The sequence below is a fragment of the Berghia stephanieae genome, chromosome 1 (genome assembly GCF_034508935.2).
Source record: "Berghia stephanieae isolate SIO BIC M18660-M18661 chromosome 1, UCSD_Bste_1.3, whole genome shotgun sequence".
Taxonomy (NCBI): Eukaryota; Metazoa; Mollusca; class Gastropoda; order Nudibranchia; family Aeolidiidae; genus Berghia; species Berghia stephanieae.
In genome coordinates, this window is record NC_088360.1 from 23,297,470 (window position 1) to 23,351,136 (window position 53,667).

The 53,667-nt window shown below is 35.6% G+C and overlaps 1 protein-coding gene and 1 long non-coding RNA gene across 3 annotated transcripts; both read left to right on the forward strand.

Moving 5' to 3' along the window:
* Positions 1 to 6,880: 6,880 nt before the first annotated feature.
* On the forward strand, positions 6,881 to 8,904 carry LOC144963533 (uncharacterized). Its single transcript, XR_013643640.1, has 2 exons — positions 6,881 to 7,479; positions 7,569 to 8,904. It is a non-coding gene; the product is annotated as an uncharacterized LOC144963533 (long non-coding RNA).
* A 7,672-nt stretch (positions 8,905 to 16,576) lies between these two features.
* On the forward strand, positions 16,577 to 53,133 carry LOC144970573 (TNF receptor-associated factor 3-like). 2 transcript variants are annotated; one of them, XM_078910343.1, is made up of 13 exons: positions 16,577 to 16,831; positions 18,869 to 18,969; positions 19,844 to 20,038; positions 21,196 to 21,300; positions 22,800 to 22,967; positions 24,700 to 24,777; positions 34,579 to 34,653; positions 35,666 to 35,785; positions 38,005 to 38,076; positions 38,224 to 38,347; positions 39,855 to 40,000; positions 43,471 to 43,659; positions 49,745 to 53,133. In XM_078910343.1, exons 2-13 carry the CDS (start codon positions 18,892 to 18,894, stop codon positions 49,979 to 49,981), a joined length of 1,587 nt encoding a protein of 528 aa, XP_078766469.1. In that variant the 5' UTR covers positions 16,577 to 16,831; positions 18,869 to 18,891; the 3' UTR covers positions 49,982 to 53,133. The 2 variants fall into 2 exon arrangements, with proteins under 2 accessions (XP_078766469.1, XP_078766476.1); XM_078910350.1 differs by having other exon boundaries at positions 39,858 to 40,000; positions 49,745 to 50,051.
* Positions 53,134 to 53,667: the final 534 nt, after the last annotated feature.

Below are 53,667 nucleotides of genomic sequence, written 5' to 3' on the forward strand. Positions count from 1 at the left end.
CCGTCCTTCACAATGATGCACTTTGTCACGAAAATGTGTATGTGTTTGTTGTTTTTTTTTTTCTCCATCTGGCTTTACTATAATATTTTATAGGTTTGTCTAAACTCAAATTAACTCTGTAAAAAACAAGACTGAATTTCTTTCAAGTGATTATTGCATGCAATCTAATCTAATGTAACTACAAGCTATTATTTTCAATGAAAGATCAGTAATGGCAATGCAATGCTAGTTTTAAGGGATGAAGCATGAATCGAACTGCCATTTCTGTTGTTTTTTTTTGTAGGTGAAACATGGTAAGACATGTTGTTTGATTTAAATAAAATCTAATATTGCTTTTAAATGGCCAATGACTTACTGTAAGAGCCATCAGAATATGTATGTTCAGATCTTGTCTTTTGCTTTAGAATGAAATAAATCATGTAAATTGTCTCACTCGACTATGGTTTAAATGAAGATGGAGCTAAGCTGTAGTAAAATATACTACGTTTACTTCTTGTTGTTTATCCATCTCAAGCTTTAAGTATAAAAGACTATTCTGGTCTTATTGCTTTAAAAAAAACATTTATTTTATTAAGTCATACAAATGGAAGGCTTTGTTCGGTTTTGTTTTGTATTTCTATTGCATGCCATTGAATGTTGATTTGAGTTCAGATTGGAGGTCCAGCAATTCAACACAGATTTTGTAGTTTTCAAAACATCTAAATTTTTAGGCATATGTGACCCGTCGTCTCAAAACGGTATTAAGTCGGAACGAACCAAATGTTTAAAAACCGAATTTAATGTTAAAGTGGTCAAAAATATAAATTGTTGGCATTAGCACCCTAAAATATGGTATCCATTCTCCTCAGTAAAACATACAAACTCAACACAAGTCTGATATTTCTGGCTATAAATTCAGTTTTCAACATCTTAACCATCCCGACTTAATACCGTTTTGAGGCGAAGGGACACATATTCTTTTGCCTATGAATGAGATGAAGGCTGAAGGATGTTTTGCTGCTGAAGAAAAAGTTATATAATATAATTTATGTTTTTTGTAAATCATCTTTCTTTTTAGTGTGGTGTTGATGCTCCTATATTTGAATTTGTATTGAACTGTCTATTTCAGACCACATCCTCTGACAAGGAGCCTGTATCTGTTTATCTTGCCCTCGATACGTACTTCTTACGCTTGTTTGAACTAGACCTCTCCGTCTTATCCTCCATTACTTTTTTAATGTTTGGAAACACAGATATCTGCAATTTGTTTTGGTTTTTTTTTTGTCACTGTTGTAAATGTTATATATTCTAAAAATATCACATAAAGTGTAAAACTCCTGAGAAAAAAAAGGAACAAGTTTGTGATAGAGAAATTTTTTATTTGTGAGGATTGAGGGCGCAACAGAAACATGCTTATTATTAATGATGGGCTATTTGATTTTACTTTTATGTTCCCATTATCAGTATTATTTTGTGTTTATTTATATCTCAATGTATGATGGAATTCCCCACTTGATTAATTAATAATCGGCATACCCGTCCATTTCATGGAATGGTTCTGTGATATCTTTTCATTTTAATTACAAGGAATTTAGAAATTATGCTATTTACATAGATGTATACAAGGACTGATACGGTGATAGAGTGCCGATGAGACCAGAGTATGGTTTTAAAGGGAGGGGCATTGCTTCTAACATTACGTAAAAAATGGTATTCTTACACTTTTTCATTCATTGTACGCATTTTGCTGAGGATCGAACGCGTTATTCAATTTCTATTTTTTTTAAAATCATACACTTTTTTTTGTGTACTTAAAGACTTTAAGTTGTCTTATGACCCGGAAGTTCATGATAAGAGTTCAATACAATATTACTATTTCATTGGAATATATCAGATGTATATGTCATTAAAATTTTCAAAAGCATATTTCTGGACAAATGGTAGTTGTGCCGTCTATGTTATTAGTATTATTTGTTAGGAGAGAGAAAGACAATCATGTAATTATAAATGTGGAGCTATATCTTTCCAGATTTCTAACAAAATTCCTTTTTTTTTTCTGGATTGTAATCATTTTTTCAAAATTTTACTCATTGTTGCTCTCCATTGTACTTTAGTGTAAATGTTGCTGCTCGAAGCTCGAAGAAATAAATAATAACGTGAAGTTGAATGTAAGCTTAAATTTAATTACAAAAACAGATCAAATGAAAGTTTTGGGTTTCCCCTTTATCAACAAAACAGGATGATTGAAACACCACAGCTGAATGAGATGATGTGGTAGTGGCGTAGTTAAGAGATGATTTTTGTCTTGGATTAGATACAGAGGTACATTTCTCCTATCATCTACTTCTGTTTTCCCTTTATCTAAGCTTGTTGTTTTAATTTTCCTGGTGCTTAAATGACACATGTGTGTTGCAAGTGCCGTTGAACCTCTAAAAACAAACAAAAACAAGGCTCGTCAATTTGTTGTGACACATAATATGATGAGTAATAATTTATATACATCTTTGTTGTCAATTTCCAGTCTCCATCATTGCATTGTCATTTTTAATTGAGATTATGGACGTATTGTCTTTAAATGCTGTTTTCATGTATTTCCTTTTCTTTTCGGTTAATAAGAATATTTGAGGCAGTATATATGAATATGAATATCATATATTGGTGAGGCCCTTTTTTATTTGTAGTGCTGCACCATGTTATATTCATCTATGTCGCAGTATTATGATAGAACATATTTCTAGGAGGGAGTCTTCCGACTTTTAAATTCAGATTTACAACTTTTTCTCTATCATCTTCTTTTTTACTGGTGTTGAAATGACTTATAAGTGTCGCAAGTACCGTAAAGTAAATTCCCTAAAAACAAACAGAACACTGGAAAACTATTACTTTATAAATCGATAAATTAAGATATATATCCCCCCCCCCCCCCCCAATTGTCAAATTGTCCTAGTGGAGACTATTTGACAATTTAGGGGTCTTTTTAATCCATTAATACATGCTTTTAGGGATTGGAGGGGGGGGGGAACAAAATAAAAGAAATTATTGTTTTGTCTGTCGTATAATATAGGGAATGAGATTAGCGGAAGAGTATCGTCCCTTGATTGGACGTCACCCATAGTCTGTGACGTCACCGGCGGAAAAGTTATTAGAGAGAGAACGTCATGTTGGTTGTGCGCATACCACTCTCGTCTCTTCCGCGAGGACGAGAGACACATGCGCACAACCAACATGACGTTCTCTCTCTGATAACTTTTTCCGCCGGTGACGTCACAGACTATGGGTGACGTCCAATCAAGGGACGCTACTCTTCCGCTAATCTCATTCCCTATAGGTCCACAACCCAGCGCTTAACTCTACATCTACTTAACAACTAGTATGTTGTGTGCTGTCACCTTTTTACTAGTTACTATACTAAGCACACATTTGATATACATCTGTAATTTTTTTTTAAATATATTTTTATTTGTTTTTGTTTATATTCTTGTTATTGTATTTTAATTTTGTTTTGTTTTTTCAAATCTTGGGCAAGATTTCCAACTCCCATTTCAGTCCTTTTGACAACATGTCTGACTCCTTGCTTTGTTGGAATATCCACATTAAGGGTGTGCTTAGATGGTGGTATTATTATTATTATTATTATTATTTATTTTTTTGCACTGCTGCAAGAAAATATGCGGGGGACTTTTTTGTTTGTTGAGTTTTTTTGTTTGTAAATTTCTTTAATTGTTTTTTTTTTTCGTTTTTTTTTTTGTTTGTTTGTTTTTGTTTTTTTTCGTTTTTTGTTTTTTTTTTGGACCGACCAGATGTAATATAACCTTTACGGTCACTCTATTGTTTAACCATGGAAATAATCCTTACATTTGGTTGTTACTTTCATTTCAACACGCCTTCATTCATACTGGTTGGTTGTTTTATGCGATTGGATGAAATCAGGGTTTTTATTTTTATGTCATGTAAATTATATACACGATATATTATTACTGAGTCATTCTGAGTTGTGAAAGTTAACTTTCATTATGTTTATGCATTCATTATAATATTTTGTGCCATTATTTTGTACTCTATACTTCCTTTTTCAAGTAGATTATAGGGAATGAGATTAGCGGAAGAGTAGCGTCCCTTGATTGGACGTCACCTTACAGAGAGAACGTCAATTTGGTTTTGAAGTGTCTCAAGCCGCTTTCACCGGAAGCGAGGACGAGAGACGCATGCGCACAACCAACATGACGTTCTCTCTCTCTAATAACTTTTCCGCCGGTGACGTCACAGTCTATGAGTGACGTCCAATCAAGGGACGCTACTCTTCCGCTAATCTCATTCCCTTTTGACTTAATTTTGGAATTTGACATGGACACGATTTCATCTTAGCCCAGGAGCCAAATTGAATTTAAAATGATTAAAATCGGACCTCATATCTCATTAAATTCTGGTGAAAAATTTGACTTATACTTGCGTCGATCAAATACATTACTGCAAACTGAGTCTCGAGTGATAAGGACCACAGGACAGGGTTGTTGTTGTTGTTGTTTTTTTACCTCCCATTGTGAGCAGGGAGGTCACTGGCTGTGACTTCTATCCCCCTGTATCTGTTTTCCATATTGCTTTCTGTCTTGGAATGAGAATACTTAATTTAGTCCTGTCCCTGTCTTAAGTCTTTGGATGTAAGGGAAGCACCCATACATACATATATATGTATAGTGCAATATCCACTAAATGTGCTCAAAGCGTTTTACAGAGGGTCCCTGACCAATAACAACGTGTAACATGTAGAACGAGACATGACGCCTGTTTGGCGATATTACAATTTTTCCGACAGAAACAACGCTGTTGACGGTCAGGTACTCATTTTAACCTGAGTACAGTGAGAGAATGTGAGTAAAGAGTCTTTTCCGAGGACTCAACTATGTGCCGAGCGAGGCTCGAACCCAGGACTTTCCGATCTATATATATATATATATTGGATGATCAGCGAGTATTTGAGTGTATTCCTCCTTGTGGGATCCTGGGCTTGTGTCTGGATGAGACTTTGAAGCGTCTCAAACTAAGTACACTGATATTGTGTTCTAAGAATCCACATCTGATCCCTATTTAAACCATTTCCCTTTGTACTTCCGTTTCTCGTATGTTTTTATTATAAATCTAAAAAATTCTGACTATTCTATCCCATCTTCCATTTTACTGGGGCGGAAATGAGCTAGATGTGTCGCCAATGGTGGGCAAGAGGTCTGGATTCATATATGAAAGGAGGATAACTAGTACTAATATTAATAGATTAAACAAATGTTTGTGCCGCTGAAGGATTGTTCCCCTTGAGTTTTGGATAACTTCTTTTCTGGTTCCGGAGAGTGTATCTTAAGTGGACTGCAGATGTTATTTGTGACCGTCTCAAAACGGTATTAAATCGGAACGAACCAAATGTTTAAAAGCCGAATTTAATGTTAAAGTGGTCAAAAATATAAATTGTTGGCATCAGCACCCTAAAATATGGTATCCGTTCTCCTCAATAAAACATACAAACTCAACGTAAATCTGATATTTCTGGCTATAAATTCAGTTTTCAACATCTTTAACCATCCCGACTAAATACCGTTTTGAGACGAAGGGTCACCTTTGTAAAGCACCTCTGTGTTACTGTTATGTTCTATTATAATTTGTATTCGTTTTGAATATTGTTTTTTACTTTGTAAACATTTGAATGAATATCCTTCATAGCGGGGTCCTTTGCTTGTGCCTGGAACTGGGAGGGACTTTTAGGTCATTTCAAAATGTGCACATCGTTGGCTTCCTCGTAGATCCCATGTTCCCTGTTTGAATCAAGTCCCCTTTGTCCTTCGTCTTCCTTTTTCTTCTGTGCTTTTAACTCCATATCTACAACGATTCCTCTACCATCTTCCAATTTATGGCGCTAAAATTACCTTATAGTGTCGCAAGCGCCATAAAACCAAACCCCGAAAAACAAACAATAATATATGTGATCCATCGTCTCAAAACGGTATTAAGTCGGAACGAACCAAATGTTTAAAAGCCGAATTTATTGTTAAAGTGGTCAAAAATATAAATTGTTGGCATTTGCACCCTAAAATATGGTATCCATTCTCCTCAATAAAACATACAAACTCAGCACGTCTGATATTTCTGGCTATAAATTCAGTTTTCAACATCTTAACCATCCATACTTAATACCGTTTTGAGGCGAAGGGTCACATATGTTTTGCAAGCGGTGTAAAACTCTTAAAACATATTTTTTTAGAAAAAGAGTAATAAGGACCAAATTCTTTGAGAAGACACATTTTGTATTTCCTGATTTTAGTCGATCAATACTTTAAGTATATACCATCTTTTTGGCAAAAATGATTAAAATTGGGTTCGTAAGTTAGAACATGGCCGTTAAATTTTAAAATGGAAAATAGCTAAATATGTGCTTCTCTCTCTCTCTCTCTCTCTCTCTCTCTCTCTCTCTCTCTCTCTCTCGCTCTCTCTCTCTCTCCTCTCTCCTCTCTTCTCTCCTCTCTCTCCTCTCTCTCTCCTCTTCTCTCTCTCTCTCTCTCTCTCTCTCTCTCTCTCTCTCTCTCTCTCTCTCTCTCTCTCTCTCTCTCTCTCTCTCTCACTCTCTCTCTCTCCTGTTCGGATAAATTCAGCGTTTTAAATCAAACATGGATCAAACTTTAAGATTTACTGTAATGGCAATGGTGTTGATTCCCTTTCCCGTGGAGAAAATAATCATAACAAAGTGTTGTTCAGTGGCGTAGCTTAGCATATAATTTTGGGTTGTTTCAAATAGTATAATAATGGATAGCATTTATATAGTACTTCAGAGCGTTGAAAACAGGCTCACACCACTTTATAATTTATCCCTTCCCTGTAGGACAACGCACATATTTGAATATATTGGACGATACAGACAGCTCGTCGGGTCTGTATACATTTTGCCGGCAAAGACAATGCTGTCAAAAACCAGGCGGATCTTCCGAATTTTTATGCCCGTCCCCGATAGGACGAAGAGAGTTGTGGGAAATGCCTTTCACAAAGACATAATGCCCAACCAACTGCTGAGCAAGAAAAGTCTTTAAAGTTTGCTGAAGACATGTCACGAAATTCACGGGTCACGACCTATCGAGTACGATACATGTTCGCCATTCTTGAAGTATGTTCACTGCGGGACGCTTTGAATCTAATAATATGAAGAAATAGCACAACAAATAGTTTCCATGTAAGTTTTGTACATTATAACATTTCAAAGGAACGCAATTTTCAAATACAAGAGATTTATAACTAAGATTACATAATTACTAATTTGACATCTCCCCTCTGAGTTCCTGGTTGTGTACCATCTGCTAATAGTTTTACAATTCGTCGCACCAGGTTGTGGGCTTGGGACCACATTCGGCCCACTAGAGAGGACCGGCCGTGAAAAGGACAATTTTGTTCAGAAAGAGAGAATATGACAGAACGAGTGTGTGAGTCCGATTCAGATTCTGATGTATCCAGAAGATTGATTATCAGGTCTGGTTGATTGGTGCTAAGACTTTCCTCCTGCCAGTAGTCGTCTTCCAATCGCAGTGCATGGTCTTTGCATTTGGATTGATTATCAGGTCTGGTTGATTGGTGCTAAGACTTTCCTCCTGCCAGTAGTCGTCTTCCAATCGCAGTGCATGGTCTTTGCATTTGGACAAGTATTCGTTGTCGACATTGTCCATTGCTGCAAACGTCATCTCGTGGATGTTGGACAATTTAAAAGTCTTGTTTTCCATCGCAATTCTCCCTTTTTGACTTTCTCCCTTTGGCTCACTTTAATTCTATCGGGTTAATGTGTATGTTAGTAATGTCAGTCTAAGACAAGAATGTCCATTATGTGTATTGTGTTGTAGATGTTGAATACCTTAGCATTTTTTTTCAGTCAAAATAAAGATGGCAGTTTTGGTTTTAGTCAGGTGGATTCGAAAGGACTGTTTTCCTTCCGAATCTACAACGTTATCTCTCCCTTTGTACGTACTTATCAATGATGGCTTTCTTGTTTTCATCGTGGTACGATGCATTGTCCATCATAATACACGAGGGTCACTTGAGTGAGGAAGAAGGGTCTTGTCCATCCAGTTTTCGAAATCGCCACGTTCATCTCAGTGTGGTAGTCACAGTTGTCTGTTGAATAACTGGGTGGGGTTCCTGGCCTCCCATAGTGGGCAGGGAGGCACTTACTGCGTCTTCTATCCCCTAATATCTGTTTTCCAACTTGCTTTCTGTTTTTGTCTTGGAATGAGATTACTTGGTTTTGTCCTGGTCCTGGCCAGATGCCCTGGCCGAGAGGGAAACAGTCAAATGTATAGTTAGTTTTGGGAGATGATATTTTTTTTCCTTGTAAATCATCTCTGTGTTATGCACTGTATTATGTTTTCTTTATATTATATATGATTTGTAAAACATCTGAGTGTGTTCCTCTTAGTGGGGTCCTGTGCTTGTGTCTGGATGAGACTTTCAGTGATTTCAAACTAAGTACTTTGATAGTGTGCTCTTGGAATCTACATCTGTTTCCTTTATGAACCAATTCCTCTTTGTCTCACCTTCTCTTGGGTGCTTTAATTGTAATTCTAGAACTTTTTACTATCCCATTTTCTTCCTTTTTCCTGGCGCTGATATGACCTTAATGTGTTGCAAGCGCCGTAAAACCCTTAAAAACAAAACAAACAATCACTCATACCAGAGCCTTCGTTTTTTTTTTTTTTATATACCGTAAAGAAAACAAATCCTAAAGCATGTTTTTGTAACCAATGCAAACAAACAAACAAACAAAAATATACTTAACGTCACTAACGCGCGCGCACGGGATGTGGGACAGACTATAATAATTACTTATTTCTTTTCATGATATTATTGACTGTTCACTTTACCCTCTTTGTTGCTGCCAATTCAATACAAGCTTTGGAAATGAAACTCAAGTGGCGTTTGCTTGATAGACTTTTTTTCAATATCAATATTTGTGTATGTGTGTATGTTTTTGTGATGTTGTATAATAATAATAATAATAATAATAATAATAATAATAATAATAATAATAATAATAATAAGAGAGAGAGAGAGAGAGAGAGAGAGCACGCTCCATTTGCCAAATATAATGTGAAATATAATGTTTTATTAAATGAATATCACCGTTTCAAAAGGAACATCATATCAAACACGGAACGTTACGGGCTCAAAACCCTTCCTCAGCCAATAACAAATATATATATTTTTAAAATTATTACATCACTTTAAATATGAACAAAACAGACAGCAGGAGAGGATTGGTCCCGTCTTGTCGACAAGTACGAATTCGACATTTACAAATTTTATATTCCCACACAAACACACACACACACACACACACACACACACACACACACTTGCGCGCGTGCACGCAATGGATTTCAAATACATCGACATTGTAGAACAGCGGAGGAATGAGGATGACCAACAAAGATTGCAATGGTGATGAAGATAATGTTGGTATTGATGATTTTCTTTATAATGATATTGATGACGATGATGATGATGATGATGATGATTGAGATGGTTGAAAAGCTCAAAAAGATGGACAGTCCTAGGAAGGCTACGTGAGTCTAAATTTTTCTCCCAATACGACGACCACCAACCAGCTTTTTATAAAAGATACATCGACGATTGCATCGGCGTTACCAACACGACTAAAATGCAACTCAACAAATTCATCACTGCCCTCAACAACTTCCATCCAGCAATAAAGTACACTCATCAGATATCCACCACTCACGTAGCCTTCCTGGACATCGCAGTTTCCCTCACCCAAAGTGGACTCAAGACGTCTATCCACTACAAGGAAACGGACAGTCACAGCTACCTTCTCTACCCGTCCTCACATCCAACCAAATGCAAGGATTCAATTTTTCCATTTTCACAGCTTCTAAGACTAAGACGAATCTGCCAGGATGATGAGGACTTCACGGTAGAGAAGGACAAAATGCTCGACTTTTTCCGCAACCGCCATTATGCCGAATCCATATTAAAACAAGCGGTTGACAAAATCCAAAACATCTCTAGGGAAGCTGCCATGAAACCAGTTGACATCAGTGACAGCAAAACAGACAGACCTATCCTAGTCATCACCAATCATCCACACAACAAGGAAGTCATCAAAATTTTAAAAAACAAATACCGTCAGATTCTTCAGGAGCATGTAGAAACGAGGGTATAATCAACAAACCGCCGCTAATCGCCTACCGACGGGACCGTAATTTGAGGGACATACTAGTTAGGAGCCGCTTGACGATGGATATGGCCGGTAATCAACGTAAGACGGAGCCAACGTTAGACGGCCTAAAACAAACATTATTTAATTTAGACATGCGCAATGAAAATTCAGATGTTTCATGATCATATAGTGCGATCAAATCCGACCAATTTGCAATTTTCTTGTCTGTGGGGTCAGGACTCTCTAAAGGTGAAAAAGCCATGGTACCAGTTCTTTCTGAAATCCAATTATTAGGTACGTATGTTCTTGAACAGGTGAACTGGGTCATAAAAAAAGAGGTTTGTGATTAGTTGAGATTGGGGATTTAGCAATCCAAGGCTTTTGCTCATCATCCTTGTCAAATTTATGGGAAAAAAAGAGTGATTTACTCTATTATTATCACATACAATGGCGACAACATTTCCTCCACTATTGTAATGACTTCAGCAACCTGTTGAAATTGAAATTCAGAAGTTAATGAACGACACGGAACAAGTCTGGCAAGGAAAGATTTTGAACCAAAAAACATTTCACCATAATACCAAGCATTGTTGTAGCTGCTCTTGTCAGGATAATCATGAGCATAACCAAAGACTTCACCACCACGACACGACAAAGAGGCTTGATGTGAATTTCATTCACAATCAATATACATCCCCGGCTGCGCTCACTGATGCTCCTGAAAATAGAGGTAAATAAAGCTGCATCACTCATATTTTTGCTGACAGCAGTAATTTTCTGTAAAATAGAAATGGATGGTAATTGTTAATAATTCCTAAGCTGTGAATGAAGAGAACGAGACAATGAATACCAACTAAAATCAGTAAATAGGGCACCTGTGGAGTAAATGCGTTTGTTTTTAGAGGCATTAAGAATGTGAACATTACGCTGTAGAAATTTCACCTGCGGAACATCTTCATCATTGGAGATGACATACTTAATCAATGCATCAAGCCCAATCCAACACTTCACTTGCTTGTCACTAGAAATTTCTGGATAATTCTTTATTTTTCTGACGCCCTTGTAGCATTCAAATGATAAAGCCAGAGAACCTGAGGAAGATAATATATTAAAAAACATAGAAAAATCACAAATTGGACCATCTCTACGTATACTACAGAAAGTGTAGAGCCCTCTTGCCTTTTCAAATCCAACAACACCTCCTACAGGATGGCCAAGAAGCATGTCAATAAAGCGTTCATGAAAATCCTTTCCATCAAGCGAATCTCTTGCACGAACTTCATCCATTTCATCAATAACAAGAGCTCTTGAGTCTGCTGTTGCTCTGTCTGTAGTAGTAGTAGTAGTAGTACGACAAGTACGTCTGCCAGCCTGTAGAGGGATACAAGATTTTGGAACGTTCGGGAAAAAGAAGGTGGATTAGCAGGTCGAATGGCTCTTCCAGCTGTTCGAATCATTTCAGTGTCTTTCGGCCAATGTAAAGAACACACGCCTATGTTATCAGTCACATCCTCAAATTTCAATACATTGGGCGGACGTGAAATCCAAAGCCTTTTTGTTTCATCGTCAGATGGAAACAATGAACAGAAATCTTTTTATCTGGTGCCGATGGTGGATTATCGCGAGTGGGACGATCTCCACTTCGACAATTTACGACTGAGCATTTCCTCCCCATTTTATACTAAATCCTATTGGAAATCACAAATAAATTAATCCTGAAATGTTAGAATGCCGTGGAAATAAGAATCATTTCATAAAAATCAATCTAAAAAGGGGGAAAAATCAAATTTAACAGACTCATCAAAACACGCCATGCTTGATAACATAGGATGAGCAAGAGAAAGTAGAAATCTTAGGCCCTTACAAAACGAGGCTAAGCGCGTGTTCCACGTCCTGTGTGTATGGGCTTCTTGGTACATGACCTACACATTTACGTTTTCTTGTGCATATTTTGTGCTTTTATCAGTTTTTGTTCAAGATTGACAAAGAATCATAGAAGACGCAGACTTTGTGCTCAAATTTAATCATCAAATTCAAGCATACGTATTCCACCATTAAGGAAACCAGGAAATCAGCCGTGATGTAGAACAGCTCAAAAGAAGATGCAAAGATGTTTTAGAAGAAGCAATTTCTCAGCTAGAGCTCCGAGTGACCTTGGCCAGAAACACATTTCAAAATCTTGCGAAACTTAACCCTACCGTCATGCTGAATCAGGAAAAAAGGCAAAAGTTTCAGGAGTTGCCTTTTTTTCATGTCATCCCGGATCAGTCAATATCGAAGATTGAAGAACAGTATACAGGAAAATTGTTTTTGTACATTGGGCAGAACAAGCAGCTTTAGAAAACCATGGACTAGTGAAGGATATCGAGACAATTTGGGTAGGAGTGAGGCAAAATGAGTCATTTCGTAACATAGCAAATTGTGCGGCTATGTGGTCTTATGGTATGACACTCGCCTTCGGATCGGAAGGTGCTGTGTTCGAGTCCCGCTCTGAGTGGCGCATAGTTGAGTCCTTGGAAAATGCTCTTTACTCAAATTCTCTCACCGTACTCAGGTGTAAAATGAGTACCTGGTCGTTAATTGCGTTGTCTCTGTTCGAAAAAAAATATGATATCACCTAACGGGTGATAATGCTCGTCCTACATGTTACGTGTTGCTGTTGGCTAGTAGTGACCCTATATAAAGCGTTTTGAGTCCGTTTAGTGGATATTGCTCTATATAAAAAATATTTAAAAATCTATTTTAATAAACGGTTGTTAGTCCAATACTGTATGCGCCAGTACCTACACCAAACGCAAGCACATCCAAAGCAACTGATTGAGGTGTTGGTGCAGACCCAAGACAGGAGGAGGATGAGGATGGCATTTCTTTAGATAATATAAGGGTTCTACTAGGTATTTTCTCCCTTGAAATTTGGATTATTTTTCGTAATAGTTTGGATTATATTTATATGTATGTATGTATGTATGTATGTATGTATGTATGCATGTATGTATGTATGTATAACACAAAATAACACAAAAGTTAATTGGCCAAAGTCATTTTGGGTGGATCTCTTTGAAAAGTGTATCCGCCAAAATATTTCCTTAATAAAAGATGAAGATTATGTGATGTCTGTACAGGCTGATAGTGACGTCAGTTGTTCATTTAAGTCCCCAAAATGTTTTCAAAACTTCCTTAAAAGTGTGAGACTGAATGAGATAGCTACCCATTTCCATGAACTGGCGTCCCAAGGAAGAATTGTTAGAGAAGCCACTGGGGTAAACCACGCTCTCTCCTCCAGTTTCACATTCAATCATAAATTCCCTGACGAAATTAGAACGTTTGCTATAAAATGCCGCTTGCAGCTTCTCGAGTGCGACAGTCTACTTCATACATATTACCCATTGTCGTACTCCAAAGGCTGCAAGATCTGTAATCATCCGTCAGATACGGTATCTCACGTTGTAAACGGATGTACAAAATTCAAATTAATATATCAAAAACGACACAATAGAATTGTTGACATTATTTTTGACAAAATACCTAAAAACGACACTACTCAAATTTTCAAAGACACATTCACCAGACCAAGTTTTTTCGACAGTGACAAATCCTCATTTAATACTAACAGTAATCGACCGGACATTTTAAAAATCAACAAAGAAATGAAAACAGCCCAAATTGTTGAAATTTCAGTCCCATTTGATGCTCATATTAACAAGTCATTCCAAACTAAATTTGAAAAGTACTTTCCTTTATGCATGGAAATAAATGCTCTTGGATATAAATCCGAGGTTATCGTTCTTTCTGTAGGTAGCCTCGGCTATGTCCATGGTAGATTTGTGAATGGCTTAAAGATTCTGGGCATTAAAAGCAAAGAAGCAAAAGTCCTTTCAAAATATATAAGCAACAGTGCCATCATTGGCTCTTACAAAGTTTGGAGACAAAGATGTAAAATTCATCATAATTAGTAGCACTACATATTTAATAATATAGATATTTGTCTATTTATATATCCCTCTATCTATATGTATCCATCTATTTGTCAAATATTCCAAATATATCAATTTGTATATGATTGTAATAATCGATTTAATTTTTCATTACTGTTTATTATTATTATTATTATTATCATTATTATTATTATTATTATTATTATTATTATTATTATTATTATTATTATTATTATTATTATTATTATTATTATTATTATTATTATTATTATATATTATTATTATTATTATTATTATTATTATTATTATTATTATTATTATTATTATTATTATTATTATTATTATTATTTATTATTATCATCATTATCATCATCACCCATCATCATCATCATCATCATCATCATCATCATCATCATTATTATTATTATTATTATTATTATTATTATTATTATTATTATTATTATTATTATTATTATTATTATTATTGTCATTATTATCATCATCGTAATTATTAGTACTGTTGTTATCATCACCACAATTATCAACATTATTATTAATATTATAGTGATAGGGATTATTATTATGATTATTATTATTATTATTATTATTATTATTATTATTATTATTATTATTATTATTATTATTATTATTATTATTATTATTATTATTATTGTTTTTATTATTATTGTTGTTGTTATTATTATTGATATCATTGCTACCGTTGTTACTCTCATCGTCGTCGTCTCCATCACCGCCATAGCCACCACTGTTATTGTCATCATCGTCTTCATCATCATCATCATCGTCATCATCATCGTCTTCATCATCATCATCATCATCATCATCATCATCATCATCATCATCTTCATCGTCATCATCGTCATCATCGTCGTCATTATCATTATCATCGTCATCAACACTAATATCATTATTACCTCTGGGACATTCTGTGGCAGAGTCTGAAACTTCACTGTTCAAATTAATACTCCAGCTCTATACATTGTACATTATTTTAGGAAATGGTATTATGTCAATGAATATGTTACCCTTGTTACATTATCATGTATATTTCCTGAAATAAACAATTTTGATATGTATGTATGTATGTATGTATGTATGTATGTATGTATGTATGTATGTATGTATGTATGTATGTATGTATGTATGTATGTATATATATATATATAAAATATGAATGGATTCACTCACTTATATGGCCGAAACACGTGTTTTTGTGGCTTCCACCCACGTCTTCAGTGGGCATATTATGTCCGGAGAATGATTATTCCATTTGGGATCATTGTTGATATTCTTGTATCTTTACTTCCGTAAAGTCCCATATATATATATATATATATATATATATATATATATATATATATATATATATATATATATATATATATATATATATAATTCTTTCTTTATCTCTCTCCTTCCCCCTCTCTCCCTCTCTCTCTCACTCTCTCTCTCTCTCTCTCTCTCTCTTTCTTTCTTATCTCTCCCCCTCTCTCTTTCTTTCTTTCTCTCTCTTCTCTTTTTCTTTCTCTCTCCTTCTCTCTCTCTCCCTCTCCCCCCCCCCCTCTCTCTCTCTCTCTCTCTCTCTCTCTCTCTCTCTCTCTCTCTTTCCACATTATTTGTTTCTCTCTCTCTCTCTCTCTCTCTCTCTGTCTGTGTCTCTGTCTCTCTCTCTGTCTGTCTGTCTCTCTCTCTCAATCTTTCTTTCATTCTTTCTCTATGCCTTTCTCTCTCTATCTCTCTTTTTCTCTAGAAAGAAAGTAAGATAAGAAAGTAGAGAGAAAGAGAAGAAAGAAAAAAGGAGGAAAGAGAAGAAAGGTAGAGAAGAAGAGAGAAAGAAGAGAAAAAAAGAGAGAGAAGAGAGAGAGAGAGAGAGAGAGAGAAAGGGAAGAAGAAAGAAGGTGGAAAGAAGAAGAGAGGAAAGAGAGAGAGGAGAGAGAAGAGAAGAAAGAAAGAAAGAAAGAGAGAGAGAGAGAAAGAAGAAAGAGAAGAGAAGAGAGAGAGAGAGAGAGAGAGAAGAGAGAGAGGAGAGAGGAGAGAGAGGAAGAGGAAGAGAGAAGAGAGAAAGAAAGAGGGGAAGAGAGAAAAAGAGAAAGGAAAAAGAAAGAGAGAAGAGAGAGAGAGAGAGAGAGAGAGAGAGAGAGAGAGAGAGAGAGGGAGAGAGAGAAAGAGATATAGAGAAAGAAAGGGATAGAGAAAGAATGAGAGTAAGAAAGAATGAAAGAGAAAGAGAGAAAGGGAGAGAGAGAGAGAGAGAGAGAGAGAGAGAGAGAGAGAGAGAGAGAGAGGGGGGGGGGGGGGGCTAACCAGCCGCACCCTAGCGTCGCGAGTGGGGGTCTTAGAGCTAATGGCGTCCCCTTTTGTGTGATACTATCGTCTCGCTGCGAAGTCTATCTGTTACTATTTATCAATCTATGGCATCGGAAACAACTGCGAAGTTGACGTCACTCCGGCCTTTGTTATTGTTTTTTGCTATCCGCGTTTGTGAGTAATTCTCACTAAACTGTATTAACCTGACTATAAACGTTCATGGTTACACACAGTTTTGTGTGTTGGTCCGCTATTCTTCCGGATGGCAATGTTGTGAACTCCTTAGCCAAGCGCATACTATCTATTGGAAATAGGAACTGGAACGACTGAAAGATCGCCATTCGCCATTCATAATCTGCACCCCGTCCCTGTGGGATATTATTTGGAAGTGGTAAATTTAACTCTTACTTTCTATATTTATAATTTTATAATTGTGGAAGCCACATGAAGTGCCTGTTCCTATATTTAGGTTCCTTACTACGTGCACATATGTGCATGTGATTGTGCGAAAGAAGATTGTTTCACACCTCACTAACTCACTACCTCACCTGTCGCGTAATGATGATGAAAGAGGGTTATTGATCAATTCAATGAATGCAGTGTCCATTTCACGCTCTAGCAATGAGCTGATAAATACCTCTATCTATCTATCCATCTATCTAGTAACAGTGTGATGTATTTTTTATAAAAGTACTTTGCCTATTGCTACATACAATTAAAAACAATTTATGATTCATCAGTGGGTCTTCTGGATACAAAAAGATTAGGTACTGCTGAAATTGGTCTCTGTTTTCAAATTATTTCAATGTCTACAATTACTGGTGGGAGGCTTTTCCATTCCCTGATGGTCCTTGAGAAAGAAAAAAAATCTTTTTCATATGCATTTGTGTTGTATATTGCAATGATCTGTTGCCTTGAACATTTTTGTTGTATGTGCATTGTTGTGGGAAGATTTTGTACCGTCTGTATTGTCTATTGTTTTGCTGGGATTGATAGCTTTATTGAGAAATATAAAAAAAATATTGGGCTTTTATATAGCGCCATATCCACAGAGTGCTTTACAATGGGTCCCTGACCAACAGCAACACGTAACATGTAGAACGAAACATGACGCCTGTTAGGCAATATTACAATTTTTTCAGAGACAACGCTGTTAACGGTCAGGTACTCATTTTACAACTAAGTACAGTGAGAGAATGTGAGTAATGAGTATTTTCCAAGGACTCAATTATGCGCCGAGCGAGACTCAAACCCAGGACTTTCCGATCCGAAAACAAGTGTCATACCACAAGACCACATAGCCGCACAAGAAGTCGAAGGCATTTCTCTTTCCCCCCAGTTTCTAATCTGTATCTCATTGCAGTAATTTGAGTGCTGTGGTGTTGCATCTTTTTATGGTTAGTGACAAATCTCGAGGCTCTTCTTTTTACCAGTTTGATTTATTGATGTGGGCTTGTTGGTTTTAGTTTTGGGTCCCAAACATTCCAGGCATATTCAAACCAAAGCCTGATCAATGCATTGTAAGCGTGTGCTTTTACTCTCTTTTACTGTCACTGGGCATTGGTACAGGACTCATATCAGGAGCCAAGTAATTCATTAGCTTTTGCTACTATGTTATTCATGTGAGGGGTCCTATTTTAATGACTTGTTCAGGTCAACTCTTAGGATAAACCGTCTACATGTTTTAATGTTTGGCCAAGTCTCTTGTCAGTGTCAATGTGTTCTGCCACAACAATCTTCAAATGAATGATTTCAAGTCCAAAGAATGATAATAGGAGTAGGAGTTTTTAAAAAGTTATATATATAATAATATACGGTTTTAATTGAAAGTGTACGTCATGTAGGAAAGAGCTAGTCTATGGACATTGCCTTGCCGATTTGGTAACAGCCTATGTCTGTTTAGTTAGACATATATGTTCCTGCTACTTCTATGGATCATCTGTAATTGTTACAGAAATTTGGTGACAATTACTGACTTACGGAAATGGAAGAATATTATAATGGATTTTAATTTCACTGCAGTTTGGTTGCATTGTTGGAGAATAAATAGTTTTCTCTAATGTTTCCATGATGTTAAGAGAAACATTTTCCCCCCTTAAAGTTATAAGTTTGATATAATATTATCAGCTAAGTCTAACACTAATTCATAATGGATGGTGACCATCAACAACAGCAACAAGATCACCTGCATGTCACAATAAAACGTATGTAGTATTTTTTGTTTGGTTTAGAGTATTACTAAAATTTTACCATTTGTAACTGATGAATTTTGAGTTGGTTACTGATTTTATTCATTTTCAGGTAGGCAGGTATGGACATAATACTCACTTTATTTACGTTTTTATATGATAAAATAAATGATTTAATTCATTTTTCAAATAATCATTTTTATTTTTTTATCTTGTTTTTTAAAATTTTGATGTGACAGTCACTGTAAACTTCCAAAATCCAATGGCCTCGTTTGAGAGTGGCATGCAAAGCCTGGGACAAAAAAGTGGTTACTTTGATTCTGGAAATTTTTCACAAGAGGTAATTTATAATTTAATTTGTTTTTCCAATATCTGATTATATTGTTATTGGGTTTCTTCATTTTCTGATTGTAATAAATAGGAAATATTTTGTTTTAATTCTGTTGTCTTTATGTTTTTTTCTGCAACTATTTAGAAACGTTAAATATTCTTAGAAAGTAAAATACCCGTTTGACAATCTCATCGGCACCCATCAGGTCAGTCGATTTAAGACAAATGAAAAACTTATCATCAATATTTGTTTCTGTTAATAATGACCAAAAAAAGTGCTTTCTTTCAAATTATGACAATGAAAATGATGTGAAGCAAATGTGAGCCAAGAAATCAATTGACTTAGAATTCGTCTGGTAATGTCTCATGATTGATGAAAATTTCTCTGTAAGGATTAAAAGAATTTCTCAACAACAAAACCTTTTCAAGCTGACCATCTCTTGCTATGACTTCGCTGCAGCCTTCATCAATCTACCATAAAAAGTTCTTCAAAGAGGACCAACCAAATGTAATGAAATTTCTCCAAGCATGTTTTCTTTTTTATTTCTTGTCTTTTTTATTTGGGACAAGCTAAACAAAAGACTCGGTGATGGCAAAGGTTAGGTTATTCTAGTGGTCCAAGGTGCTGTCTTAAGTTGTTGTTTTTGAGTAAAGAGTCTGGTGGAAAAGTAGACAAGGGTCCTATTTGTAGACGGCAAGCAATGGTTGGTATTCAGTTTACAAAACATTTGATAACTTCATTTGGGCCCTCTAGCTCTCTTACTTTCCGTCTTATATTGGCACGTGTCATGCGTACACTCTTTTTGATATATTTTTTTTTGGTTTCAATTAAGTTTTCAATCCCCCCCCCCCCCACCCCATTTTTTTTTTTCACTTTGTTACAGGGAAATGATCCAGAGCTTGTCAGTCCTGATGATAAATACCTGTGCCCAATCCATAAAGGTTTGCTGAGGGATCCGGTTCAGACGCAGTGTGGCCATCGTCTTTGTCGTGCATGTGTCGATGTCTACTTGGATGGAGAATTGTCTAAACCGTGTCCTGTTGATGATGAAGACGTGGAACCAGTCTCAAAGGAAAATGTAAGCATATCTTTCTTGAGGCTTTTGAGGGTGCTTTCAATAAAAAATGAAATGATATAATTAAGAAAATCACATTATGTTTCCACCCCGCAGACACCGTTGAATGACATAATGGTCTGTTCTGCTTGTCCATCTCTTTATAAGAAAAGAAAGTTGGTGTGGAATTTTTGATTAAAGGAAAAATAACAAATAAAAAATATTTTGACCTATTACTATTACAATTTTTCACCAACTTAATGCTCATAATATATTGGTGTAAAATTGAATTTATTTATGAACAATAAATTTTCTTTATTTATATGCCAAAGTGCCAATTATGTAGTTCCTCCACTGTCTGAATAAAATGCCATTGTGACGTCATAGTTTTCATTTAGAAATGCTCTTGACCTCCCATGGTGGACAGGAGGTCACTTCCTGTCTTCTATCCCCTTATATCTGTTTTCTGAGTTGCTCTGGCTTGGAATGGGATTAATTGGTTTTGTCCTAGCTCTTGCTGAAGTCCTTCGCTGAGAGGGAAAGAGTCAAATATTTGGTTTTTGGGAGATGTTTTTTTTCCTTGTAAATCATCTCTGTGTTTTGTACCTTTATATTTGTCGGTTTGAATATATTATGACTTGTAGACATGTGTATTCCTCTTAGTGGGATCTTGTGCTTGTGTCTGGATGAGACTTTGAGGTGATCTCAAACTAAGAACACTGATAGTTTGCTCTTGGAATCTACATCTGTTCCCTATTTGACTCATTCCTTTTGTCTTACCTTTTCTCATGTAATTTGAAAGATAAATCTATAATTTTTTAACTATCCCATTATCTTCCTTTTTTTCCTGGTGCTGAAGTGACCTAAAGTGACGAAAGCGCAGTAAAATCTTTAAAAGCGTAAACATTGAGAGATGCACTAAATAGTGAACTGTGATCTTGATATTTTGTTCGATATCAGTGACAACCTGGTGCAAAAAGTTTATTTCTAGTTATTGCATTCTTGTCAATGAAAGTATTCTAAATTAACAGATTTCGTTTGTTAAACTTTGGCCTTGAATTCCATTGTGGCTCAGAAATAAATTTGATTTATAATGGAAATGAAAAGGGTCACTAATTACCTCCATTTAACGGTATTTATTCATCTAATTGATCGTTTTGTTTCCCTGAATGACTTCATAGATATTTCCCGACCATGGCATCTTGAGAGAATTAAAGAATCTTCAGGTGTATTGCACTAACAAGAACAATGGATGCAAAGAAATTGTTAAATTTAAAGATCTAGCAGTAAGTAGAGTCTACCTTTTGACAAATAATTTTTGTATTTTTTAAAATTTTATTTTCTTGATGTTTATTTTAAATCTAGGGCTTTAGTAGGGATAGCTATTGTTATATTCCTATTGGTCTGAAGGCCTCATTACTACTCTATAACGAGAGTGTTTGCTATTTGTAATTTATTATTATTATTATTATTATTTTATTATTATTATTATTATTATTATTATTATTTTATTATTATTATTATTATTATTATTATTATTATTATTATTATTATTATTATTATTAGGTAGTAGTGGTAGTAGTAGTCATCGTCACAGACAGCCCGAGTGTTTTAAATTAAACTTAAAGACTTTTCAGGAATGACTGCAGCGCAGGATATTGAGCTTTTGGTGAAAGCCATATTTAAAAAAACAACTCTTTTCAGCTCATTCCTGCACCATCGCACCAAACACACAAATCAAGTAGCAAAAATGTTCTATCTATGCTGAGTGCATTCAACATTGTGCAGTACTCACAAGAAAAATTATAAAAATGATAATGATAATATTGGCAGATTTGGTGATAGGGAATTCCCACTCATCATATAACTAATAAAATCGCCAAATAATAGGAAATTCCCATTCATGTAATATTGGGAAATTCCAGATGATAGGAAATTCCATCTTTTTAAGTTTATTCAATTTATTTATTTTGATTAGTGGGAATTTCCTATCTGGAGTTTTCCAATTTTACATGAGTGGGAATATCCTATCATCGGATATTAATATTATTATTACTATCATCATCATCATCATCATCATCATCATCATCATCATCATCATCCTCAATATTATTATTATTATTATTATTATTATTATTGTTATTGTTGTTATTATTATTGTTATTATTGTTATTATTATTGTTATTATTATTATTATTATTATTATTATTACTATTATTATTATTATTATTATTATTATTATTATTATTGTCATTGTTATTATCATCATCAACGATATTAATATTATTATTATCATCATCATCATCATCAACAACAATGATGGATCAATGTCTACACACTACACGCAACTGTGCCACACTTCCAAATAGATAATTTCCCTAAGGCCAATTATGCCACAATTTCAGAGATGCATCTCTCCACTAAATAAGCTCTCTGATATTAATGATAATATATATATGTACAGTTGTTTCCGTTATTCGTACAGGTTGCTTTGGGACGGATTTTTTAATATTTATATAAATTTAAATATTTTTTTATAATATATACACTTTAGGGATGATCCTACTATTACTGTCTGTAATTCTGATGAAATGCAGGGAATGGAGAGCCAGGACTTCATATTGAAAATTGTTCTAGACATAATTTTCCACCTCTCTCTCTCTCTCTCTCTCTCTCTCTCTCTCTCTCTCTCTCTCTCTCTCTCTCTCTCTCTCTCTCTCTCTCTCTCTCTCTCTCTCTCTCTCTCTCTCTCTCTATCTCTATCTCTCTATTTCTCTCTACCCAGAAGCATGTGGCACAATGCAATTTCAGACTGGTACCCTGTAAATACGGTCACAGAGGCTGCAAAGAGATGATAGTATTGAGCTTACTATCACAGCATGAACAAGCTTGTGGTTTCATGCCTGCGTCCTGTAAACAGTGTGGCCTGGAATTCAATTCAAAAGACATTGAGGTTAGTTGATTTATATAATAATAATAATAATAAATTGAGATTTATATAGCGCAGTATCCACTAAATGTGCTCAAAGCGCTTTACAAGGGGTCCCTGGTCAACAGCAACATTTAACATGTAGGACGCGACATGATGCCTGTTAGGCGATATTACAATTTTTCGGACAAAGACAACGCTGTTAAAGGCCAGGTACTCATTTTACGGTGAGAGAATGTGTCAAGAGTCTTTTCCAAGGACTCAACTCTGCGCCGAATGTGAGGCTCGAACCCAGGACCTTCCGACCCGAAAGCGAGTGTCATACCACATAGCCGCACGATTGATGGCAATGATTAGTTATTATTAACTGCCATTGGTGGAAAAGTTGAAATTTAGGCTTGCAATCATATCATAACGGGTGTGAGTGTGTTGTAAGACTGGCATTAATGTTTGCTGCCCTGGACTGATATCATATCCCTTTCCTCTGGCTTTCTCCCATAGTGGGCAGGGAGGTACTTGCTGTTTCTTCTATCCCCCTAATCTGTTTTCCAACTTGCTTTCTGTCTTTGTCTTGGAATGACATTACTTGGTTTTGCCCAGGCCCTGGTCGGATACCCTAGCTGGGAGGGAGACAGTCAAATGTATAGTTAGAGTTTTGGGAGATGATATTTTTTTTCCTTGTAATTCATCTCTCTGTTATGTCCTGTTTTATGTTTTGTTTACGTATTAAATATGATTTGTAAACATTTGAGTGTATTCCTCTCAGTGGAGACCTGTGCTTGTGTCTGGGTGAGACATTTAGGTGATCTCAAACTAAGTACTTTGATAGTGTGCTCTTGGAACCTACATCGGTTTCCTATTTGAACCAATTACCCTTTGTCTTTCCTTTTCTTGGGTACTTTAATTGTATTTCTAGAACTTATTACTATCCCATTTTCTTTCTTTATACTGGCGTTGATATGACCTATATGTGTTGCAAGCGCTGTAAAACCCTTTTAAAAAATTTTAAAAAATAAAAATTCCTCTGGCTTTGTGCATTTGTTCTGGAATGAGACCATTTGGTTTTGTGTAGGAATGGCCTAGGGTATTTTACTGGGAGATTATGATTATATCTTTTTCCTCGTAAATTATCTCTATTATATTGTTATTGTTTTCATGGTTAGGTTTTTAATACGATATATTCGTTTTGTAACCCTTTGAGTGTACCTATTTTGAATGGGATCCCCTTTGTTTTGTTTTTTTTGTTTTGTTTCTCTTCCCTTCCCCCCCCCCCCTGTTTTAAAAAAAATTTCTTTAAAATTTGACATTTTAATTCTTTTTACAAGGATTATATTTTTCTTCCTGTTCACCTACCAAAGTGGACACTAAGAACAAAATTATCACATGCACACTCTTTCCGATAAATACATTGTGCACTGATATGTCAGAATAATCTGGTTTTCTCTTCCTCCTCCTCCTCCTCCTCCTCTTCCTTCTCCTCCTCTTCCTTCTCCTCCTCCTTCTCCTCCTCCTTCTACTTCATCTTCTTCTTCCTTTTCCATTTCTTCTTCTTTTTCTTCTTCTCCTGACTAGATAGAATTGAACATGCACACATTTGAAAAGAATACTGCTCTTTTTATTTTTTCCTCTCTATTTGCTGAAGGATTCCTTTTATCAATAATTTATTATTTCTAGCAATTTCATCTCGAGTTAGTTTGACCCAAAGTTGTTGATGTACTTTGATTTTACAAAGTTTTACCATTTTTTTCTTTCACAGGACCATGAAAAGAACCAGTGTCCTGATGGGATGATAGCCTGTCCTTACAAATGTGACACGAAAATGAAAAGAAGAGAGGTATTTTGTAGTGCCGCGCTGAAGACCGGTCCGGACCGCGGTCCGACGGTCTTTTAGCTGTGAACCGAAGATCGGTCCCAGAGGGGAAGATCGGCGGCGGTCCTCACTTCTTATCACCTTTCAACTAGTGCGGGGCGGTCCTTGCAAGGACCACGGTCCTACGGTCTCGCGCCATAGCCTACTACTTCCCCAGCGATTCGTTGCTTCGGTTGCCTATCTTCCACCAATCACCACCCATCCCACTTAATTAATCGCACCCACCCCCCTTTGCCATACACTAAACGACACAGACGACCATACAGGCAGACGACCACCAACCTCCACTTCCCAAACCGCCCTTTCGTGTGTGAGATGGGGGGAACAGGAGGCGCACGCCTTGGACGATTCCATTATACGGGGTAAATTTCAAAATTTACTACACCATAATGATCGCAATGACAATGATCTATGGTGAAGGCATGACCCCTCTTCTCTAATGGGTTATTGTTTGAAATATATGTGACTACAAAAGATGTGTGTGTTTGTGTGTGTGTGTGTGTGTGTCGAACCTAGCAAGTAGCAAATCCGATTTTTTGTTTTCTTTTGTCCATCTCTTGTCACCACTCCTTTCTATCGCAGTGTTGTCATTTAAAATAATACAATAATATTAAAATTTCGTTTGGTGTTTTTACTAATCAAATAATATGAGTTTCATTAGTTTCTTCCTTCCAAAAAACCCAGTTATAACGTCTGAATTTTAAAAAAGTCCAATAGAATATTTGGGGACCCCGATAGCTCAGTTGATAGAGCACTCTCTTTATACGCAAAGGGCCAGAGATCGATCCCGGGTGCAGTCGATTTTTTTCTGAATCCCTGTCTACTCAGCAATGAATGGGTAGCTGAGTTTGTTAGATCTGGCGAAAAGTCACCATCGACCCCTCTTATCACCTCATCCACCCCTCTTATTATAACTTCACGTCTCTCTCTTACTCTTCAATGCCCTCTAATGTGTGTGTGTGGGGGGGGGGGGGTAGGAGTTGCGTGTGTGTATCAACGCCACGAACAACTCGATCAACGCCTTGGGCTATGCCATTATCTCCGTTAATGGGGATAAATTTCAAATTTTATTAAATTATCGAACTAACAAGGAAGTACGGTGAGCAAATAAAGAAGGCATCACCCCTCTTCTCTAATTAGGTTACAATTTGAAATGAGTGTGACTACTCCGTGTGTTTTACTCCTGTAGGCCACGGTTTTCATCGTGTAGCGGTCTTTAACGGTTCAAGAATGAACGATCCCACGCTCTCAAAGGTCAAACCGGTTCGAATTTCCAACAGTCTCTCAGGAATGTTCAATGTCGAAAAGGACCGGTCCTAGAGGACCGGTCCTTGCGGTCTTCATTTCCCAAGGACCGTAGGACCGTGGTCCTTAAGCTTGCCAAGGACCGCCCCGCACTAGTATTTTGAAATTATCCTTCTGCTTTATGCATCAGAAAAACATCTGTATCTGTATGGTTGGCGCTGAAGAAACCAATGGTCTGGTTGTATTTCAGCGGCGTCCTCATTGTGCGCGGGCCCATGTCAGGCGGGCCTTGAAATCGTTTAGGTGTGGTGCCATGATGACCAGTTCATCCAGCCCATTCCACTCCGAGATAGTTCTAATGAAGAAAGAATTTCTGTAGTTTTGTGTTCTTGTCTGTGGGATTTTGAAGCAGTTCAAATTGTTTGTGGCGTATCTGTGAATGGGGTTTTCGGTTATGTGATTGGCGAAAGTGAGTGCTCGGATTTTTTTGTTTGGTCGTGGCGTGAAAAAGGAGTCTGCCTTTATTGATGGTATTTGGTCTGTTATTATATCTTGAACATGAATGACAGACAGGTTTCTTTTCTTCTTTGTTGGAGGCTGATGAGATTTCTTTCTTCTAACATTTTTGTCATGCATCCTGGGGTTCCTGACCTCCCATAGTGGGCGGGGAGGTGCTTGCTGTGTCTTCAATCCCCCTGTATCTGTTTTACAATTGCTTTCTGTCTTTGTCTTGGCATGAGATTACTTTGTTTTGTCCTGATCCTGGTCCGAGTCCTTGGCTGGGAGGGAAATAGTCGTATATATAGTTAGTTTTGGGAGATAATATTTATCTTCCTTGTAAATCATCTCTCTGTTATGCACTGTTTTATGTTTTGTTTACATATTATTTACGATTTGTAAACATTTGAGTGTATCCCTCTTGTCGGGACCTGTGCTTGTGTCTGGATGAGACTTTTAGGTGATCTCAAACTAAGTACTTTGATGGAGTGTTGTACTTGTAATTCCAGACCTTTTTACTTCCCATTTTCTTCCTTTTTACTGGTGCTGATATGACCTTAATGTGTTGCAAGCGCCGTTAAACCCTTAAAAACAAAAACATATCATCCATCTATCTATCTATCTATCTATCTATCTATCTATCTATCTATCTATCTATCTATCTATCTATCTATCTATATATATTTTCTTAAAAATAATTTTTAAAAAAAATAAAATATATATATATATATATATATATATATATATATAAATGTTTGTAATCATGATGATTTGCCTTTTAGATTGGTTACACGAAGCCAACTTAAGTGTGTGTGTGTGTGTATATGTGTGTGTGTGTTTGTGTGTATGTGTTTGTGTGTATGTGTGTGTGTGTTTTTTTGTTTTTTTTTTGCACTTTTTGTTTCATTTATGTCTGTTTACCTATATTTTGTCTATGCTGTAACCAAATGAAAAAATTGCTTTCATGGACAATAAAGATTTCCGGTTTTAGCCGGAAATCCGGGTTTTTTTTACCACCAGCCGGTTTTAATCCGGAACCTCCGATTTTTGTCCATCGTCCCTATTTAAAAAAAAAAAAAATTTTTAAAGAAGAAGAAAAAAATCGAGATCGAGATTTGAGCTGGAACTTTTTCGCCGGGTGAAGAATCTGGGCTGTCACCGCCGGTCGAATATTTGGGCACCAAAATGGTCTGTAGTTCATCTCCACCCATCCCCATCACAATTCATCCTTTTAAAAAAACATTTTTGATAAATAAACAGTGGTTTTGAGAATTTCTTATAAATTTTTCGCTGAATTTGCCGTGTCAAACATTTCCCTCAAAACCACAAAATCACCATTATGTCTTATGTCATATTTTGACACCTGTGCAATAGTCTCGTGAAATTTAGTGACGGTCCCGTTTTTATGACGTCGGGCCAGACTGAATGGCACCAGATGTCTTAATTGACACAGACGACCAGTGGTGTTCTTTGATTAGCTAGTTGATGGTTGAAGGGGAAGGGGAGGGACACATCTCTCTCTCTCTCTCTCTCTCTCTCTCTCTCTCTCTTCTCTCTCTCTCTCTCTCTCTCTCTCTCTCTCTCTCTCTCTCTCTCTCTCTCTCTCTCTCTCTTCTTCTTCTTCTTCTTCTTTCCCTTGCCTTTCTTTCCATTTCTCTTTTCTTCTTTTTTTTTTTTTTAAGATCAATTCATAAATTATTCTGGTAGAGAAGTCTCTCCCCCCCCCTTCTCTCTCTCTCTCTCTCTCTCTCTCTCTCTCTCTCTCTCTCTCTCTCTCTCTCTCTCTCTCTCTCTCTCTCTCTCTCTCTCTCTCTTCCTCTCTCTCTCCTCTCTCTCTTTCTCTCTCTCTCTTCTCTCTTCTTCTTTCTCTCTCTTTATTTCTTTCGCAACCATCCATTAAATCATCTGGTTATACAGGGATAATACATTAGCCTAGAATAAAGCAATGGTGGTTGGCTTAGTTTATTCTTCTTTCTTTTTACCTTTTGACTATGACTTTAAATTTGTGAGATTCTTGGGTTGTATTTATAAGCTGAATAACCACTATGTTTTGGTAAAAAATAAAAGATATTGTAGCCTGCTTTATAAAGTAAAATCAAAACAAAACAACACTTTCTGGCCTTTTATTTGAATAACATTGTAGGCCTTTAACACGTGGAAAGGACAATTCATTAAATGTTTACAAAGAGTAAATTTATGTTTAATGATAATAATGGATTGATACTAGTAATAGTAATATATATTACATAATACCAATACAAAACTATGTACCTGTTATTTTTACACTTTGCTTGCATTTGACCGATAGACGGAGACATTTTCCTCATTTTTGACAAATTGCTATTATTATCACTGAATAAAAAACACTCACCAAAACCACTACATCATCTCTACCACCACTACTATTACAACTACCACCACATCATCATCCCTACCAACACTACTACTACAACTACAAATAACACCACATCATCCCTACCACCAGTGCTACTACAACTACCACCACATCATCATTCCTACCACAACTATTACAACCACTACCACAAAATTATCTCTAAAAGACCACCACTACTACAACCACCACTACATCATCCCTACCACCACTACTACTACAACCACCATCACATCATCATCTCTAAGACCACCACTACTACTACTACTACTACTACAATCACCACATCATCATCCCTACCACCACTACCACATCATCCCTACCACCACTCCTACTACAACCACCACCACACCATCATCCCTATCACCACTACTACTACAAATAACACCACATCATCCCTACCACCACTACTACTACAACCACCGCCACATCATCAACCCTACTACCCCTACTACAACCACCACCACACCATCATCCCTATCACCACTACTACTACAAATAACACCACATCATCCCTACCACCACTACTACTACAACTACCACTACATTATCATTCTTACCACAGCTACTACAACCACCACCTCACAATCATCCATACGACCAGTACTACTATAATCACTACCACATCATCCCTACCACCACTACTACTACAACTACCACTACATCATCATTCTTACCACAGCTACTACAACCACCACCTCACAATCATCCATACGACCAGAACTACTATAATCACTACCACATCATCCTACCACCATACTACTAAAACTACCACTACTCATCATTCTTACACAGCTACTACAACCACCACCTCACAATCATCCATACGACCAGTACTACTATAATCACTACCATCATCCCTACCACCACTACTACTACAACTACCACTACATCATCATTCTTACCACAGCTACTACAACCACCACCTCACAATCATCCATACGACAGTACTACTATAATCACTACCACATCATCCCTACCACCACTACTACTACAACTACCACTACATCATCATCTTACCACAGCTACTACAACCACCACCTCACAATCATCCATACGACCAGTACTACTATAATCACTACCACATCATCCCTACCACCACTACTATACAACACCACTACATCATCATTCTTACCACAGCTGCTACAACCACCACCTCACAATCATCCATACGACCATTACTATAATCACTACCACATCATCCCTACCCCACTACTACTACAACCACCACCACATCATCATCCTTCTACAATCACCAAATGTAATTACACTATCAACTTTTGAAATTCTCGAGTCGTGTCAGAAATTGCTGCGAGACAATTTTGGATCGTATCTCAATGAATTTGAGTGAAGTTTAAATTTATAGGTTATGGTTGCATGGGTGGGTCATGATCTTCACAATGAAAAATTTCTCTTTATGTGACCTGTCATTCTCACCCTGATAGCTATTGATATTAATTTGTCTATATTTTGTTTTCAGCACCTTATTTTATCAATTTGAAAACTGTTAACTCTCCTTTCTTTTGTGTGTTATTTGCTCTCAATTGCAATAATAAGTACTGAAACAATATTCCAAATTTGATATTTTTCAAATCCCTACAAAGCCCTTGACGGTGATTTGTATCTCGTCCGCGCAAATTTTCAGGCTTTTTAAAATTTGCCTGGTGGCATCCCTGATCATCCATCTATCTATCTATCTATCTATCTATCTATCTATCTATCTATCTATCTATCTATATTTTCTTAAAAATAATTTTAAAAAAAAAAAAAAAAAAAAAAATAAAATATATATATATATATATATATATATATATATATAATATATATATATATATATATATATATATATATATATATATATATATATATATATATATTATATATATATATATATATATATATTATATATATATATATATATATATATGTATATATATATAAAATGTTTGTAATCATGATGATTTGCCTTTTAGATTGGTTACACAAAGCCAACTTAAGTGTGTGTGTGTGTGTGTATGTGTGTGTGTGTTTTTTTTGGGTTTTTTTTTGCACTTTTTGTTTCATTTATGCCTGTTTACGTATATTTTGTCTATGCTGTAACCAAATGAAAAATTGCTTTCATGGACAATAAAGATATTATTATTATTATTATTATTATTATTATTATTATTATTATATTATTATTATTATTATTATTATTATTATTATTATTATTATTATTATTATTATTATTATTATTATTATTATTATCATCATCATCATTATTTACTTTTTTTGTTTTTAAATTCCAAAAGTCATAAACATCGAAATTCCATTTTGTCCCATTTAAAATGTTGCCTTCCTCCCCCCCCCCCCCCCCCCCCCCCCCCTCCTTCTCCTCCATGTCTTCTCTCATCATACTCATAATCGACATATGTCAAGATTTTGTATATCTTAGAATTGTAATGCCATTTTTATTTTCTGTGAAATCCTGACTGCGATATAGCTTTTGGCAATATGCCAGATCTCTTTGTCATTGAGGCTGATCTTATTTGCATTGTATTTATAGAAAGAGTAAAGCTTATCTAATACTAAGATAACACGTCATTGTAGACGATGATAGGTGATTCCCCACTGTTATTTTTATCATGAGGTGTAAAAAAACATATTTCAGATTGATATTATCAAGGGAATTGAATTTCGTCTATATTTAGATCTGTTTTATATAACATGGCTCAGGAAAATCATGACAAATTACACTGCTTTGATCATTCTGTGTAAGCTACTACAATATGAATAAAGGTTTGTACCATTTTGTGTACCTTCACCCCTGATTATGAGACATCAAACATTAGAAAAGACTCGACCGTGAATAAGACTGAAGTAATGGCAATCTGTCAGTGCTGAAAAAAAAAATAAAAAGTAATTTGTCGTGGTTTTCCTGCCTCCACACGATTCCATATGTGACCCACTGCCTCTGACTTGGATTGTGTCAAAGTAAGTCAGATAGTGAAAATTGAGTCCGTATTTAGAAATATGAAACTTTGATCATTTCTATATTTGCTTTATTGAGGAGAATTAATAATCTTTTTGAAATTGCAACAAACTCCAGCTATTAATCCTACAGAGCCAGAGTGTACCCTGGATTCTATAGCATGAAACAGACAATCGCAATTGCTGGATACCCTTTTGATAGGAAGTTAGCCTATCGCAAAATACTCTCTGCCGGATCTAACAGACCTAGCTACCCAACCACTGCTGGACAAATTTTTTGACTTCACCTGGGATTGATCTTGATCCTTTTTGAGAGTGCTCTACCTACTGAGCTATTCGGGACTCCCCCTCCATCCTCCCCCCATCCCCCTCCATTCTCCCCTCATCCCCCCCCCATCCCCCCCCCCTCCCCCTCCCCCCTCCCCATCAATAAACTAAACTTTCATATCTGACCTCCCATAGTGGGCAGGGAGGTACATACTGTGTCTTCTATCCCCTTATATCTGTTTTCCAACTTGCTTTCTGTCTTTGTCTCGGAATGAGATTACTTGGTTTTTCGACCTGGCCGAAAGTCTTGGCTGGAGGGAAATAGTCGAATGTATAGTTAGTTTTGGGAGATGATATTTTTTCATTGTAAATCATCTCTTGTTATGCACGATACTTTCTGTATATGTATATAATTTGTAAACTTTGAGTGTATTCCTCATGTGGAGACCTGTGCTTGTGCCTGATGAGACTTTTAGTGATCTCAAACTAAGTACCTTGATAGAGTGCTTTTGGAATCTACACCTGTTTCTTATTTGAACTAATTCCCTTTGTCTTCCCTTTCTTGGATGTCTATTGTAATTCTAGAACTTTTTCACTATCCATTTATCTTCCTCTTTTACTGGCGCTGATATGACCTTATTGTTTGCAGCGCATTTAAAATCTTTAAAAACAAAAACAAACCTCCATCCTCCCCCTCCTCATCAATAAACTATAACTGTTATTCTTTACAGCTTTAGTTTAAGACTGTTAAATTCTCATGTCAATTAATGAAGTCAGTCAATTTGTCAAATTTAAATATAAAAAGGAAAAAATAAAAAAGAAAGAATTCACAAATCGTATGCGAAATTGAACGTAAATAATTAGGTAGTTCCATGCGTTACGCAAGCTCATGGGGACGTTTATATTAACGAGTTGATATTGCAAGATAAAGCGACGATTTTTATAAAGGCGTGTCATGAACACTTCACTGGGTGATTTTCACACTCCTTCGTTAATATTTTTCACTTTCCAATCCGTCGTGATCCAACTGTCGCCAATTTAAATGAGCCCATCGAGAAATAAATTTTCACTGTTTCATCTAAGCCAAATTGACACATTTACCCTTCGAGTTCAAACTAATAAAGTAAATTGCGAATGCTGCAAGTCCGTTATGTAGAATCTTCAAATCGAAAGGTAGGATAGATTGCTACAAGCACATTTCGAATTGCCTCACGTGTAAAAAACTGGTTGCAACCGTTTCTTCACTGATTTGACTGATCATAATGGAACAATGTAAGAGGCTAATTAATTCCTATGCAATCAGGACGTTTTCTGGCATTTTTGCTCAATCCCAAGCGAGCTTGCAGTTTTGTGGCGATTTACCTTCATTTCGATTCTTTGAATTTTCACTACTCTGCCGAGTTTCTTCTTGATATTCACTTCTACTTAATAATTAGTATATTGCTGATAGTCATATTATTTAAGTTTTTTTTTCTTCTGTCTTACTGATTGAAAATCAAGTTTGCTCATTGCTACATTATTCTAATGTTCTCACAATGGCTGAGCTGTTCGTGGATCGCAATTAGACTTGTGAGCATCGTTTAGAAAATTGTAAAAAAATTCCAGGAAGGAATAGACTTTGATGAAGTCCTCTTTACCTTATATGAATGGCATAGCTTATTTAGCATTCCTTCTACATCTAATTATGGCAGTCATTACTTCCGTAAGAATACACCTTATTTTGAATTTTTTATTTATCACTTTCTCTCCAATGATGCCTTATTTAAAAAAAAAATAATTGAATCTTCAGTTTGATCGAAAGAGTTTCAGTCAATTTTTATAAGCTCATTTACAGGTCTAAAGCTTACTTTTATTTTTCATGTTCATCCCTGCTTCATACTAGACAGGGGGAGATTCCAAAATCAAGTATGAAATCAGAGTAGAATTGCCATGCTTTTGCGCATTTTGTGGTTTTTATGAAAATCAGCTTCTGATCTGTCTGCTGTGGTTAGTGCAAAAAGTTGAGTCCCTGGAAATGACGATTTACTCTCGCCATACTCAAACTGTCTGTCGAAAAAAAAAAAGCTATAATTACGCGTTACTAGGGTGATGTCTTGTCCTGTGTAATCCGTGTTTGGACTTCATGGATTGCACTTTGCACATGTGTAGTGGATGTAACATAATATATAAATGCTCTTTTATTTTGTTGGTTACAGTGAACTTCTTTTTTTAGTGCAATAGATACAATTTTCGTGATTTATTTTGACTTTTTAAAAAGTTATTTATTTATTTATTCATTGTGGTTGTTGTCATCTTTGCATGAAATCAAATTAGTGTGCAGGTGGGGGGGGGGGGGGGGGGGTATTTTGTATTCATAAGATTAAATCATAGCATCCCTCTTTTGTCTCCAGCTAGAGAACCACACTGGTGTATGTCCAATGAAACCTGGGGAATGTCAATACAAAATACTTGGATGTGAGTTTAAGGTGAGTCTCGTCAGTTGAACCTAAAAATATAGATAAGTAGATCCCTCGGCTGGCTACTAAGAAGTTAAAAAATATAATCAGGACACAGTCGTGATTCTCTAAGCTGACAATCCACAATCCGGATGTCTTCATTATCCGGACATGTTTCCTAGGGATGGATTTTTTTTTTTCCTTGTTTATTTATACACTTTAGGGACATATTCCACAATCCGGATGTCTCCATTATCCGGACACGTTTCCTAGGGATGGATTTTTTTCCTTATTTATTTATACACTTTAGGAACATATTCCACAATCTGGATGTGTCTGTAATCCAGACAAAATATTGGGAACGGAGGTGTTCAGATTGGAGATACAGGACTGTTTATTATTTGAAGATATACATGTCAAACTGAAATTTAAAATTTACAAATCCTTTCAACTAGGTAGTCAAAATATTTCCACTTTTGTTCAATGTCTGTATAACTCACTATGGTCCATGGCGCTATTTTACGTCGATTTAAATTTAGCTTTATAATGTTCGTTGCTAATAATGATAGGAGGTTCTTTGTCAAAGGAATTATGATATAAATAAAATCTAATTTTGATATGGCAATAGTGAAGTTGCCTTTGAATTCTTATAATTAGCAAACGGATATTCCCAATTTGGATGGGGATTCCCCATTCCCCATCCAGACCCTCATGAAAGTACAAGTTTGGACTTGTCAGCTAAAATTGTCTCTCATCTACAAAAATATTTTAAAGCTGTCGTGTCAGACGAGCAAACTTTAAAATAATTGTATTTATAAGAACATTTATTCTTGTATCTAATGCAACTTGTGTTTTCATTTTTAAACTTGAAATGTGAAATTTACATTTTATTATTTTTTTCCTTTAACTTACAGATACAAGCGTAGACTTACCTCCCTTCAATTTTTCATAGCCAGTTTTTAACAAAAATATTTTCACAATTTGGATTGATATTTGCAGACTTATTTATTATTTGTTATTATTTGTTATTTATTATTCACAGGGAGACAAAAAAGCTGTGGAAACTCATGAGAAGATTTTTGATATCCATTTTGAAATTTTGGTCGCCTTTGTGTGTGAAATGAAAATGGAACTTAGGAACTACCCCAGTTTTCAAAACTCGGTGAGACATACAGTTTAGCGGATTTTGAAGAAAAAATTTGCGGGTGGTTGGATGGGAGCATCACCCTTGAATCATATACCTATGATGTTCGCATGGGTGTACAATCCGATAGTGATGTCGTTTCTTCTTCTCTTTACTAGCCTATCCTGCTTCTTTGGTTTGTGATTGTATTTTTGACAGGGGATATTTTTTTTTTTGTAAATCTTCTGCCTGTTTGTTCTTGGTTATTTATAATTTAGCTCATGATATCTTTAGGTTATGATTTTGATTTACATTTGTACTATTTTTGTTAGATTGCTTGTTTTTTTGTTTCAGCGGTCTCTCATATAACCTCAATTGTGTTGGAAGAGACCTAAAGAAACAAACAAACAAAAAACAAAAGAAAAAATTTTTTTTACCTGTGTCTATTTATTTGATTGTGCTTCAAGTTCTTATGCTTCAATGTGGTTTTTTATTTGGTCAATCTTGTGACGTGTTGTGTTTCATTATCTGAAATCAATTTTTATCTGAAGCTAACCATTTCTGTTATATTCTCTTTTTTCACAATGGATTTTATAGTCAATTCTAATTTTTACCAGTCCTTTTCTTCTACACATTATTAGAGATTTTTATTCGCCACTTTATTGTTAACATCAACATTGTACTATCAATACCGTCAACAACCAATGTCTCTTGTTAACGACATTGAGTCAAATTCATACCAATTGCATGCGCAGTAAAACCCTTAAAAACAAACAAACAAACATGAATTTTGGTGACACTCCCATTTTTATGGCGTCAGTCTAGACAAACTTGCACCAGCCACAAGGCAATTATTGGTCGAAAAGGAAGAGGGTGATGGAGGGGGTAAATCAGTCTCGATTGTTTTTTTGCAAGTTGGTCAAGTGGGTTAGTACAGTTATACCTGCGTTTAAAAAGAAAATTGTTAAAAATTCCCCCCTGATTAGAAAAACAAAATCCTATCACAATTAAACTACTCTCTTTCCCCCCCCCCCTCCCCCCTCTCCTCTCTCTCTCTCTCTCTCTCTCTCTCTCTCTCTCTCTCTCTCTCTCTCTCTCTCTCTCTCTCTCTCTCTCTCTCTCTCTCTCTCTCTCTCTCTCTCTTCCTCTTTCTTTTTTCCTATTTCTCTTGCTCTCTCACTCTTTCTTTCTCCCTCTCTTTTTCTCTTTCTCTCATCCATATCTTACTCTCAGCCGTTCTTCAATCAATCTTGGTGTTACCATTATAAACGGCATCTGATTACTGAGAGATGATATTCATTTATCACAATTATAACGGGTTATCAACTGAGTTGACTCTTTTTGCCTTTGTTTTTACAATGTTAAAATTGAGCTTTTATATAGCGCACCATCCACTAAACGTGCTCAAAGCGCTTTACAAAGGGTCCCTGGTCAACAGCAACATCTAACATGTAGGACGAGACATAACGCCTGTTAGGCGATATTACAATTTTTCGGAAAAGACAACGCTGTTACCGGCCAGGTACTCATTTTACACCTGAGTACGGTGAGAGAATGTGAGTAAAGAGCCTTTTCCAAGGACTCAACTATGTGCCGAGCACGAGGCTCGAACCCAGGACCTTTCGATCCAAAAGTGAGTGTCATACCACTAGACCACATAGCCGCACAATGTTTTACAATTTTAGTTTATTAAAGATACTAGAGTCTTATTTGTAAGATCCGTAACCACTGGACTACAGTAACAACGATAAAACAAGTAAAAAAAAATACTCTCAGGCTTTTTGACAAAAAGATAATTTTAAATATCTTGCATAGAAGGTACAAATGTCTTTAAGATAATTTTAAGGAAAGAACAATTCATAAAAACTTATATCTCGATTGTTCATTAAAAGTAGTAATAAATATAACATACAAAAAAGGTGATATTTAATGTTATGATTTGACCGTGGACCAATACATTTTCAATACAATTTTCCAAATTGCCATTAATTATCATCACTGAACCAATCCATTTTCCTCCTTTTTGACAAATTGCCATTAATTATCATCACTGAACCAATCCATTTTCCTCCTTTTTGACAAATTGCCATTATCATCACTGAACCATTCCATTTTCCTCCTTTTTGACAAATTGCCATTATCATCTATGAAAAAAAAAGCAAAATGTTTAATCTTTACAAACTTTTGACTATCTGTGCTTTCATGTTAAAATACATTTTATTAATCTTTCCTCTTTATTTTATTTATTTTAAAAACAGGACCTTCTTCGACTTAAGGAGAGGATTGATGGTATAGAAACAGCTGTCAAAGTTATGTCAAAGGACTTCAAGGTAAAAATCTAATATTACTTTTAGCCAAGTCCAGCATTGCTCATATATTGCATGTTTTTTGGGGGGGTTTTGGGGCTTTTGCTTTTTTTAAAAGAAGAAAACTTTGATTATGAATATTGATGGAGCAAATAATCTGTGATTCATCAGATGAAATTTGTAACAAGCTTGGAAAGAATCATCCAGCTGGAACGCGATGTGGATGCCATGAAAAAAGAAGATAATCAACTCAGACAAGACTTGATGGAGTTGAAAGCAAGCCTAGAACAATACAGTGAGTCTATGCATGAGATATTTATCTTTTTCATCACTTTTTTTCCCCCTCTCCAATCCAGCAGTAGTCTTTTTTGTTTTTTTTTGGATGAGTCATTCAGCTTTTCCAGGCCTATAATTTTAAAAGGATAGATCAACGCACTATTGCAATTTACTTTGATTTTTTTTTCTCTCTCAATGTTATATAGTCAAGGGACTTAACTGTGTCTTTGATTGATTTTATGTCAAACTGTTTGTGTTTTCTCTACTCATTTTGTTGACGTTTATAAGCACTCTATTTCACAAGCATGTTCTGGCTATAAGCAAGCTTGGAGTGTGAAACAGGTTCTACTATATAAATTTACTCCTTTATTAGCAAGCTCACTGAAAAGGACTTCCCTTATAAGCACACTTAATTTTCTGACCACTACTTACAAGATAATTAACTACAATGAACAGTACAATATTTTTTTTTTATATGCAAAAGACTGACAAACAAGGTTAACTGAAATCATCGAAATGTTCAGCATGTAACATATGGTTCACGCCTAACTATTCCATCATTACTTCCCCTGCATACACATGCCTAACTATTCCATCATTATTTCCCCTGCTTGCACACACCTAACTATTCCATCATTACTTCCCCTGCATGCACATGCCTAACTATTCCATCATTACTTCCCCTGCAAGCACACGCCTAACTATTCCATCATTACTTCCCCTGCATGCACACGCCTAACTATTCCATCATTACTTCCCCTGCATGCACACACCTAACTATTCCATCATTACTTCCCCTGCATGCACACACCTAACTATTCGATCATTACTTCCCCTGCATGCACACGCCTAACTATTCCATCATTACTTCCCCTGTATGCACACGCCTAACTATTCCATCATTACTTCCCCTGTATGCACACGCCTAACTATTCCATCATTACTTCCCCTGCAAGCACACGCCTAACTATTCCATCATTACTTCCCCTGCATGCACACGCCTAACTATTCCATCATTACTTCCCCTGCATGCACACGCCTAACTATTCCATCATTACTTCCCCTGTATGCACATGCCTAAATATTCCATCATTACTTCCCCTGTATGCACACGCCTAACTATTCCATCATTACTTCCCCTGTATGCACACGCCTAACTATTCCATCATTACTTCCCCTGTATGCACACGCCTAACTATTCCATCATTACTTCCCCTGTATGCACACGTCTAACTATTCCATCATTACTTCCCCTGCATGCACACGCCTAACTATTCCATCATTACTTCCCCTCCTATAAGCATGCTCTGATTGTTTCCTGAGGACCGTGCCTATATAAACGGAGACCACTATTTATTCTAATTGTATGAAAAATGAGCAATTCTTTTTTGTGAAAAATTCTGATAGTAGTTCCGATGTTAAAAATTGTTATATTTTCATTCATTTTTTACTTTATCTGTACCATGTTTATCTTTGACATCCGTTTTAACAATTTATGTTTTATTTGGTACCTTTTGCTAACTCAGCAGGACAACAAGGAGATGTCACCCGTCAGTTAAATAAGTTGGAGATCAGAATGGCAGAAAATGACCTGCGATTTCAAATGATTGAGACTGCAAATTATGATGGCAATTTACTTTGGAAGATCAGAGATTTCACCATTCGGAGAAGAGTAAGACCTCTTTTTAGATTAAAGCTTTTTTTATATGTTTGTAATGCTCTCCTCGCGGGTGGTTGGATGGGAGCATCACCCTTGAATCATATACCTATGATGTTCGCATGGGTGTACGATCCGATAGTGAGGTCGTTTCTTCTTCTCTTTACTAGCTTATCCTGCTTCTTTGGTTTGTGATTGTATTTTTGACCGGGGATATTTTTTTTTCTGTAAATCTTCTGCCTGTTTGTTCTTGGTTATTTATAATTTAGCTTATGATATCTTTAGGTTATGATTTTGATTTACATTTGTACTATTTTTGTTAGATTGCTTGTTTTTTTGTTTCAGCGGTCTCTCATATAACCTCAATTGTGTTGGAAGAGACCTAAAGCAACAAACAAACAAAAAAAATGCTCTCCTTACCCTGAAATGAAGAAATGTTTTTACTAAGATGGATTGCTCGTGTTCCCTATTCTGTCATCTGCATCTTTGTTATGTACTAATATTATTAGTTTTAAAATATACTGTACATAATAAACATTTGAGTGTATCCTTTATAGCGAGATCCTTTACCTTGTGCGTTGATGGGACTTATAGATAATGTCAAAATAGGCACATTGATGGATTACTCGTGTTCCCTATTCTGTCATCTGCATTTTTTGCCAAATTGGGACCTAAAATTTGCCCCAAAAAATCCCCAAATTTGCCAAGAAATTTGCCAAAAAGACCAAACTTTGCCCAAAAAATTTGCCAAGGAGAACTAAGCGTTTCAGTAAAAATTAACATGCGATACAGAAAAAAATATATATAAAAGACAATTTGAAGTTGGAAGTGTAAGTGACTCGATTTATTTGACTTGAGAAATGAAATGACTGTGAATAGTGTTGTTACAAAGATTTTAAAGGATCATTATCCGTAGAGAGTAGCTTCCTTTGGTTTGGGCCCAAGCAAAGCTGCAACATTTCTCAAGTTTCGCACTTTTTTTTTCATTATTTTGTTTTCGCTTCTTTTTTTTTCCCAAAATTTGCTACACGATTTGCCAATTTTCCCAGAATTTGCCACGATTTGCCAATTTTGGGAAATTTGCCAAAATTTGTGGATCGCCCTGATATTTGCGGCCACAAAAAATGCAGATGACAGCCTATTTGAACCAGTCCTCTTTGTCTTGATTGTTCTTTGATGCTTTTAACTTCAGATCTACCACTTTTTACGGGGGCCAAAATGACATAATAATATTGCAGGCCATAAAACCCTTAAAACAAACAAACAAACATCATCATCATCATCATAACAACTGCTGCTGTCATGCCAATTCCATAATAGTTTTAGAATTCACTTTATTGTGTTCCAATTCTACTTTTTTTATATCGTGCAATATCCACTAATCGTGCTCAAACTGCTTTCAAAGGGTGCATGGCCAACAGCAACACGTAACATGTAGAGCGAGACATGACGCCTGTTAAGCAATTATTACAATTTTTCCAACAGCGCTGTTAACAGCTGAGTATGATGAGAGAATATGAGTAAAGAACCTTTTCCAAGGTCTCAACTTTGCACCGAGCGAAGTTTGAACCCAGGACCTTCTGATCTGAAAGCGAGTGCCATACCACAAGACCACAAAGCCGCACAATTCTACTTATTCTCATAAATGATTTCACAGATTACGACCATATAATGAAAAGATTTTAAAATATAAATAAATAGATAAAATGCTTTTATATTGGGCGAGTCCCCTGAATGTGTTCAAAGCAGGTTTCCCACTCAGTCAGGAAGTCGGGAAATGGTCTTGAATTTTTTTATTTCCTCAAGATTGGGAAGAAACGGTCTTGAAAATAAAAATGGTCTTTTATTTTTCTTGTCTAAGTCGGGAACTTTCAAATCGGGTGTGGTCATAAACGTGAAGTTTGGTGTCTTATTATTTACTTATTAAGCAGTGATGATAATCTTCTGGGGATCCGCGGGATTTTGGGAGTTTCTCAGAAATTTTCCGCTGAATTTGTCATGTCAAAGATTTTTCTCAAAACCACAAAATCACCATTATGTCTTTTGTCATATTTTGACACCTGAGCTCAGTCTTGTGAAATTTGGTGATGGTCCAGTCTTTATGACGTTGGGCCAGACAGAATGGCACCAGATGTCACAATTGACAAAGAAGACCAGTAGTGTTCTTTGATTAGTTGATGGTTGAAGGAGAGGGATATAAATGGGGCTTGATTTTTTTTTTCTCTGATGTAGGTGCCTATTGCCTTTTTAATCTCTCTCTCTCTCTCTCTCTCTCTCTCTCTCTCTCTCTCTCTCTCTCTCTCTCTCTCTCTCTCTCTCTCTCTCTTCTCTCTCTCTCTCTCTCTCTCTCTCTCTCTCTCTCTCTCTCTCTCTCTCTCCATTACATAATCAGGTTATACAGAGATACAATAAAGCAATGGTGATTGGCTTAGTTTACCCTTCGTTTTTTTGCCTTTGGACTACGGTTTGAAATTTGAGAGATTCTTTGGTTGTATTCATAACCACTAGGTTTCCATACCAAAGATAGTGTAGCCTGCTTTATAAAGTAAAAATCAAAAGAAAACAACACTTTCTGGCCTTTTATTCGAATATTATTGTAGGTCTTTAAAATGTTATATGAAAAGGACTATTCAATAGATGTTTGCAAAAAGTAAATTTATGTCTAATGATAAGAATGGATTTATACTAGTAGTAATATATTACATAATACAAAACATTCCTGTTATTTTTACATTTTGCTTGTGTTTGAGAGACTGAGATATTTTCCTCCTTTTTGATAAATTACTATTATCATCACTGATTAAGCTATGTTAAGTTAACTGCTAAATCGTCATGCCTGGTGGAACATTCCAGGAGTTCTGGACCAAATGTCTGGCTTTGCCTGCTTTCAAAGACTGGTTAAAAAATACTAGCAACAATCTTGAAACATACTGCATATTGTGTAAAAAGACTCTTTATATAAAGACCATGGGAAGTTCTGCTTTGACTTCCCACATGCAAGGGAACAATCACAAGTCACTAGCATTAGCTATATCTAGGAGTGACAGGCAGTCCTTACTTAACATTGTTGCAAAGTCGTCTACGTCTACTAGCTTTTGCACTTCTGATTCAACGCAGGCACAGGTGATGCCAAAGCCATCATCATTAGATAGTTTTGTGTTTAAGTCTGATGTCATTGATGCTGAGATTTGGTGGTGTGTGTGAACGGCAATGAAAAACCACTCTGCCAGTTCGAATGAAGACATTGACTACTTTTATTTGAAACAAAAATTCAGTCAATACAAAAATTTTGTTGTGGAGAAACTATTGGTCTTGAAAACAATTTGGCAGTCTTGAATTTTTAAATGGGTTTTGAGTGGGAACCTTGAAAGATCAAGTCACATGACTTGTTATTTAGTGAATGTGTTGAAGAAAACGTATTTTTAATTTCTTCTTATTATAAATTTGGAAGAATACTAATAAGACATTGTTCAATATCATTTTAGGATGCACTCCAAGGAAAGACTGTGTCCTTGTACAGCCAGCCATTTTACAGCGGTCGATTTGGCTACAAAATGTGTGCAAGGGTTTATCTGAACGGTGACGGTATAGGTAAAGGGACTCACGTGTCCCTTTACTTTGTGGTCATGAAAGGGGAATATGATGCTTTGCTGCCCTGGCCTTTTCAACTCAAGGTAAGATGGGTAAGGAATAACAAAATGTGGATGGAATGGTTTACAAAACTTGAAACATGATCTTGCTCTTTCTCGTAGAGCTTGTTTTAATGAGATGGAAGGTTTTTATATATATATATATATATAGAATTGTGTTTGATACAAATATGGTACCTGGGTGGGGATCCTGACCTCCCATAGCGGGCAGGGAGGTACACACTGTGTCTTCTATCCCTTATATCTGTTTTCCAACATGCTTTCTGTCTTTGTCTTGGAATGGGATTACTTAGTTTTTTTCCTGGCCTTGGTCGGAGTCCTGGCTGGGAGGGAAACAGTCAAATGCATAGTTATTGTTTTGGGAGATGATATTTTTTTCCTTATAAATCATCTCTCTGTTATGTATTAGTATATTTGTTATTTTTTAATGTATAATGTAAGCATTTGAGTGTGTTCCTCTTTGTTGGATTTTGTTCTTGTGTCCGGATGAGACTTATAGGTGATCTCAAACTAAGCACATTGGTGATATGCTCTTGGAATCTACATCTGATCCCTATTTGTTCCCAGTTCCCCTATGTCTTACTTTCTCTTGGATGCTTCAATTGTAATTCTAGAACTTTTTACTATCCCATTTTCTTCCTTTTTACTGGCGCTGATATAACCTAAATGTGTTGCAAGCGCCGTAAAACCCTTAAAAACAAACAAACAAACAAATATGGTACGAAAAGTGCTCGACATGTAGTAATGGAGCGAATTATTATTTTTAAATATTTACCACAATGTTTGAGACAGTCTACATTAATGTTTCAGGCTTAATTCGCCATCGTCAGGACTGAGTTGTTTTGTTGACTGTTGTTGTTTGTTGAAGTGGTTCCGGTTTGTTTCTTTTGTAGTGTCCATTTTGTGTCTAAGAGTGCTCAACGGTGCGGAGCTGTGTATTGAATCGTGTTTGATACAAATATGGTACTTTCTTTTGTAGTGTCCATTTTGTGTCTAAGAGTGCTCAACGGTGCGGAGCTGTGTATTGAATCGTGTTTGATACAAATATGGTACAAACCGGAACCACTTCAACAAACAACAACAGTCAACAAAACAACTCAGTCCTGACGATGGCGAATTAAGCCTGAAACATTAATGTAGACTGTCTCAAACATTGTGGTAAATATATATATATATATATATATATATATATATATATATATATATATATATATATATATATATATATATATATATATATATATATATATATATATATATATATATATATATATATATATATATATATATAAAGGGGCTCATTGATCAATTTTGTGGTGACGTTGGCACAGTGCTGGATGTGGAAGTGGAATTGGGTAAAGGAAGTGAGGGCTTAGATTGTCTTCAAATATGGTCATAATTCATAATCGTCAAGACAGTCATTTTGATGACTATATTTTTGTTTACAGAGATATTAAGTGTACTAACAACATGATGTATGAAGATATGGTTTGCATCTATACTCTTTCTATGACATTCTTGATTCCACACATGCATCTGTTGACAAGTCTATTTTGTGCTTTATACTTGCAGTCTGCACCAACAACTTCAGATGCTCAACATGCTATAAAAATTAAAATCATCAAATTAAACTTTATTTTCAACTTAATCATTGAGATCAGAGTCTGAACCAGTTTACATAAACAAAGGATGACATAAACAGGTGCCTCCAATCAAAACTCAGACAAGCAACAATCTCAAAGCGCCTAGATCCTGATGATATTGGGCTGAGGCGCGATACGATACAAATGCCACTTATTAAGATTATTCTTTTTCCTGCGTCCAACACCTAAGGCTTAATGGTGTCGCATATTGGAGCAGAAAAGAGAGAGGTTGTTTAAACTAAAAAAAAAATAGATTAAAATTAAAAAGGTCTGAAAAGACTTTTTCCACGGGCCAATGGCAGTGTCCAGCTTTCAACCCAGTGCATACCATTATGTTTATGTCTGGAAACTCAGAGAAAAAAACAAAAAACAAATTTGAATTTGCATGATATAAGCATGATCCAGCTATGAGCCTGCTCTGCTTGATTCTGGAGGACTGCTTATAAACGGAGACCACTGTTTTATAATAATAATTATTATTATTATTATTATTATTATTATTATTATTATTATTATTATTATTATTATTATTATTATTATTATTATTATTATTTTTTATTATTTTTATGTTTTATTATTATTATGATTATTATTATTATTATTATTATTATTATTATTATTATTATTATTATTATTATTATTATTATTATTATTATTATTATAATCATTATTATTACTGATATCATCATTATTAGCTGGGTGGGGCAGGGAGGTACATACTGTGTCCTCTATCCCCTTATATCTCACAGTGTTCCAAAAGCGATCTTTTAGTTCAGCCCGCTTTACCCCTGCTCTCACAATGCATACTGTCACGCTTCACCTATTTCTGGTATTCAGTCAGAGCCCTTTGTGGCTATTGAAATTATCAACCTTTGTTATGGTTTTTAAACCTGTTTTTAACTATTTTAAAAATGTTATTTATAAATACAAAGTGATTACTTAGAAACAGGAGAAGATGATTTTTATTCTGATATAATTTTATTAATAATAAGATGTATATAATTTTCACACTAAGCATTAACTTTCAGAGTATTTTTGAAAAAAGATTCACTCAAACATGCATAATAAACTCTTAATTATCTAAAAATTTAAACGACCAAAGTGAAAAAAAATTCACTAATTAAAAGTCAAAGACTATTTCTAATTACTCACAAAATTTCACATGTGCCGGAAATTTGGTTATTTTACTATTCCGTCTGATATTTGAACCCTCCCATTCAACATTCGACATCCTTGAGGATTCAATATGCAATCTCTCTTGTATTACAACTCCAGATTACAGAATATAGTTAGAATGCCATCAAACATACTTTAATATTATATATTCACTTTCTTTAAAAAGCAGATACCCAGCACTTTAACTGTGTTTACAAAAAATTGAATTCATTTTATTTTAAAAGTCATTGTGAAAACTAGTAGAGTCTATTAATACGTCCAAACCCATTTATAAATTTGATATTAAGTAATTTGCGTATTGAGTAATTTGCGTGTCAATGCATGTGTGTGTTTATATTTGTGTATGTGTGTGTGTGTGTGTGTGTGTGTGTGTTTGTGTTAGAGATAGGGAGTTGCTAGTGTGTGTTGGTATGTGTATGGATCTGTTTAGGTATGAGAAAGAACAAAAAGATTTGTGGTGGAGGATGTAGCTATTGAACGGAGGATAGTTGGAGGGAGAAAGGGATAGAGAAAAAAGAGAAAAAAAAAGGGGAGGGGATTGAGAAAGCAACATATAACTCAAAATATACAAATAACAGCTCTATTTTTAGAGGAAGTTTAACCACGTAATCTGTCAAATTTTTAAGATGTTTAAGTATTATTTTGTTTGATTCATCAAATTTCCATTTCTCTCGACCTTTCTTTTTTTGGGGGGCACATACGACATGATATCAGGAGAAACCTACAGGAGGTTACTTTTTATTATTGTTTTTAATTGAGATTATTATGTTCTCATTGATTGTGTTCTCTTTTCAATTTTTGAAATTGTTGAATGTAACAATTCACCTCCTTGTTCTCCTAAAAGACCTAGACCAAAAGTATATTTCTTCATAAAAGGTATACAATGGGTTTCCAATATGTGGTGTTTTGGGGAAAGTAATTACGGTATATTGTCATATATTTCTCTATCTTGCTATTAACACTTTCTATTACTGTCTCTGTGACTGGTTTTGTGTGAGAAATTAGTGAATGTATTTCAGAATAAGCTCCATTTATTTCATCAAAACATTTGTTTATAGTTTCAGCTTTATCTCTGATTAATTTATTGTTTGTATACATGTATGTTTTAGAAACGACATTTTCAGTGAGTTTTTTTGTAAACGTCTTGTGTGTAATATCTATGGCAATGATTTCCTATGAAGCTACGACTATGACATACTTGAGATATGATTGTGTTTGTTTTTAATATATCATCAAGAGAACTACAGACTGGCCCACATCGTTCTGACAGTTTCTCTTTATGAACTAAGGCTATTTTTTCTTCTGTGATTGGGATCTTAGTTTCCCATTCTTTTTTTCTCTTGAGGCACATCAGTGAGCAATTCACAGGTCTTGTAAGATTCTACAACTGCTAGTACTCTTATATGTTTTCATGTCTCTCATTTTCTTTTCACATTTATAGCATATAACTTCTGAATGTTTATTTTTAAGGTCCGTTCCAATATCAATGTCAAAGAACAGTTTGATTTCATTTTTGAAGTCTTTACAAAAAATGTTTTTCCTATTTTTAGCCTTTTCTTTAACTGTTAGTGCACCTTTAGCACATAAACAACATAGTGAATTGAGATCTTTAAGTGTATTTCAAGTGTATGTTCCCTTTTTACCTGATAGGTGAAACCAAAAAAATCATAAAAAATAAAATACGCTTCGCGCACTAACCGAACTTTTACACCAAAAAGACAATAAAATTTAAAAACTTATAAATTATCAACGAAGGAAATCTATCGTTTGGTTAATGAGATATCACTAATTATATTTGAGAAATCACTTTTCAAAATTCTATTATGTACATACTTTTATAACCCAAGTTACAACATAACCAATAAACTTATTTTGATGAAAATTTCACAATGATGTGCAGCAAAGGAGGGTAAGTGATATTCAACTAAAAAATATAATGTTATATTCAATTATCGGGGTGAAAAAATGTTTGAATTAACACAAAAAAACGGAAGATAGGGATTAGTAAGGAATGCACCCAGGATTAAGATTACCTGCCGTGAAATCACTGACTTCACGGTTCAGTGACTCAGACTAAAAGATCGCTGAGAAGCAATTTGGAACACTGTGATCTGTTATCCAACTTGCTTTCTGTCTTTGTCTTGGAATGTTTTTTTCCTGGCCTTCGCCGGAGTCCTGGCTGGGAGGGAAACAGTCAAATGCATAGTTATTGTTTTGGGAGATGATATTTTTTTCCTTGTAAATCATCTCTCTGTTATGTATTATTGCTATATTTGTTATTTTGAATTTATGATGTAAGCATCTGAGTGTATTCCTCTTAGTGGGGACCGTGCTTGTGTCCGGATGAGACTTATTGGTGATCTCAAACTAAGTACATTGATTATGCTCTTGGAATCTACATACGATCCCTATTTGTTCCCAGTTCCCCTTTGTCTTACTTTTTCTTGGATGCTTTAATTGTAATTCTAGAACTTTCGACCATCCCATTTTCTTCCTTTTTACTGGCGCTGATATAACCTAAATGTGTTGCAAGCGCCGTAAAACCCTTAAAAACAAAAAACAACAACCTATGTCTTACTTTCTCTTGGGTGCTTTAATTGTAATTCTAGAACTTTATACTATCCTATTTTCTTCCTTTTTACTGGCGCTGATATAACCTAAATGTGTTGCAAGCACCGTAAAACCCTTAAAAACAAACATATCATTACAGTAAAATTACTTTAAACCGAATGAAGCGAAACCGAAAAATACCTTAAATGCAAAGAATTTAATAAATTGTGTTAGTTTCTTCATTATCTTTGTACTAATTCTTACGATGAACAAAAATACTTCTAAGCAGGGCTTTCTTTAAACCGAAATACTTGAGAGCACCTTCCCTTTTTCTCTCTATTTTTCTTTAAAAATTCGGGAAGGTGGCCACACATAATAATGCCCCGCGATATTAAACAAAGAGTCTAAGTATAAGATGAGGGTGAGGGGTGGGGTGGGGTGGGGGTGAGGGGTAGGCAAACACTTCAATCACTGCACTTGAGCTTGGCCAACACCACAATTGCACAGACTGGAAAAGGAAGACAGCGGGTGACTGGCAGGAAACTCAACTTCGGTTAATTGCTACTTTGGTTTATCGCAACATTTCCGCTGATCCCAAGGTGTTGCGATTATCTGGAGTGGACTGTATATGGTGCTCGACCAATTTTATTATTTTGCCTCCATTTTAAAATTAAAGAAACTGTTGAAGAATTTCAGATTTCCCAACTTGACTATTTCCTTTTTAATCATTTCTTTTTCAGATAAGTTTAGTGCTTTTAGATCAATCACCTCAGAAGAGACACCTGAAAGATGAGTTTCTGCCAGACCCAAGCAGTACTAGTTTCCAGAGACCACAGCGAGCTGAGATGAATGTGGCTAGTGGCTGCCCCCTTTTCGTGGCTCATTCTGTTATTGACAATTCAAATAATCAATATGTTAAAGATGATATGCTTTTTATCAAAGTCAGTGTGGATTGTTCACAATTGCCTTCAATATAGAATTATTATTGTTTGCAAGTACTAGATGCTTGACGCAAGCAATATAAATTTGAGTTGCATGATAACACGATACCAAGTTCATTTTGCCCAAGAGTTGAATTTATTTATGATGATAATTTTAAGTAAAATAGTTGACGTTGTTAACAATGAAAGTAAACATACAGTGCGATGTGAAAATCTCTTAAGTCGGACTAGGCCTATTTGTTCGATATTTCTGTGGTTTCCAGATTTGTGTTGTGTATTCTACAAAGAATATGAAGATGAATGTGAGGGAGGTTAATGTTGGTGGTTTTAGTAACGTCTAATTATAATGAGTTGTAGTGTTTAGTGTGTCTTGTCTGATTCAAAGGTGGCATACGATTTTACGTTGTTTCTGCTATATTTAGAAGAGAAAGTCAGCACATCACATTGTTGATAACACACTCAGCACGTGACATCTTTACCCATGAATCCAGTACCTAATCACTCCTCACTATCTTGCTCATGCATCTCTTCTCATTCCATCCTTCCTGGGTGGGGTTCCTGACCTCCCGTAGTGGGCCGGGGGGTACATACTGTGTCTTCTATCCCCTGATATCTGCTTTCCAATCTGCTTTCTGTCTTTGTCTTGGAATGAGATTACTTGGTTTTGTCCTGGACCTGGCCAGAGGCCGTGGCTGAGAGGGAAACAGTCGAATGTATAGTTAGTTTTGGGAGATGATATTTTTTTTCCATTGTAAATCATCTCTCTGTTATGCACTGTATTATGCCTTCTTTATATTATATATGATTTGTAAAACATTTGAGTGTGTTCCTCTTAGCGGGGGCCTGTGCTTGTGTCTGGATGAGACTTTTAGTGATCTCAAACTAAGTACTTTGATAGAGTGCTTTTGGAATCTACACCTGTTTCTTATTTGAACCAATTCCCCTTTGTCTTCCCTTTTCTTGGATGCTTTATTGTAATTCTAGAACTTTTACTATCCCATTTTCCTCCTTTTTACTGGCGCTGATATGACCTTAATGTGACGCAAGCGCCGTAAAACTCTTAAAAACATAAAAAAACATCATTCCATCGTTCCCACCCATAATTGCATGTTTGATTTTGATATATAACTAACAGCCTCAGGCCATCACTGCCTCGCTAGTCTCTCACTGGTACTGGTACGCATCAGAATTAGAGTGAGGCGTCGTGTGTGTAAGACACAGGTCAAACACGCTTTGTGTTATTCCAGACAAAGACGTGCATGACACACTAACATACTTAATGCCGCATTGAGAACTATGGCAGCTTTCTTTTCTGTTCAATACAAACATAGGCACAGCCGTTTATTACACTAGAAATCTTTCACTTTAGTTTACTACCGCCTCACCCCCAATGGGAACGACCCACCGTCGATGACGGGGAGACCACCGTGTGGTTACGTCATAACAGATGTCCAGAACGTGAAAACTGGCCTATATTTATCCCTGCAGGTAGAATGCACCGCTTGGATTTCATTGTCAGTCAGGCTATAGGACAGATTTCGTAAAATCGTTCATTTTTACACTGCAATTGCTGACCATACACTTCTTCTATATTTTTCTATTTTATATGGATATAACGGCCACATTTTCATCTTCAAGACACAATTATTTTAATTGATATCAAGAAAGGGTGAGTATACTTTATTCTCTCTTGAAAAATGTATATTTTTCTATTTAAAATTAACCTGAAAAATATTTTTAATTGTTTAAAAAATTCAAATTGATGTTATCTGAGTTTTGTTACCCTAACACATGGTAGTAAATGTAAGAGTAATAATCTACTTTTAATATAGCATTTATTTCAATGACTTGTAATGACCGGTTTCTGCACAATGAATGTGTAAACACATCTTGTCTAATCATTTGTTGGCTAACAAAATAGTCCCGTATTCAGACAAACTCCTGAGACATGAGAACACGAGTCCAATTGTGATGATAACGTTATTGTTGATGTTGTTTTATGGTGATGATGATGATGATGATGATGATGATGATAGCGCAGTAATAGTAGTAGTAGTAGTAGTAGTAGTAGTACACACACACACTCAGAGAGAGAGAGAGAGAGAGAGAGAGAGAGAGAGAGAGAGGGAGTGAGGGAGGGTGTGTGTGTGTGTGCGGATAAAACTCATGTACGCACATTTTAAGCACGGAACGATTTTTATTGCTTGTTCAGTCAAGTTCTCATGATTTCTCTGTGAAAATTGAACTTTAAACCTATAACTTTCACACCAATTTGCCATTCCGTCTTCACGATTCGCACCTTCCCTCGATATTCTTCTACATCGCCCGTTGGTACAGTCAACGGGCGTGGGAAAAGAGGGTAGCTAGATATATTATGACATCAAAAAGCGATGTGATCAAAGGTGGCGAATGATTGTGTAACATTAAAAGCCCGGTGGACTGCGCTACAAGGCCGAAGTTTCGAGGGGATATAATGTGATTGAGTGGGAGGGGCTTATTTGACTTTGCCGATGACCGACTGGTGGACGATTGAAATTATAAATGTCCTTTTTCAGCAGCCAATTGGAAATAGGTAATTTTAAACATCTGATTGGCGCTCCATGGATAGAAATCAGTTTGGTGGTCATGGGATGAAATTGCTGGAGAGATGGAGTAAATTTGAAATGAATTGAACGTAATTTGGGGCGTTGTCTAGGTGTCAAATAAGACTCTCGCAGACCGGTGATAAATCCATTTTTTTTTGGCCGCAAATGCTACAGTAAACTTCTTTCTCTATCTTATTTTTGCTAAAAATATTTCAGAGTGGGTATATAGGCGGACTCCATTTTGAATAACGGGCATTTAGAACTATATTTTAAAGGAAAATTATTACGTTATTATTATTAGCAGGCATCTAACTAACAATCAATAATACTATTATAACTCTTATAATTACAATTATTATTATTATTATTATCATCATCATCATCATCGTCATCATCATCATTATCATCAATATCAATAATAACTAATGATTTTTTTTCTTTACTCAGATGAATGGTCATACTGAAAACAAGCATTGTCTCAATGCAAATGGACTCTGTCAAATAAGCTGTGAAAGGGCTCAAATGAGATATGTGGTTAAAAAACATTTCATGCAAACTGCTCCAGAATTAGGAGGTGAAGTTCCAACGGTGAAAAAAAGAAAACAGAACGTTGGTTAATTAGATGCTGTTGCTGTGAAATGTAACAATCAGCTGTTCCTTACAATAATCGTGAGGTTTTTAATAAAAAGTATAAAAATGTGTTAAGATCTAGACGTCTATACAAAGTTTAAAGGAATACTTATAACTTATCTTTACCTATGATTGTCAATTTATTTAAAATAACAGTTCATTTTGATTATCTGATCATTAATCCTCTCCCCCCCCCCCCCACCCTCCCATCTATTTCAATGCGTTTATCACGATTTTTTATTGTCAAAAAATGGATATTATTTATTTTTTACTATTATCATTATTATTATTATTATTATTATTATTATTATTATTATTATTATTATTATTATTATTGTTATTGTTATTGTTATTATTATTATTATTATTATTATTATTATTATTATTATTATTATTACAGTGGTGATCAAGAGTAAGATAAATACACTGATATTATATGATTATTACTAGTATTAGTATTACATCGATATCACGTGATTCAACTGATTCACAATGATAATTTCTGTT

Excerpts from the sequence above, each read along its gene's own strand:
- LOC144970573 (XM_078910343.1), top strand. The coding sequence starts at position 18,892 with ATGGCCTCGTTTGAGAGTGGCATGCAAAGCCTGGGACAAAAAAGTGGT. Across the intron at positions 34,654-35,665 it reads TACTTGGATGTGAGTTTAAG|GGAGACAAAAAAGCTGTGGA; the intron begins GTGAGTCTCGTC and ends TATTATTCACAG. Across the intron at positions 43,660-49,744 it reads CCTGGCCTTTTCAACTCAAG|ATAAGTTTAGTGCTTTTAGA; the intron begins GTAAGATGGGTA and ends TTTCTTTTTCAG.